General features: G+C 40.2%; 3 protein-coding genes across 5 annotated transcripts; 1 reads left to right on the plus strand and 2 right to left on the minus strand.

Moving 5' to 3' along the window:
• Positions 1–757: 757 nt before the first annotated feature.
• On the minus strand, positions 758–4126 carry tpbgl (trophoblast glycoprotein like). The gene has a single exon (XM_008332919.3). It carries the CDS (start codon positions 3897–3899, stop codon positions 2823–2825), a length of 1077 nt encoding a protein of 358 aa, XP_008331141.1. The 5' UTR covers positions 3900–4126; the 3' UTR covers positions 758–2822.
• A 10499-nt stretch (positions 4127–14625) lies between these two features.
• Positions 14626–19518, minus strand: smyd4 (SET and MYND domain containing 4). Of its 2 annotated transcripts, none has more exons than XM_017041716.2 (11): positions 19271–19518; positions 18870–19014; positions 18592–18681; positions 17487–18498; positions 16796–17062; positions 16483–16580; positions 16346–16441; positions 16117–16261; positions 15784–15900; positions 14957–15080; positions 14626–14817 (listed from the first exon to the last, which is right to left on the minus strand). In XM_017041716.2, exons 1-11 carry the CDS (start codon positions 19402–19404, stop codon positions 14691–14693), a joined length of 2355 nt encoding a protein of 784 aa, XP_016897205.1. In that variant the 5' UTR covers positions 19405–19518; the 3' UTR covers positions 14626–14690. The 2 variants fall into 2 exon arrangements, with proteins under 2 accessions (XP_016897205.1, XP_024921314.1); XM_025065546.1 differs by having other exon boundaries at positions 16346–16407; positions 16455–16580.
• A 662-nt stretch (positions 19519–20180) lies between these two features.
• LOC103395242 (replication protein A 70 kDa DNA-binding subunit-like) lies at positions 20181–48327 on the plus strand. 2 transcript variants are annotated; one of them, XM_008332899.3, is made up of 17 exons: positions 20181–20320; positions 20635–20682; positions 21026–21101; positions 21230–21338; positions 21416–21507; positions 21587–21655; positions 26156–26354; positions 28060–28162; positions 28260–28328; positions 30161–30353; positions 33370–33506; positions 34605–34753; positions 37292–37421; positions 41833–42009; positions 42082–42189; positions 42273–42359; positions 46526–48327. In XM_008332899.3, exons 1-17 carry the CDS (start codon positions 20288–20290, stop codon positions 46646–46648), a joined length of 1902 nt encoding a protein of 633 aa, XP_008331121.1. In that variant the 5' UTR covers positions 20181–20287; the 3' UTR covers positions 46649–48327. The 2 variants fall into 2 exon arrangements, with proteins under 2 accessions (XP_008331121.1, XP_016897206.1); XM_017041717.2 differs by having other exon boundaries at positions 26159–26354.
• Positions 48328–62088: the final 13761 nt, after the last annotated feature.

Raw genomic sequence — 62088 nt, forward strand, 5'->3', positions numbered from 1 at the left:
TTTGACAAGTAGTTGGAGAGCATAAGGAAGTCTTAGGGGAAAAAAAGTGACTGGAGGTATAGAAAAGCCCAAGTGCTGAACAGGACAATTGTATTGCAATATTTCTGCTCTTATGTTTAAATTGACCTGATTTAAATGAAGTCACGGTCATGAAAAATTATGCAAGATTAAATGAATGTCACTGTTACTCACAGGGAGGCTGGGTTTTTGTCAGGGATCACGTGCAACTTCTATTTTACCTCAAGTGAATATTCTTCATTTTTATTGCTTAAAATAAACCAACATTTTTAATAATGTAAAAAATGAAGGCCCTAATGTAAACATTAGGAGATTATTAGTGAGTAGCAATGCATAACCCAGGATCTGTGTACAGCATGCACTGTTTATAGTTATATGGATGTGATGACTTTGGTTAGCCTCTCCTATCAGATTCGATGATGTTTGACCCCAAGTGAGTGTGTCACTGATGTAGCTGGTCATAAACTGTTGGCCAGCGTATATAAACGTATGAATCCCAATGAATATTTATTTATATATTCTTGTACCAGAAATAGAAAAATAGTAACAGATCTTTACATAACATTCTAGTGGTGTGAAGAATAGTCAAGCTATATGTCTATTTCTATAATCTTGGCACCCAACCACAGAGCTTTATATAAGAAATTGATGCAAATACAGTGTGTGTTGCAAACGTTATGATGTTAAGTGCTAAAAAAAGTGATATTGTAACTGTTAGAAAAAAGTGTCCACAGCTGGATTTATTTTGATTAAAATATATGATGAAGCATTGTAGTAGGTAGTACATATGTTTAAAGAGGATGCACAATACACCTATACAAATATATATCCATACATGTTTTAATAACCAAAACCAGAGAGAAAGGAAAAACATGGAGAAAACATTGAGGCAGTAGAATTATTTTTGGACCAGTCTTTTCACATAGATGTTTCATCGTACTTTAATCCATAGTCAAATCAGCAGTCAACTTTTGGTGTACTTTATGGGCTTCATGTGTCGCTACATCCATGGGTTTAGAACAGATCTATGCGGTGTACAGCATGTATAGTGATTTTTTTTTTTTCGTATAATGTCTGGATGTCTAATTCTACCTTTTGACTTCAGGATTATTTCTTAAAAGACAGAGAAAGTTTGTCAGTCACCATTAAACACAGGGGAATTCAGGAGTTCAGTCAAACCTTTATTGGTTTATGTACTAAAAGTCATAACAAGAGTAAATGGATTACTTCTGAAGAAATCCCATGCAGACACACATCTTTTCCCACATTTTTACTTTTTTTTTTGTTTGACATAGGATCAAAACCTAATTTGAACTGTATCACCGTTAATAATCTGTAGGCCATTAGTCACCGAGGTTTATGAAAGTCATTAAAGGCCTCATTTAATTTACAATGTTGGTTTCAAATGATCCCTCACGTTCTCTCATACGCGGTGGCATTTTCTCAAACGGACATGTTAACTTTTTTAAAAATACAACAGGAAACTGTACATCTCCGGCATAGCACTGCTTCAAGTCTAGATTTCCTGATAGAGGATGAAATGTAAAGTATATACCTGCCAAATTACAGTACATCCTGCATTTGATATTCTACTGTTGTTTCTAGTTGACTATCTTACTATATGTTGACAACAACCACAGTCATCTTTTGCCCGTTTATAAAAGAACAGTCCAGCGGTACACACCTTTCTAGTCAAGGATACACACAAAAATCGGAACTAGGACAAGGTGATTCCAGTACTGCTCATCTACACTAAGAACACAGATCTGATGAAAGTCCCAGCTTTTTTTAATATCCCAGATTTTCTTTCCATCTCTTTCACTGTCTTAAATTTCAGTTTTGAAAAACACTCACATGTTCCCTTTAACGATACTTCGATGTTTGTTATGGCTGCGTTTCACAGGTAAGGTACTGGTGTAGCCCAGCTCTTCACACCATACCTTTTATACTGTATATCTGTATACCATGTTACTAGATACTGGGGATTTCTCTCTTAATAAATGAGTAATACTAGTCGGTCTGAAAAGCTGATGTAGTTCGAGCAAGTTAACATGAACGTGGTCTGGTTTGAGGAAAAACGTATTTACATCTGATAAATAATAAAGTTGATGTCAGATAATGTTCGGGATAACTGTAAAAATCCTGGAATTTATGAGAAATTATTCCTCCACCTTCTACTGCAAACATTTTTCATGGGGCAAACGGAGAGTTGCAGCCAATCCCAGCATTGAGCTGCAGGTGAGGGTGGGGGTGGGGTGGTGTTTCCTGTGCTGATGCCCAGTTCATTAAAGGGCCACATATAAACAACTGTTCATGTTCAATCCTGCGAACAATGTAGGAATGTCTAATTAACGTAATCCTGAATGTTTTTGGACTGTTGGCTGAAACAGCAGGACCTGGAGAACACACACACACACACACACACACACTAGGAGAACATACAAACTCCATACAGAGAAAATCAGTTGTCAGATATTGAACCATTGACGTTTTAGCTGTAAGGCAGGAGCATTAACCGGTCTGCAACTGTGTGGCCTTGAGAAAAAAGAATTCAGGACATTTGGTATTAACTCATTGTATAAAACGAGCACGATATGATGACATCACAGTATAATTGAAATGAATCAGTGTAAATTGAAAACCATTAAAGTGTCCAATGTTACAGTCAATGTGACGTCTCCAGCTGTAAAAGATAAACACTTGACGGTCAACTGTCTTTGGCTCTGTGCATGTCCCAGACTGAGGGGAGATGACAGTTTATCGACCAGCTGCGTAATATAATGTTTTGTTTCCCCGGTGAAGGGTTAAACGGCCACGTTGGCCAGTCTCGGGTCAGAGTCCTGCTCGTACCGGTAATGGTACACTTCCATCTGGTCTCGGCACGCCTCTCTGATATTGTTCAGCCACCGTTTAATGCCCCCCCGGTTGAGGTAGAGCACCATCAGGAACACCACCCCGATCAGAGCCAGCACGATGCCCAGGAACACGTAGGAAACCGCCTCGAGGTTCTCGTTCAAACAGTCCAGGTCCTCTCCCTGGAGCTGCTCCACGGGAGTCCCCTTCTTGGCCTCCGGTTCGCTGCACAGCAGATGTCCTGCATCTGGGCACTGGGACGAGTTCTTCAGCCAGTAGTAAAACGACTCCAGCCCACAGCTGCACCGGAACGGGTTCAGAGACAAGTAAACCCGCAGGCGCTTCTGCTGGTAAATGTTGGTGACGTTTTCCCGACCGATGCTCTCTATGGAGTTGTTAACCAGCACTAGAACGTGGAGGTTGTATATGTCCAACCTCGCCAGGGGCAGGGAGCTCAGTCGGTTCCCCGCTAACTCCAGCCTGTGGAGGCTGCGCAAACTTTGTGTGCCGAGCGCACCAGAGAGGTCCGCTACGGCCGGTGTCAAAATACTGTTGTTCAGGTAGAGTGACCGCAGCTCAGGTACTCCGTGGAAAGCTCGGTCTGAGACCGACATCAACCGATTGTGGCTCAGATCCAGCAAATGCAACCGGGGCAGTCCCAGGAACGCGTACGGTTCGATGACCTGGATGCCGTTATAGGAGAGGGACAGCATGGTCATTTCCAACTCCGTGCCGTTGGCTGTGAACGCACCCCGCTCTAAAGTTGAGACATTTCTCCCTGTTATGATCAAAGAGGACGTCCACACCGGTATGTCCTCAGGTATCTCAGTGTCCTCCCCTTCACGGCAGGTCACAGTCCCCGAGTCTCGGTCACAGATACAGGAAAATGGACAAGCATCGTCCGTCCTGACAGGCGAGGACAACAAACAAACAACAGCAGCGTAGTAACACCAAAACAACTGCCTCCAAGTGGGGAAGAGACGCTTCGAAGTGTTGGCACAGTCAAATATCCACATCTTCGCCCGCATTGTGCTCTCAAAACGGGTGTTCGCCGGTGTGTCCTGTAGAGGCTTCTGCCCACACCAGTCCTCTCGGGTATTCAAAGTCCAATCAAACTGACATCGGTCACTTTGAACCACCAATACGCAAAAACGCACCACCCGTGCTCATCCCGGCGTTCCGCGTCTCTCTCTCTAGAAAACAATACGAGTTCTCCTTTGGGTTTTTACGCACGAGGAAGACGGTGAAAAGCTCTGTTTAGCTGCAGGGAAATCTGCTGATTCGCTCTCCCTTGGTGTTAATTTTGACGCCTGTCACATACACACAGAGAGGGAGAGAGAGAGGAAGAGGGGGGGGGGGTAGAGGGAGGGAGAGAGAGAGCGCGCGTGGGGGGTGGGTGAAAAAAAATCCACTAATTTCAATTCATTCTAATTTATACTTATTCATTTTAAAGTTATTTTTAAAGTAGGATATATGGGCCCTTTAAAGTGTTCACAGCAAACTGATTATCTTGGGGTTGTAAAAGCAATTTCCCCAAGTTTGCACACAAATAACCACATTCATCATGGCTAACACTGGATAATTTAACTCCACACGAGTCGGTTGTTTCCTTCTCATCAGGTTTCCATTATCGCATCCTTAATTTACTGCGTCTTATATTTGCTGTAAATCAGCCGAGGTAATTAAATGCAGGCAGTGGAGCCTGTTTAATGGAACCTTGGTCAGACCTTTCTAATTGATCCCACTTGTATGGAATAAAAAGTGACTTTGGAACTATCGCTACAGTCCAGTCGGTGAAGCAATCGATAAGCCATGACACACTTTTTTTTTTTTTTTTTGTGGCTTTTTTGGGGTACAACAGTAAGGTTGGACTTTTTTTCCTTGACAGAGCAAAAAATCAACAGTTAGTCTGAGCAAAAGGAGGGGCTGAAGCCTGAACTGGTCAATAATTGATCACAATGCCACATGTAGAGATCAACATCCTTCCAGTGGTCAATGGTCAACGTTATGTGTCTAGTAAACTACCCAACGTTTCTAGACTGTAAAGGGCAACTGGCATAATCAAAGAAAGAAAAATATTCTTCCAAGTAAATAAATAGGGGAATTAGAAATGAAAGAAGAGAGTGTTCAGTAGACGGTGAAAATGAAAAAAGGTTTCAGCACCACGGACAGCGCTACAGGAAGCTATAGACCCAGACAATTACAATTCAGGACCTTGGATAGCGCATAAAAACACTCAAACGGAAGCTGTTAGATGGATGGAAAGAATTTTTTTTTTAGCTCCATCTCTTCTCATTTAAGGTCTATGTTGTTAGATTATTTTTAACACATGTATGTGACCAAATCTAGTTCCTATGGATGTATATTGGTTATCCAAAGCTAAATTAGACTTACAGTTTGCTCAGCCGTACTATTTAAACGTGTTAATGGTGGCTGTTTTAGCTAATAGTCACAAACACCACCTGAGATCTGGTACTTTATTTATTTCCAGGGTTGAATACTCAAATACAGACCAAATACAGGAACCTGGCAGCAGTTTTTTATAATATCACAAATTACATTTTTATGATATATGACGTATGTGACTAAAACTATGAGAAAATAATAAACAAACTAAATATAATATAATAACAATTAAATATATTATAACATTTAGGTCTAATGTTTATGTAGGAACAGGTGGCCAGATATGGATAGGTTGAACATAAATATAGACACTGTGTGTGTGTGTGTGTGAGAGAGAGAGAGAGGGGGGGGGGGGGGGGAGAGAGAATGTGACATAGAGACAATGGGATAGACAGAGATAGAGAGTGATGGAGAATCGCCTCACTTCTGGTGTTCCCGATAAGGAGAAAATGGCCATAATAATGTCAGCTTGTTTTGCCTGCTAAGGCATATGGGACAGTAATTCTCTCCTCCTAAAACAAGGACATCTGCACAGTCGTCCTTGTTGCCATTCAGGATCCCTGTGCCGCCTACACCGGGGTTGGCTCTGTGAAAACTACACAGAAACCTGATTTAGGGTGTGCAGCTACCCACAGGCTGTTGTGGGGATATTGTTATGGTGCCCTCCTTGGGCTTGACACTGAACCCTGTAATTGATTTTCTCTAGGCTGCCCATCCCTATCTCCTGACTACAGTGAGTGTGTGACCAAATAAGTTGCCAGTAACCTTGGCAGCAGAGTTTTGTACGCCCTGGTCTTTTGTTATGTCTGGCAGCTCTGGCTCACATGCTAAATTAGCATTGGCAGGTGCTACGGGCTACAAATGCAATGGTTACATTTGTGTTTGTTTTGTGTGCGAAGTTGTTGTTCAACTGGCAACAGCTAATTCTCACAGCTTTAGAGCTTTAACTCTCATAGCTGCTTTCATGGATCACCGTTCCAGGGCCGTTTATCATTCGGTAACCTTGTTTTTGTCGTGTTCTCACAGTGGATTAAGGAACATGGGGCCAGCTGTTCACTGAACATGTGGCTCTTTTTATTAGTTTGGCAGCACTTACAGTAGCACGCTGCACAGCTTGTCCCCACACATCCCACCTCTTGTACATCCGCAGACACCGTCCTCATGTATACCAGCCTTTTCCTACGTGTAGAGCAGACTTGTCAACATATGATGAGTGTAAAGGCAGTCTAGGTTCTATTTACTCACCTGTCCAGCTGGTGCAGGATTAACACTTGCTCATTATGAACCGACGTGACTCGTGCGAAGGACACAAGCGGTGTGCACCCTACAAAGACAGCCGAGACTGTCCCTAAAACTTGGAGGACACACAGAGGAGAGGAAGTGAAAGCTTAGACCAGAGATATTAAACTCACACCACTCTCTTTGATATTATGCAATGTTGGAATTTAGTTTGAATACAAAAATACATACTGTAATTCTAGTGGTGCTGCCACAAGGGCGTTTCAGGTCATTTCTTTTAAACAAAGCAGTGTCAAGAAAAATGTTTATATTCCTGAAAGTTATTTAAATGCTAAACAAGAACATGGCGTTTTCATTGCACCTTATTTTGGAGTCTTTGAAAACTCAGTTTAGAGTTTTTTTTGTGTTTGATGTAAAACGTAGGACCAAGTTATTAAGAAATCATGGTCAAATTAATCTATTCATTAAATATGTAGGAAAAAGAAAACGGATGGATCACATTGACAAAAGTTGCCAATTTGGTGTTCATGATTAGTAAAAGATAAGACATTATCTGAATTATTTATGCGTTTTTGAGGGACAGACCCTCTTTCAAATATGTCTTTCCTACAGTAGGACAGAGGTTTCTCATGGTGCTGTGTGTAGAGAGACAAAGGGCATCTATTAGGAAATGTCTTACAGGTCATTTTAGACTACATCAACCATCATCTCTCACTCAAGTTATATTGAGTTTTGCATATGAACCGATGTTATTCTTATAATTATTTTCTATTTTAATACGTGAGATGTGGTCTGATTGGTTTGACCAATGAGGTATCTGACAAAAAAGTGGCTGTGCAAGATGAGAGTTTTTCGTTGGGTAAGGCCTGTACTCCAGGTTTGTAGGACAGGGTTATTCTAAGGTTACAAAAAAGCAATCCTCTAGCTTTTCATCACGCTCTGCCCTTAGATGACTCCAAATGTTAAAAACTCCTTCCAGTGTGTAAAGTTTGGTTTTGCTTTTTGGACTAACGTCCTAATTAATCACTCATGTGTTCAGGTGTGTTCAGGTGATAGGGCGAGGAGCACACAGCCATGACAGCCATTGCACTCTTCACTTCGATTTGTGTGTTGTTCTAAAGCAGGTTCTGCTCATGATTGGCTGTAAATTCACCTAAACGCTTGTTTTATTTCTCTCTCTGTGTGTGTGAGATTGTGAGCATAACTTATAAGACACAAACATCTGAGTTGAAAAGTTGAAGGACTCACGTACACTCAGGGCTTCGCTCTGTCAGTCTAACCGTGACAGTTTGAGATAAGTGTGGGCGTGCTGTGCTAGCAGTCACTTAAAGACAAGCGGTTCATTTGTCATTTCCTCTGGATGAACTACTGTAAAGATAGGACACACCGCGCATTTATCACTCTTTCTAGTGCAATCGTCCTCATATTCAAGAAGCGGTCTACGCCTTCATTTGTCCAGCCCATCTGTCTCTCAATCTGTCCACCTGTCTATTCGCAAACCTGCTTCTTAAACAGAACTCTGCCACTGGATGAATAAGAGATGAGGGAGGAGAGGAGCGGATGGAGGTGGATGAGAAGTGAAGAAGTGCAGTGGAGTCCAGGCAAAGCCTTGTGGGGATCAGGGTGTAAATGGATCTTGAGGAGCTGGTGTCACCTGTCCAGGGACCATTAATTAGTCATTTAGACTTGTAATGGAGTGAGCCACAGCCAGACAGGCACAACTGGCCAAACAAAGCCAAGTCACTCATTTAGATGAGTTAGCAGTGGCTGCTGATCACTTTGTGTGCCTGGAGTAGAAAACAAAGTGAGGAGAGTGAAGTGGATGGAGAAGAGTGAAGTGGATGCATCAGCAAGTCCATGTTAATAACACAGGCTGTGATCCAACATAAGAGGACGGAATCTCTCATTAGAATAATAATGACATAACAACAACAGTGGTATTAACCGTCGGGAAAATAACACAACAAATGTTTAGGTAATGTGTCAAATCAGAGAAAGCATGTAAAATTACACAAAGAATGTCTAAAAATATTCATAAAATCTAAAAGTTTGTACCTGAGAATTTGAAGCTCAGGCATAAATATTATATAATGTAAAAAAATTATTTATTTAAGGGATATAATAGGTATGATATAATATTCAATTAACTGCCTTCATCCTTAATAGAGTAAAAAGGAAATATTCCTTGTGAAGGTTGCAGGTGAGGAAATGTATAATACATAAAGCCTTTTTTTTTTTACATTACAGTCTGAACGACTCGGGGGCATGTCCTCTTCATGTGACGTATCACATTCACCCGATGGTAATCCATAGTCCTCAAAGACTTAGGTTTTGGAATCTCAGTGCAACGTGATCTGAAAATCAATAGTTTTGTGGAGAGGTGAAGATCATGTCACCGACATCGCTCCATAAATAGATGTGAGGTACTTGGAACGGATTATGTGAATGTAGTTTTATTAATGTTGTATTTTGCTGATAGTGTATAAATTAAATAGAACATTGATGTTGATGAGTGTTTAGTATTTTTATTCCCAGGGCAACATTCAAAGGACATTAAATGTGTAAGATTTTAATGACATTAAAAAATGAGCACAAATTAAGCCTTGGGTTGAACTTAATTTAATCAGGGCGACCTGAGTGAGGAAAAGTGATCCATGCATACACAGATATTCATTTTCTCCCCGGTCCAGATGTCCTTATGGTCGGTGGTGACTCCTCAGGTAGCCAGTTGGATTGGTTTACGCCTCTTCCTGGTTCATATAGTCATTTCTAATGATCACATAACACACAAATTGATACGGATACTTGGCCTGTATTGTCTCTATTTAGATTGAATTACAAAATGGTTGATATCTGATGTTCAGGTGACCGCTGCCTGTCCGTCTGACGATTACCGCCTAATGATACCAGGGCCGTGTGGCAGCTAAGACACTCCTGCTGGTAACGCCTGACACTGATACCCTGGAAAGTGAACCAAGGGCCTGAATCATGACTAGACACTGGTCTGACTGACACACCTCCAAACTTAAAATGAAGAGACATTCAAGCTCATTACCAACAGATCTAACCCTAACCCATTACTTATTACTTTTAGGCACAAAGTCAGCATTTCAATGGACCAGCTGAAGTCAGTGTTTAAAATAAGGTTATTTAAAAATCAACCCTGGTAACAAGCTTTATTTTTCCTTGTACGATTTGAATTTGGATTAAGAGTATAATTGCTGCAGACTTAATAGTAAGAAGAGGAAGACATCATCATCGTCATCATCATTATCCATATCTTTTAGTGGAGGCTAGTAATATTTTCTACAAAAGCTCATATTTTTAGCTTTTGCGTTTGATTCGTTTATAACAGTCTGGATCACCTGCTTTATCTCATACCTGTTTGTAATTTCATTATTTTTAATATCTGTTTTCATCAAAACACTTTAGTGAAGATGGTAAATGGCACCGCTTTATGTTTTAGTGTGAGTGTGTCACAATTCTAGATGCTAACTGCAGTAATGTTTTAACCACCCCCCTGTTTCATGCAACTGTAGAACCCTCGTTCGTGTCTGTGTCTCTGAGCTCCAGCACTGTCTCCACCCACTGTGAGGTTAAGCTTCTCGGTGCAAACGGCTTCTGTTATTCTCCGCACACAGAGATCAGAGTGACCAGAGTTGGTGCTCTCACCTCTCATTTATTTAATAATTCATGCAGCAGTAGCTGCTCGGCGACATGTGATGTGAGAAGTCCTGGACTGCGGTACAGGATGCCACAGAGCAGAGGGAGAAAATTGACTTAGTGCATTTACATGTGTAATGTACAGCAGATCTGATCTGTACGTTTTGAATGTAACATATTTTGTGCTTCACTAAGCGTATCTATTATACCATACCTGACTGAGATCAGATACATATACTATATATATATATATGTATATACTGTTTTTTATGATCCTTTATGTTATCAGGTTTGAAAAACGATTCATGCAGGGGGATCTTTGATGCTTTGGGATCTAGTTGTTTGTTTTATTTCACTGCTCAATTTCTCAGCTTTTACTTTTGACATTTATACAGTGACCTCTACAGACGCAAACCGAATAAAACCAAACCCTCTCCAACGGGCAACATCTGCTGCGGTGCACATACTCCAACAAAACGTCATGAGCAGCACTTTGACAAATGAAACACAGAGAGACATTTTTCTTACTTCTCCACTTGACAGTGTGAGTTTGATGATGATACTGCTTGCATTTACTGGATGAGCAATATCCCTGCTGGTGTCCTTGAACACAACAGTAAGTTTTCTGCTGATCTCTCCCTTTTATTTTACTAGGAAACGAGCGGAAGGCAAATGGTGTTCCCATGAAGGATCACTTTACATTACAAGCTGTGATAAGTGATGAATGACGAAATCGAGCAACTCCGGCCATAAACGTCTTCATCTATTATCCCCGTTTCAACACGGTGCTGAAAATACATGTGCCGTTTTGGCCGAGAACAGGGTAAAAGGAGAGAAAATGGAGATGTGGATAAATGGACGAGGAGGAGATTATCCTACATTTATTATGGTGGGCAAAATTAAAGAGGAGAGGTAATCATTTTTATCTCCAGAGAAAAGGGAGAGGGTGCTATTCTTAGATTTTACCACCAGGGCTGTTTGACGGGGGGTGGGCTCTGTTCTTCCAGACTATGGTGTTATCAAACACATGGGAATGGAAGATGCTAACATTAACGTTGCTAAATACTCTTTGAGGACAACAAGCCCTGAAGACCCAGCACTTGTCACAGTTAACCGGAGGGGGATGCTTCCTGTGAAGAAAATAAATCAAGTATATAAAAACTCCCCTAGGGTGACTTTCTTCTCAATATTTTTTATTTGGTTTCTGTGATATAAAAAATGTCATCTGTTTATTGTTCCCTGGAGCGGAATGAATGATGTCAGCAATATTCAGCCTTCATATCTGGAAATACTATAAAAACTGGGCAAAGGCTTCTCTCCAAAGAGACTGATGAGAACTTCTGCAGGTGAAGATAAGTGAAAAGCAGTGAGTAATGGTATTAATATTAATATTATTAGCATTTCCAGTGCTGCAACTGAGATGCTTTCCGTCTTTAGCCAATTAAAACGTATTATTGTAACTTGTTCTTTAAAATGATTCTACTGTAAAGTAGTAGAAGTAAAATGTCCAACAAAAATCCAATCATTTAATGGGCTTATTTTTCCTGTTATAAAATTTAGTGTGAGTGGGGGCTCACCGGTCATCTTCCTGTAGTCCTAATGGTCTAAAGTGTACTCTACCCTCCCCTTTTGTCTCCAAGAACTGGCTTCATCTCCACCTGCCACCCTAAAAAATAAGTATTTGGTTGAGTGTTTACTCATTAAATAATCACATGAATAAAATGTATATATCATATATCATGTCATTGATGAAGAAGGTGGGCTGTTAAATAAAAAGGGTTTAGTTTAATATGACCTGTCTAAATCACATGACAGTGTTTTTGTGTTTCATTTTGGACAGACTTCCACGACCACCAGCTGAAATCTGAAGCAGAGGCCGGGCCGCTGAAATACCAGTCAAACTTCGACCTTGTCTGTTTTTGAGCTGCTTCGTCATCAAAGTGTGAACGTGTTCTATCAAGGTGAACACGCTGCTTTGGGTGAGTGATTGCCAGTGGGTCTGTCAGCCAGCTGACACTCACGTTGTTCAATACCGTGCAGATTTTCTCAGGGGCACAAGCCAAATATAGGAAGCACCAACACACGGCTTAGCATTCACTGAACTGAGCAGCTGGATTTTATTTTCTAAGAAATAGATGCATCTACTGCTACTACTATTATTATGAACTAACTAACTTTAACACTATATTGTCTTCAACACTACACTGTGCTTTAAATACACTCATTAGCAACCATGAAATACTGCTGGCCATTTCCATAATAGCTGATAATAACCCTGTCTGTATAACAGAGTGATGGGGGTTTTATTTTGAGAACATGAGCCCCAGCCACATTAACATCATCTATATAATGTATCAGATGTCTCCCCTGCAAAGATAGGGGCCAAAAAGATGGATTGAACTCCTGATGAGTAAAAGAGCAAATTCCCTTCAAGGCAGAAGCCGACACTGGAGAGTTTGAGGGAGGTCAGAGTGAGGAGTGAGGGGCTCAACGTGTTGGAGAAAAGTGTGAGAAGAGATACGAGACTCTACAAGGGGGTCTACAGCAAAGGGTATAAAGAGTGGGCTTGATTGATGAGTGGTGAAAAGGGGTTGGGAAGATCATTACTGCACACATTAGCACAGCCTTATAATGTAAAGCAGGTTTTCTTGGTCTCCTTAATCTTCTTCTTAGTCGTGATAAAGTTTTAGGAACCTGTATTATTTATTAAAACATGCAGAAATAATAATAATAATATATTTCATTATATCAAAATAATATATTTACATATTTTGAATCTGACTAACATAATGAAGCCTAAAAAAATAGTAATAATAATATTTTGAAAATTTGAATTTGAAAAACAGCCCTCCGCTACCAGACTGCAGAACCGGCTGTTACCCCAAAAAATGTTGGCTACAGGAAATAATAGACACAGTTAAACAGTAGGTTCAAGTTTTGCATTAAGCCTCAGAGCTCTAGTATTTTCCTTCACCTTGCCTCGTCAGTCCCACCCCATGACTGAAGGTCAGAGTTTATTGTCATGGATACACAGGTGTGTATAATTCATGCAGGAGCGCTGGTTGTGTTGATGACCAACAGCTTACGGGACACACACTGACGTGGGTCGACTCGGCTTCTTCTGGTAATTCAGTCGATCTGTGTCGGACAGTGATGCAGGCCCTGTCACAGAACAGACATCAGACATCAGCAGCAGCGCTGTTCGTCTGTGGACTGGCCAGTTTTGATTGCATTATGTATAACAAGACATCTGATAAGATCAAGATCACAGCCGCTGGAAAAGGCCTCAAATGGCACCGGACAGTCAAACAAGCCAGCTGTGATCTGATACCAGGAGATGTCTGCTGACTTATTTCAGCCTTCTCTGTTTCTGATTTAACCCTGTAAAACCATTTCTGTCATATTTGCTACACAAGATTCAGAGAGAAAAAAATTCTATCTATCTGTCTGTCTATCCTAACAGAAAAGTGTTAATCACATCAATATCTTTGTACAGTATAATTAAGATGGTCGACTTACTTGACAGTTAGATGTCCTTTGTCTATTTCCTGGACTCTTCACTTTTATTCAGGACTCGGAGGGGAAAAAAAGCACCTTAATTTGTTGCCCTTGCTGTTGAGTTCATTCAGCCGATTTCACCAGCTGCCTCTAAGTTGTTCTTTCCCTGGTCCCGTCCTTGACCTTCTATACATACATACCCCAGCTGTCAGACTGGCTGCCCCTTCAGAATCTGGCGACGTCTGACCGGCAGAAGCCTCCAGAGCTCCAGCTGCGTTCAACATTTTTATTGTCTGCTCAACACGAGTCTGCCCTCATGTTGATAAACTAATGAACCTCTGCAGCCGAGCCTACAGCGACGGTGACCTTTAACAGATTTTTCTTAGTGCAGCATTTTTGTTTTAGTGTTTAACGCCAAAGAAACACTAAGAACAAGAACGGCGACAAATGCTTTAGAATAAATGGTCTGTAGAAAACCTTTAAAATAAAAATATGTTCTCTAAAAGGACACCAGTAGGCGCTGGAGGTTCATGAACACATTTGACTTTTCTTCCTTTGCAGCGTGAAATAGATATATATATATATTATTTAAATGTTAACTCAAACCATTTATTTGAAAAAAAGGAAAGAGAGAGAGAGCAAGAGAGACAGAGACACAGAGAGAGAGAGACATATAGAGACTTCAGTTGTATTTACTGGAATAAACTTAACTCAGAAGCACCTATTGGATGTTGCCTCACACTGCCGGACTATCACTGAGGCATGAAATTGAAATGATTGATGGATACATCCTGACACCAGGAGGTCAGAGATCCACATGTAAGACAGCAGACGCTTGGGAGCTCTGTTAAATCCCTTCACCTACACCTGAGGAGTTGTTCAATTACCATCACCTTCCCTTTTTATTATATATAACAATTTAAAATTGAATAAAAGGAAGAGATGAGCTGACATCATTACAATTTTATTTCCCCTAGCAATGAACAAAAAATTGGTACTGCAATTCCATTCTTTTACTTCCCTCGGAGACAGTCTTCCATGGCTTGCAGCTCCTGTAGTTCTTGGCAGTGGGGGCCACGGTGAAGGCGAAGGAGTCTCCTGACCTTGGGGATGACAGAGAGCGCTGCTCCTCTGGCTCCCCTGGGAGACCGAGAGGAGAAAGGCACTTAAGTGTCAGTCAAAAATAATTAAATCGTGGTTGTTTTACAAATGTGAATCTGTTTGGGAATACCAACCCCGGGCCCGAAGACTGTCCGTGCTGTCTGTATAATTTACTCACCCATTAAAGTGCAGCTGAGCTAATTTGAAGAGCTGTTGACCCAGTTCAATACTGTCACCTCCGTACTGGGAGATAATCGCTGTGGCACTGCGTTCCAGATGGGCGGCAGCAGCGTTCCAGTCACCTACAAACAAAGCACTAAGAGTTGTGAAATCACAACAACACACAAATCTGCACAGAAATGACATGTGCGACGCCGCTGCATTAAACACAGCCGTAGTTGATTAAGATACTTGTAAACAATAACTTTATTTCAGACTCCTGACTTTTTCATAATTTAAAGAGGAAACTTTTTTTAATGTTTCTGTGAGAAGCTCAAAGCTAAGAATAAAAGACAGAAAACACCTGAATCACCAACAACCATCACAGGCACAAGACACATTGTTTTGCCCAAGGACACTTCAACAGTCTCCCAGTGTCCTCTGTGGCAGCTTTACAATGTGTTGGTTTGGCTTGTTCTGTTGTGTCTGAAAGGTTTTGTGTTATTTTCTGTCTGCCTTCAGGACACTTATAAATCTCTGGCTGATAAATATTTGAAGCACAGGTAAAGAGGGACCACCTGGTTAAAAAAACACTCAGTTATCATCAGGATCTACTCAGATAAGCACGTGGGTCAGTGGCTAGGTTTGTCACATGTAATTCATTATTGTATTTTTAAACTAACCAGTCAGCTGAGAGAAACAAGTCGGATTATTAGAGTGAGAAATAGTAGTGAGTAATAAAAACAAACCTCTATGCCTTTTTTAGGTTTAAGTAAAACAGGAAGTGCAACATAATCACACACTGTTGCATGAAAGTGCAAATACATGGTTTGGATTTCTTCTTACCCATTGTGGCACATGCTCTGGCCATGCAATCAGCAATTTCCCCCTGTAGAGGGTGTGTTTCTGCAAGGATTAGTCCTGCGTGACAGCGAGTTCTGTTCAACAGCTGCAGGGTCTCTTCTGAGGGAAGATAGAATGTAGGACATAAGAGACAACGACTGTCTTTGGAACAAATATAAATAACACAAAAGATTATATAATATATATAAAAAAGATATTAACAGAACAAATAGAAGTCGGTTATAAATGGGATGTTCGCTCTGATATAAAAAATGTGCGTTTTTGAGTGTTGAAGACTTTTAGACAACAACAGGTTTTAGGTACTGAAGTACTCACCTGGTCTGTCTCTCTCCATCAGGTCCACAGCCCTGTTCAGTTCATCTCTGATCTCCTGCAGCCTAATCGTCACTTCAGCTGAAGACATACGATGATTACACGACGGTTCCCCACACAGGAATCCTGTTCCTTTGTCTGCACAATTCTTAAAATATATATATAAAAAAACATCTAAGGAAAAAATACAACATTTTCCAAGTTAATAATAAAAGATTGACCATAAACACACTTTAAGAGACCCTTTGCATTTGCAGCACAGGAGTCCTGATTGGTCAGGACCATGACTGAAACCTGACTGCTGCTGTTTGCCCACTGCTGTTTCCTCCTGCGACTGAAACCTGGCTGTTTGCCCACTGCTGTTTCCTCCTGGTGAAGTGTGCAGGCCTCACACTGGCACAGGAAGTAATACTGTTCCTGCAGGAGTCTCTGGCGTTTCTTAGTTATCATCCTTCTGCTGTGAGGACCTGAAGAAACAGGGAAATGAGGTGAATGCAGTATTTATAAGGTACACTTCAATACCAGAATAAAAATGGTTAATAAATTACATAAAATACTGAATATTTGGGACATATCTGTGGTTCTGTAGAACCTCAAGTTATCATAGAAGTACAGAAATGAAATGTTCTTTTACTTTGAGGTGATTATGATTAAATGAAAATGTTCATAATCCTTTTACTACCATAACAGTGCAGAATCTCTTGTCCCGCAGTGATGTCTTTGGCAGCTCTGACAGTTACAGCGACTCCACAGCCAGTGTTTCTGTGCCAAGATGCAGCCTCACTGAGATGTGGAGACAGATCTGGTGGAAATGGATCAACAGCTGTTCCAGTGCTGAACACCAGGCTGGTGTTGGGACAGCAGGAGTGATTTAAAAGGCTAAGGGTTGGAAATACTGCTGAAGCAATGCGGACTTCTCTGGTGGACTGGACTGGAGATTTTCCTGATACTGGAGAGTGGAAAGAAGGTAAAAAATACTGACATATTTACTCATTCTGTAGAGAAGAAAGCCAAGGTTTACTGGTTTTAGTATTCTTTTCCACAATAGACTAAAAACAGACCTAAAAACAATAGAGTCTAAATAAAATTAGTTTAATTAGTTAAGGAAATGAATTGGATTTTTTTTCCTAATTACATTTTTGTAAAAAAAAAAGAAGTGAAATCGCAATGTTGTACAACTATGATTACAGAAAGAAAATATGTATTATGTCATATGTGGACAGAGTTAATACCATGTCTCCAACTTTTGCTGACTGACAAGACAGACTGCTTAATGATGAGTGTCACATTCAGGCTGTTTCTGTTTTTTGGACTGAGACAAGTGAGAATTTGAGGAAAGGTCAGTTACCCTGTATGAAATCTTTATGAGTTACCTGTATCCTTCAGGATGACAATCGCCTGAGTGTTGCACCGCAGTTGCAGCATGTGTCTCAGAATTGCACTTCCCATCAGCCACAGCTCGGTGCTCTGATGTGCATGACCTTCAGTTGCATCTGTTGATTGGCTGTTGGCTGTCAAGGGCTCACTGAGATCCCAGGACGCAGGTAGAGTCCCATCCTTGCTCAGTTTCAGGTAGAGTGTTGCTGTAGTAACAGCACTCAGGAAACGGACGGCGGGGCTGTGGCGATTCAAGTGATGAAGTAAATGAAACACCCTCAGGTAAGGGTCACTGCAGTGGGAAGCTAGAGCGTCAGGTTGATGTGTATGGCATGAACTGGACATGGTAGATTCATGGTTTGGCTCAGACTCTGTGTAAATAATTCTATTTAGTTCTTTGGCCTTTAGGGTCGTTTTTAACCCCGCCTTTAGCACTACCCTCAGGGCCAGTTGTGAAATCACACCCATCGCCATCAATTCTGCTCCCAGTGGACACTCCCAGCGGTGATGTTCATCCCACGCATCCTGCTGACAGTCAGCTGAACAGTACCGGCTGTAACCGCATCCGCCACATGGCACAGGATGCAGTGTCTCAGTCAAACATCTGTGACAGCACCTGTGCTCTGTTCCAAACACTCCTGTGCTGAGACCTCCTCTCTCCCCTCCCACACCCTCCACCCCTGGTATAAGGACACAGCTGTACGGTCTGTCATTGAAGATCACTTCTCCTGCTGCAATTCCATTTGTAGCCACTAGATGTCGACCCTTCTCATGGCTAAAGCCAACGACAGCTTGAGGACAAATCCAACTCAAATAATCTCCACCAGATGGTGCTTTGACTCTGCCTGGATCTTTATTATAATTTGGAGTAATACTATCATCGCCCTCTTTTCCCTTTTCGCCTAATGTGATGTGTTTCATACACTGTGTCTGACGGTCTTTGAGTTTATGTACAAGGTGAGAGGGGTAATTATTCTTCAGGGCCTTGTCGATGTCCTCTACACATTTCTAAAGGAGAGAATAACCAGAAGACAGGAGACAAAAAATAAGCTAGTAAAACCAACAACAAGAGGAAACGGTTAAAAATTGTCAAAATTTCACCTGGTAGTGGTGCAGATGGTAGAGGGCAGCAGAGCGGTTGGCATAACACAGTGACAGCTGCTCAGAATTTTGTGGGGAAAAACATATGCCCTGTCATGAGAGGAGACAGAGAAGAGGAGAAGGTGTCATGTTTTAGAAGAACTACATTCTGACCTTGAATGCACTCAAGCAGCACTGAAATCAAACAGTTTTTACAGGTTTGAGGTAAAACACACAGAAACACAAACAAACATATATACACACACGTGGGGTATTTTATGTACTGGGGTCGTGTGTACCTGTGAATAGTGCAGAGCTGCAGCAGTGTAGTCTCTGCTCTTGAAGCTACAGTTTCCTCTTTCTCTGCATTTGGCTGCCTGTTCTGTGTCTTTCTGCACAGGGTAACTTGGGGAGATGGAATGTAAATAATCCACATCATCTTGTCTGCAACATAAAAAGACAAAGTTATTTTGAGGGATAAGAGAAAGGTGTGACAGATAGCTGGACTTGTCCCTTCATTCTCATTGTATAAATGAATTAACAGGCGATTAACGAGTTTACGTTTTTCACAATTGTTTGCAATTACTTTATATTAGTATTATTGTGCAATGCAATATATAGTTTAGTTTAAAGCCCAGATATCTTCAGCAAAACAAAGAACCAGGTGTACTGGTCAGTTTTTTTAGCTATAGATACTCACGTTGTCAGAGTTAGGGCGAACTTAAACACATCATCAATTTCAGTAAGAGATGTGAAATGCTCCTTTAAAGCGGCGTCAAGTCCTGCCCACTTCTGAGAAATATGTTCCTGCCACTGGACACACGGTAGATCCATCACTCCAGCGCAGAGAAAGTCGTGTTGCTCTTAGCAATTGTCTAATAACTTTCATTTGTTTTCATTCCGCATCACGTTGCTTCGAATTGCAGACGTCACCAATGACGAGTGGTTCTTCGGATATTACCTTTCAAAATAAAAATTTGACCAAGCGAGAATTACGACAGCGAGAATTAAATGAACTACATTGTGATATTTGCTGTTTTTCAATTTAAATAATTGTGATGTAATACAATTTACAAGATGGTGTATTCGTATTTGATTGTTTAGCATGAATAGAATATTTACATAATTTAATTATCAACACACTGTGTGTTATTTTTCAAAATCGAAAAAAAGATTTAGCTTAAAACGTCTCAATTTAAAAGAAGAGAAAACAAAAGACATTGTATTGCCAATGCACATATAGCTACATGCAACAAACTTGTTCATTTTTTTACCTTTAAGCTATGTGTGAAACAAGAGCAGTAGTTTCGGTGCATGGTATGTCCCAACTATCAAGACAGATGTAATTGCCCTACTTGCCAAATTACATTTAAAGTGTACATGATAAGTAAATAAGTAGTTTAAGGTCCAGTAAAGTCTCATGGTCTTCCTGCATGAACCACACGACTACTTGATGACTGCTGGGAATTTAATTCCTGTTGCGACCATGAACATGATTAACAGCTTATTATTTCAATGTTTTAACTTGTGCTGTACATGGTTGTTTACAAATATAGGTTTTATAAGCTTTTAATTTGAAAACCTAAATACCTTTATCCGGAAATAGTTTGTAGTCTCGAGCATGTCAATTCCCTCGCGATACTTCCACTTTCCGTGCCACTGTTTGGTCAACAGCTATTAAAAGCTGCTTTTTTGACAGCTGAGTTGGACTTCAGACATGAGTGTAACGCTGACAGACGGGGCAATTCAAGTACGTACAGATATTTTTGTGTTCTATAATACTTTTATTTGTCACCACGCTTATATTGAGTATTTCAGCGTTGTTTGACTAACTGCAACTTGCTAGCAATGTTTCAACTCATAAGCCTTAACTTAACTTATTAAGTTGAGCCTAACTTAAATTTAACAATCAAAATTTTTTGGTTAACAAATATCAAAGATTAAACAAATACCACATCACGCCCTTTTATGACGTATAACGTTATAAGTCAACTAAACAACACCACGATAAAACAGGTCATCAGGGAAGACTAACAACTAATTACAGTTATTATGTTCTTTTAGGCCCTCTTCAGAGGCTCACAGGTGAAAGATCCGGTTCTCCAGCTACTGGTGAGTAAATCCAAGAATCATCAGTTCATATTCATACATTTAAATATTTTTTGATCGTCCTATTATGAGGCACTGTTTTTGGAGTCGTATATTGTGCAGTTCTTATTTGCAAACATGCTGATGGGGATGATGAGGATTGCTTAATATTTGCTATTCTTCATTAATTTCAGAAAATGACCCACAAATAAAATAATTGTTATCATTTGCTATATTATAATAATAATAATAATAAGACATTTATAAAAACGTTAATTTAAAAGATCCTTAAAAGGTAAATGAATATGCCAGTTTCTGATGCTGATGATCAGGTCATAAAATGGTTTGTCTCCTGTGTGTTTGGTAGAACAAGCGTCAAGTCTGTAATAAAGGCTCAACCAGGGTTAATCTCCGAATGAGCGATGGTCAACACTATTCAAATTGTAAGTAACTTGAACCATTGCTACATAGTGTATTTGTAGCAGACTGAAAATACAACTATGATTATCACATGAGTGCTTACACTTAAATTTAATCTAAATGTTCTTGTTGCTGGGTTTCTTTCCTATAGGCTTTTTGCTGAACACCTCGTTAAACTATCTGGCAGACACTGACCTACTATCACCTAAATGTGTCTGTAAACTTACAAAAACCACAGTCCAGGCTTTTGAGGATGGCAGGTTGGTGATTTCTTTTTTGCTCCACTACTGTCTCCTTTATGGCTTTATGGGTTTATTTTATTTTATATATTTTTTAGACTTGTGGTGGTTGTGTTGGAATTGGAGATACTGCAGTCGGCCGAGGAAACCAATGAGGTTATTGGGAATCCCACTCCCCATAATCCACAAGGTATGGTTTATTTTCGCAGTTTACATCCATTAGTTCATTTATCTGTCAGGTTCCTGAAGCTCCGTATGTAAACTTTCAGGTCAGAGTTCAGTTTCGGAAGCATCTGTTACAGACGAAGAACCAGGGCCGTCACATGGACACAGCAGCGGTGAGTGTGTCCTACATATATTTTCACCGTTGCTTTTACTTTAAATCCAACTCTAAGTCAAGAGAGTCATGCAGCGTTTTAGTAGATGCCACGGCAAAAATAACTTTTTAAGCTGCAGACTCTAACTGACTCTGGCAGTTCTCACAGTGAAATTTGATCATTCAGCAATATCACATTTTTATTGAGCAAGACTTGTTTTGTGGAATTTTTCTATAGGCAGCAAATTGGAGGAATTTCACTCCTTCTTTCCAAGCACATGTTTATTGATTACGATATGGGCCTTCTAAATATAGCAAGAATATGGATCAATAAAAAGCTCTGCTGTCAGCAAAAAGTGGCCCAGCATTTTCTTTTCCCCAAGACTTGTTTAGTTTTGTGGAAAGTGCAAAAAATAACATTTTGACTAGAGATGTTCACACACTGTCGTTGGCTATAACAGTTTACAGTTTATGCCTATTGGCTGTTTTGTTTTCCATTGCTCACTAATGTAGCTACATCCTCATGTTAATATTTAAGACTTATATTTTATGATATTTTAATGTCTGAACAGAGATGAGTAGGATCTGTATCCTCTGTTGTGTTGTGAGAGCTCAGTCACTGTTATTGCATTTGGGTTGAAAAGAGAAATCATTACACCAGGAACATAAAACCTTGTTATTATTAAGGTGAAAAAAAAAGTAATGTTACCAACAGAGGGAGCCATGGACCATTTGAAGTGCGGTAGCTGATGAATCATTTCTGTCTCCTCAGTGTTTTCCCCCCAGTATGGCCGTTCTGCTATAATCCCAGTAGACCTACATATTCCCTGTTGTAGTCTCCTTTAATCTCATTCACTATACTACACTTAAGCCTCTCACCAAAAGAAAAAATAAGGGAGATGTTATAGGCGTTGGGGTCAAAACCACCAATCAGTATGTCTAATGTCCCATTTTTAACAGGTTGAATTCAGTTGATTGTATTAAATGTTAGATGAGTGTAGTGGGAGTGTACAGGAGTGAGTGTACAGCTCTAGTTTCCTCAGTTCCAGTCCTTTTTTTTCACATCACACTGCACAATTTTATCATATTTACAGCTCAGCCATCAGAGCAAGAAACTATCTTGTTGCCCAGTGGCCATCAGGACCTGCAGAGATCATAACTCACACTTACACTCTCGTACCACCAACTGGATTTCTATAACGAAATACGAACCTTGAATAATGGCCGGAGTTTTTTTTTTTTCTTTTTTCTGAACCTGACTGGTGTCATGAATCACGCCTAAAGTATCTTGTGTTTTATCGCAGCTTTGTGTATTAGCTCAGCCTTTGTTTCACTCTGTTGTTTTATTCCTGCAACTGCTCATAGCATTGACATTGATTTTTGTTATGTGGCAGAAACAAACCCAGTGGTCCTCCTCAGTGGAAGATGTACTCATGTGGGTGGATAATGAGCGCTCGCTATACTGTATAGTGTGAGTTTGTGCATGCGTAGGTCTGTGTCCGTATGTGTGTTGTGACTGGGGGAGAGTGTGTGTGGGCAGCCGGCTCCTTCACTTCATGTTTTCACCAATATTATGCTGTGGACTGAATCCCTGTGTACTGACGAGCTAAGAGGAGATAATAGTCAACACTTTGCAAAGATGAGTCTCTGCAAGTTAAGTACTTCATCACACTCCATCCTCAACCTGTGATACATGTTGCCTCAGAGATCCCACCAGATACTGGAAAGCGACTGCTGTGTTTAATTGTTCTGTTGCAGAAATGGCCTTGCCTTTTTTTCTTTTCCTCAGCAGTTCCACAAACACCTCCTGTGCATAAATCCTGCGGCTCTGCATTTAATTATTTTCCAATAGTTCTGTAAATTGTATTTTCAGGACGCAGATACATTTATTTGCACTCCCAAAATTGCTAAATGTTGCAGATTATGTGTATTCGATGAGCTGTGGATGACGCAGTGACTGGGGACACTGAGTTTCCCAGAGAGACGTGAGTTTATAAGAAACACACATATCTCCAGGCCTTTTCATTTGGCTTAAGTGTTTCCTTGCCTTTTACACTCATGTCTTCTCAACACGTTTTCTTTCTTCTTTCTTCTTACTTTTTTTTTATGGCAGTTGGCAACTGTTCATGCACAACTGCCCCCGGCACTTACCAGTAGGTTTGCCAGGGAATAGGAGGAAGATGAAAGAAGGATGGAGAAAGGCAGGTGCAGTATGGCCTACTGTTCAGGCTCAGGACGGATTTTACAAGATAAATAATAGCTGCCTGATCAGCTGGACAAACATTTTCTACATAAGCCAAGGTACACTTGGAGCAAAAACAAAGACAATTAGCAGCAGGGAAGGCTGAATGCTATCAAGGCTCATGATTTAGATTTAATTTAATGATTTTTATTCCCTGGAACTACATAAACTTGCTCTTTTATGGGTTTCCACAAATATGCAAGCCTTTCCATCTGCAAAAGTGCACTGAAACAATACGAATATATTGTAATTAATTTTTTATTTTCAAACTTTATATTAAGTTGCTTCTTGGCCACCTGTCTAATCTTTCTTTTTCCCCGATGCTTTTGTAATTAGAGAGCTGGTAAATCAACACAGGAGACTGGAATTGCTGTTTTATAATCAACTGAATGGAAATAATTCCTGAGATTAACGAATATTTGAAGTGGAAACAGCGTTTTTTTTATATGCTAATTCACAGATACACAGTACAAATACTGGTACTAGCCTCGGTTCGGTCTCAAAAATATGAAATTAACTGGAAGCGAGTGTTAAAATGTGGAACAGCTCTATGTTCAGTGTTCAGTGAGAATACCAAACACGGCATGTGCTGTGGAGGATAAGTATTTGGATGAAATCAATACCAGTATCAAAATACATACTGGTATTGGTGCATCCCTAATTAATGCCATTTTTAAAAAAGATATTTTTTTCTAAGCTCACTCTGCACATACCAGACCAAATATCAATCAATGATTGTATTTTGAAACAGTGGAGAGTGGTTTCAAAGCAGTCTGTGTAAAGTCAAGAATCCAGACACGGTTCCCAGACATTTCTGTTGTTTGCAGACGATGTTCAAATTCCACCGGGGTCGGCCCTAACTGAAGTGCAGTTAAAACATCATTTTTCATCAGCAACCTGTTCTCTGATGTTTACCTTTTACTTGCAACGCTCACTTCTGTCTTTCATGAACGCACAAAAGCGTGTGTGGTGTCTTTTTTTTTTATTATCTCCCAAGTGTTGAATGATTTATTTTATTTCATATATTTCAATTTCCTCATGGCTAACAAGCCTGACAAACAGGGAGTGTTTAAAGTCTGCTGCTCTTTTCTCATCAGCAGCTTGAACTGATCCTGATCACAAAATTAAAAAGCCTTGATACAGCTCTTTGCCCTCCACTTTGTTCTCTTCCATAAACCCCTTTAACTCTCCCTTTTCTTCTCCCTTCTTCCTTTACACCATGCTTCTTCCTGCTAAAGCTGCACGCAGATATTGTTTCTTTTCATTTTTAACTTTTTGCTGCTTTACCTTTTAGTTGGCATTAAGTGCATTTCAAGAAACAATCGTGCGTTGTTACATTATTTCTGCCGTGTGGTGGTTGGTATCAAGGAAGATGTATTTTTTTCTCTCCTTTCTTTACCTAAATGCTATTTCTCAGTGGTGCAGGCCATTCTTTCCAAAATAAGTCTTTGCGTAAAATATATTATGACAACATCCAGCTGTCTCTCCTGACTCATGCTGATGAGGATAAGTGCTAGTTTACTGAGAGGAGAGTTAAAAGCATATGAATTCCTAAGCCATTCACGTCTTTAAAGCTTTCTAATGCTGTTGTAAAGGGTCGAAGAGAACTCTCATTGTTTCACATTAAAATGGTTGTTTTTAGGTATACATATACACCTACAGAAAATACAAATTGTCCTCTGCATTAATGCCATCTGTGACACAGGAGCACATAGTAAAGAATGTTAATTGATTTCTCTATGTCAAGTAAAGGTTATGTTAAGAAGCCTCAGCTCATGTGACCTTAATGATAACTCTCTTCTATTAGGATTTATGGTTTTATGGTGGAGAAAAGAAATGCCAAAATGTGTTACTAGAACTCAAGGGCTCAGTGTTGCAATTCTGAAATTAGTAACTACTGTCCTGCTTATAAAAATATCAACAAAAAAACTCTCTCTGGAACAGAGAGTTTGACTACAGTACATGATATCTGGTTTGAAAGTAACTCTAGAGAAACCTGCACTATGAAATTTAACGTGTGACCAAATGTGTTTGAGCTTGTGCTGCTCATAGTTCAGTATGTTTGTATATTCAGTACTGAGTTACTTCAAGTGAACTTGTATTTGTATTTACAACTTTCTAGCAAGTCATGAACATATGTCCAACTTTATGGTTGTTGTTCTGAGCATTCAACTGTGAACAGTAGTGGTGTAAATGTGGGATTGGTTTATTTTCTCTCAGAGACCACTGTGGTTTAGTATCTCTATAAATTGACTCTCTTTTCAACTTTTTTTTCCTCAGTAGCTTCTCCAATGAAGTCTTCACCCATGAAGTCTTCACCCATGAAGTTCTCATCCGCAGTCAGTTCACCCATGAAAAGTTCACCTATGAAGATGTCACCTATGAAAATTTCCCCAATGAAATTTTCACCTTCAAAATCCCGTGATGCTTCTCCAAGTCCACTGATCCCTATCTCCAAGCTCAATCCTTACCAAAACAAGTAGGTTCAGTTTTACACTGTCTTTGTGTCTGCGTCTGACATCTAAAACTGAAAGATATTTTTAAAAAATGTATTTAGGGCACAAACATGCAAAACATTTTTTTTTGTTTATCTTCCTTCGTTTCCCTGTTCATCACCTTTACTGTCGCCGTCTTATATTTCTGTTTGCCTCGACTTGAAATCATTTCAGTACTTTAGGCATTTTGAAAATGTGTACATGGGTTTGTGCTGGGACGTGCTGGGGGACACTTTTTCTCTGATTGTTATTGTGAATGGCTCTCTCAGTGAGCGTGTGCGCGTGTGTCGGTGTGTGCGTGCGGGTGGATGAGTCACCCCATTTGCATGGAAATGAAATGACCGATCTTGCCTCAGAAGTGGACACTTAAATGGCAGGTACTGCTGGGTCCAGATGATTGCTGCTGAGGTTTTGATTCTGTTATTTGGCCCATTGGGGATTTGACCGAGCCGTAGTTTTAACCCCCTTCCTTTCCTTTTTACAGTTTTCCAAGTCCTTCGGGGTTCCACTTCACTACATATTTTCCCTTTTGCATCTTGTGCTTCCATTAGGCTTAAGTCTGTGTCCCTGACCTTTACGTTGGCTGTAAAGACAGGAGCACGGCACAGTGAGATGTGGTTGTTCAGATTGGAATAATTCCCTGTCAACAAACTCCTTTTTTTGGGGTGGGGGGGCTGAGCAAATATGGCCTGTTTAAAATTGCAAGTTGTAAAAATAACTGTGCCTGTAGGTGCTGTAATAAAGTGATGACTGTTCCATCTTTGATGTTGGGGACTACCTGCAGTGAATAAAACAGATGACTCCAGCAGCCGCGCTTTTACCACGCATGTTAGTGTCAACACTTTAACACTGTGATACATATGGTGGATTATGTATAGATGCAGTGAATGTATGCATGGCTTTTTATGGCAGTTTACATGGCTTTCTCATCCCATTTCGCCGGTGTTAAGTAATAGAATCTCCAACAGACTATAATTGGCTTTCGGCTGCCATAAACCTCAGTGTAACAGTCTTATCCGTACTGAGCAGGGAATGAGGTTCACTCTGGGCCAGCAGCTGCTCTCATGATAGTGGATTTAATTGCAGGCAAAGTTATGGTATGAATATCCTCCACTGCACAATTATCAATGCAGTCTAAAAGCTTACTGCTGCATAAACTGCAGAGCTCGACTGGTTGTTGTTAAAAACAAAATGAGAAGCACATTTTTAATGTGTCCAATCACTGGAAGATGAACAACACCTACCAGGTAAATATTTTGAAATTGTTGTATTGTTGTATTGAGTTGTTGAAGTCTTTTTATGAAAGTTTAAGACTCTTGTTTTATTTTCCATGGGGATTGTTGTTTAACAGTCATGAGCAGAGAAGGTGACATTCATGAGACAAAGGCTTTTTAAAGTGGCTCACCAGTTGGTGCCACCCTTTAGACTTGATTCTGTTTGAGTTTCGGTGTTTGAAAAGTGAAACTTTTTGTTTATTACATTTGGTTATTTGTTGTCTTATAATTCACGGGACTTAAATTTTGTTGTTGCTGTTAGCTAAACTGCGGATGTTTTTTTTAAACAGATGAGTTCAATTCCAGGTTACAGTGCTTTAGAAGTGGAGGAATGTGTTCAGCTTTTTTCCCTTGGCATCTACTCACCTGTCGATCCTGATTCAGTATCGAACATTGTCTTCGCATGTCCTTGTAGATGGACCATTAAAGCCCGAGTTACCAACAAGTCCAATATCCGCACCTGGAGCAACTCTAAAGGAGAAGGAAAGCTCTTCTCCTTTGAGATAGTGGATGAGAGTGTGAGTAAAACTGTGTTGCTAACCAACTTGTCACAAGCTTCTTTTTTTTCTTCATTCAATAAAATATTGATTTGTTGGAATGTGTTTCCTTTAACAGGGAGAAATTAGGATCACAGCCTTCAACAAGGAAGTTGACAAGTTTTTCTCCCTAGTGGAACCAGGAAAGGTGAGAAAGTTACAAATTCCTCAAGATTCTCAGACACATGTCTGATATGATGGAGAATACAATGGGGGGTAAACGTATTTTTCTTGATAACTAAAAGGATGTTGGGTGCATAAAATCCTATTTTTTTGTTATTGACTTCATGTTTTACATCTGTGCATAACTACATGTTTTGACACCGATGTTTCTTCTATGAGCACACCATGGAACCACCGTTGTCGTAACATACCAGAGAAGATTTACATAGTTCCAATTGCAATTTGTAATTTGTTTAAAAAATTACACGGCACTTTCATTTTTCTGGTCTCTATACTGGCCATCAGGAAACTCATTACAGACATTCGGTGCTGAGCACGTGCTGGCGTACCCCAGGAGAAATACAAAGACTCTCATTGTGTCTTAAGACATTAGAGTATTGCTTTCAAATATACATTTCTAATATGATCATTTCAAATAAACCCCCTGGTGTAAAAGTCTTAAATGTATGAAAGGGTCTCTTAATAGAATTATCTCACAATAAAAGAGTGCCAATTGAAGAGCTCTATTCCAGTGTCTCCATTGGCATCTCTGATAATAAGAAATTAAGTTTCCACCAGCTGAAGCTTGTGAGTCCATGACACACACACCTATAACCTTATCCCATCTGCAACCCAGACAGCCTTGATTCACTGAAATCCAATTAATAAGTATGGCATTTCATGTCATCTTTCAAGAATAAATTATTACTGAAAGAAATAAAAATACCTTTTCTACTCGATGCTGTATATTTTACTAAAGACGTTTTCTGTCAAATGGCTGGAAGTTTTAATGTGATTTAACACAGTTAGAAAATTGATTAATTACAATTTATAATGATTAATCATGATCATAATTAATAATTATTAATCAATGTACATCAACATCATATGTTTCTATAGAGCTGAACCCTCCATGATCAACTACCTGCAGTTGAGATGGCATTTTAATCTTGAGATGCTTTGTGAAAAGAAAACATTTGCGCAGAATATATGTATATAACAACATATTCACCAACTGTGTATTTCACCAACAGTAAGTACACAGACTGTGTAATTACTGGATGTACAGTGCGACTTATTCTGTCCATGCATTCAAATATTAATCATATTAATTCTACAAATTAACACACATTTTTGGCAGCCCTAATTGAAAAGAAGTACAGAAAAAGAAAAGAACTTATCTGTTGGGTGCTTTCTGTGAGAAATTCAACATCCTTGTGCCTAAGTGGAGAATCCCAACACTTGACACCAGTCACAGCACCAAGACCTCAGAGCGCGTCTTCCGCATGCTTTCCCATGTCTATGCAATTTATCCAGGTAGAACACATACCTAAGCTTTTGCTCAACTCAACCCTGTGGTCCATAGAGCTTAATAACTCAATTAACCCTGGCTGTCGTTTCACTGGTCCCACTGACTGGAGCATCAGCCACTGGCAGTGATTCCCAACTCAACCCTGGATCCAATTTGTGCCCTGTGCTCTCCAAAGATAAATAAAAAGAACCGTTTTTCCTTCCCTCCTGTTTCAAACATTGACAGAAATTGAGTGGGTGTTACAGGCTCCGAGTGACCAGAATGTTTATCAAATTAGTTTCATGCTGCTGTCTTCTTGTGAATCACAGAGACATGTTAGCAGGAAGAATGAAAAATGGACAGATAATGGATCGGACTGTAATAAGAGTTTTTTTTTGGTCTAATAAACCATTATTGTAGGGATGATTTTCTTGTCGGCATCAGTAAAGTATTCACCCTTTGATTCAATTTCCAGTGCACAGAGAACAGCCAGTATAAATGAGGATGTTTCACTTTGTTTCCTGTAGGTGTACAAAATCTCCAATGCTACACTGAAGCTCGCCAACAAACAGTACAACAAACTGAGGAACGACTATGAGGTGACCCTTCACGGCCACTCCCTCATTGTGTTGTGTGACGACGGCCAGGGAGTTCCCACAGTGCACTGTGACTTTGTGTCCATAGCGGAGCTGGAGAACCGAGAAAAAGACACCGTCATTGGTAAGAGATTTGAGATCGGACTGATTTATAGGTTTTATATTTGGTGACAAAGAGTGAAAGTGATCGAGTGACTCGCAACCGTGGCCCCAAGGACAGTGGGGGTGAAAGCAGCAAGGCCTGGACTGCTACAGTTTTTTAAAGCTCCGTCTCCCAGGAGCTGTATTTTTTCACTCAAGTGTTTGGATTATTCCTACAATGTCTCCAAAGTCTTGGAAAGTTTTCACAGTGTTAATGGAACATTTAGTGTGAAGTTAATTTAAAAAAAGGATGTGTGTATAATTAGTGTGAAACTTCCATGTGTTCTCCTGTGGCTGTTGGGTGAGCGTTCCTTTCACGGCATGGTAGGTGAAACAATAGTGTTAAATAGACAGTCACTGTTGTTGATAATCTGACCTGAACACCGCTGGACCTTGACTTCATTATAAACATACAGCCTTTGCTGCAACTGTTAGTTGGCGCTAAGTGGCATGAAGCTTTTTTTGGTTGTGTGTTTTGAAATTCATTTTTCGATGACAACTACCTTTATCTACTTGCCAAAGAACCCTGCTTCATAGCCCATTTTTGAGCTAAGAATTGTTCCTAAACATTATGTTTTTAGTATCAAAGCTGCTACAGTAAAGAAGGTCAGCATGCTAACCTTACAACGACAACATCAGCGTATGCTAAACTAGTTTGTTGGTTCAATCCTCAGTTTTTCCATATTGGGTTTGCATGATCTTTCTGTATGTTTAAGGGTTATACCAGGGGAGGGTCAAAATGGTTGTAATGACAGTGGTAAAAAGAATATCTGATATTGTATGTCCCTGAACTTGATTTAGCACCTTAGTTTTCTTTTTCATTTGTATCACATTGTTTGTGAAGTCTGTATCAAACAAGTAGCTCTGCCCTAGAAGTATTTTGTTTCAAAAAGGTTGTGACCCCTGCTCTAGACCAAATGTCAATAGATAATATAATTCACATGGTATTGAGGCAAGTGTTCATTTTAACACAGCTCTGTCAATACAATTACACAAGCTATTTATTTCAATAACAGTGCTTTAACATTTCAGACAGTTTATCTGAGTATAAATACAGCGTCGTCTGATTATAAATACAGTGCCGGCTGCTGGTCACATGATGGCAGAGCACAACACTTTTATAGCCTGTGCTCAGCGGAGTGTATTTTAGTCATAACGAGGTTTTACAGATCATATCAGACTTCGTCTTTTTGTGTCTTATCAGTGTCACAGAGTTCGACTAGTACCAGTTTGGTCTGTAATACTGGCTGGACTCCACGTGCCCTGAGGGGCTGGTGTTATGGATGCTAGGACGGAGTTGTTTGGGTTTAATCTGGTGAATAATCAGCAGGACCATCCGTGAGTCAAGTCACCCTGAGCAATTAAAAACCATTGATATAAATGTTTGTAAAAACGAGTGCATAGTTCCTCACGGTCCCTTATCACTCATCTAAATGTGGTTTTTTCAACTGCATCATATTTAAGTCTACTGCTGCATAGGGTCAGCAAAACACAACAGCAACTCCTGGAAGGCAAACAGAGTTATTGATTCTTTAAAGTGTTTGACAAGAACTTAATGGCCGTAAAGAAAACAGCCGAGCCCAATCTTCCGAGAGTGTTGTATGAGTATTATGGGTTGCATTTGATCAGTAATATTGCATGATTAAATTAGTCTAAGTGTTGAGCAGCACAAGCCAACACGCTGGCAGACAACACAGTCAGCAATGCTCTCTGCAGTTTACCTGCAGAAGTGTGTTAACGTCGGCCTCAGAGGGGCAGCGTTACATGTTCTGTGCATCATCCGTTGTCTCACCCTCTCTTCACTCCCTTCCTCTCTCTGCGCTTTTGTTAAATAGGGGATTATAACATGGTAATGAGAACTGTCAGCCTGTTCCTGTGGTGATAATGGAGTTCAGAGGTGGGTGACATCGTTTCAATCATAATGGAATTAAGGAGCGCTGAGAGAGTGCAGACCGAGAGCAAGGGAACAACAGGAGGGAGGGGGTTTAGAAAAAGGTTAGTTGATTGAACAGACAGGAGTAGGAAGTTGAAAGAATCACTTGTTTGAATTATAAAACTGCCGGTCATATTTAATGTGTGGGCAGCAGCCGGAGATGATCGACAGGAAATTACCACCGCGACTGTGGCCATTGTTGAGCCACATAAAGTTGACCTGTGGAGGTTCTCAAGTCAGGAAAAAATACTTTCACATCATCGCAATTCTGAAAAGCTACAGCACATGGTGTGAAATGTCAACAAAATACAAAATAACCAAGGTTAGAAATGTGTGTTTTTACACCAGTCATTTGAAATAATTTACAGTCAGAAACTTTCACTGAACAGTCAGTCACACATTAGGTCTATTCTATTCTATAGACTAGTCTATAGTCTATTCAAATACCTCGATCTCACAGGGACCCGATGCAATAAGGCTGAGGAGCCAAATGTGGCTCAAGGGCCACAGGTTGGAGCCCCCTTCACTAGTTCTACCACTGATTTAAATGTCTAGGTTTGCAGTATTTTCTGGTTTTAGCAGTGTTAAATTCATCTTTGTTGTACATAGACTTTTGCAGATGGGTTATACAGTATATGTTTTGTAATGTCAGAATAAAAGGCCACATCAGCAGTGCTGAACTGCTCATTAGTGAAGTACATAATGTGTTTAGGCCCAAAAGGAAGACATGAATGCAGAATAAGTTGGTCCTCTGTTTTAATTTCAGCACGTCTCTGTGCCAGTCAGCCTGATAGGACACTCGTGTCTGTGTATTGTCCTTTAGCGATATCAGAGGGCTGTGAGCCTGGGCCGGATCGAGTCTTTACTGCTTATGGTGCAATAATTTTTTTTTTTTACATAATGTAGAGATTATCCAGGGGGCATTTTCTCATTTTATATCAAGAGTCTATTTACATAATGTGCTATTGCTTTCTTTTCCTTATGGCTCCAAGCACATTTGTGTGTGTATATTCATGACCTATCTATGGATGGAGGGCACAGATTTAATGGTCCTCTCTGTCTACAGATGTTATTGGTGTGTGCAAGAGCGCGGAGGATGTATCCCGAATCACCACTAAGGCCGGAAGAGAAGTCTCCAAGAGGGCCCTCGTCCTCATAGACACGAGTGAAAAAGTGGTGACAGTCACACTGTGGGGAAAGGAGGTAATGATTTCAGTCCCTTCTCTCTGTACATTGACCGTCCTTTATATTCAACCCACCTATCTGTTAATGAATATAAACGTGAATGTGTGCATGTGTGTGTATCCTCGTCAGTGCTCTTGGCACACTTTAGTGCACTTGAGCATGCAGACCATTTTGATGGAGTTTCCTGAAGTGTAAAATGTGGATCAGTCAATAGTCAGTATTTGGAAATTTGGGGTAAAAGTAGCTCTTTGATTCAGAGGAGTTGGCACTGTTGTTCTCCAGAACTATTTCTTCTGTATTATTAGAATGGCTAATTCATTAATTTGCATGTTGTGAAATTATTACACAAACTTAAATATTGGTCAGTCATTTCCATGCTGCTGATCCGGCCTTTTTCATCTAAAATATAAAAATACTGCAAGTTACATTTCGTCATTGGGGAAAAGTTTTGGCCAGAGTCACTACAGTCACTAAATATCCTATTTTCTGGAAATAGAGTTGCAGCTTATTTTTCTATTTGCAAACTGTGATTGTGAAAATAGCCAAATGCGGTCTGTACTGTACTGTTGTGGAGCTTATACTCACAGTATAAATCTGCTTGTTGTTGAATGGAAAGTCGAGCCATATATTTCCTAAGAAAGGAGCATTTGCTTTTTGAAAGTGAGGTCCTCGGTTTATTACTTTCCACCGCTCTGGTTGTCACCCCAACATTTATATGAATACATACAGTAATATAAAAAAAAACAACACCCCAGGGTGTGGGTAAAATTAATTGTTCGTATGATTAATTTATAAAACTTGATTTAACTAAACGATGGGGTCCATCCTAGATGAGGTGTGGTTTTATTTCCTTGTATTGCTGTCGTTGGGAGGGGCCTGTATCTGATTGCCTTTCTGCCGTGCCTCTGAGTACAAATTATCAACATTCTTTTATAAAACTTTATTGGCGTTCCTGAATACATTTTCACATGCAGTAAAAACCCTATCATATAATATTTAGTCTCTGTTTTTTCAGACAACCCTAACGTTTTAACACTGGAGCCACGGGAGACTAATTCAACTGTTGTCCCTTGTTATTCTGTCCTAATGTGTGGTCCTTGACTCGTTTTTCTTCAGGCAGAAAAGTTCGATGGCAGCAGAGAGCCCGTGGTTGCCATCAAAGGAGCTCGTTTGTCAGATTTCGGAGGCAGATCTCTCTCAACTGTGTTCAGCTCCAAGTTAATGGTCAACCCAGACATACCTGAGGCTTTCAAACTGAGGGCATGGTGAGTCATTCCTCACAAACAAAACGAACGTTTAAAAGAAACACACAACCAAGACCGACACTTACCTACAGATGTAGGGATTACCTGATCACTTTCAAATCACTGACAGAATACTGCCACCTGTGGAACGTATCTTCAGATACAAATCTGATACCTAGTTGTTAAATAATGTATGGATTCATTTGACCTCACATTCTAAAACACACTTTAAATTTTAAACATAGTTTTCAGGAGTTTTATGATCGGTCAGACTGACTCGGTACTGTATTATTCAAACCAAAGAAGATCCCAAAAGACTTAAAGTGAAACTTTGTGCTAATGGCCTGCTGTTGCTTCAGCAGCAGCTTCTCTGTTGAGTAAATGTCATCAGGAAATGCATGTGGCCATCTGTGGATTTTTTTTCTGAATTTGTTATTTACAACATTTACTAAGAAAGAAAATAAGGAATTTTTGAGACGGGACATAACGTCATTACTGCTGTGTGGGATGTAGCCTCATTCTAAAAATATCTACGCTTTTTTTTCTATCAAGGTTTTTTTTCCAAAACTGCATTTTGTAACTGTACATATTCTACAGGGTGTTCCACCACAGTATGTACTTTACGAAGCAGTCTACCTGCTACTGTATCCTTAATAATAAACGTCCAGAAGTGTTCCAACCCACTGGATGCTGCTCAGTTTATCAATAACCATTATATATATTATAGCCCTTAAGTATCGTCATCATCCAATAACATGAAAGTGCTGGTCGCACTGGCTATTTCTCGTGAAGTTGCCTCCTTTTCATGGCACCGTCGGTGATTCACAGTACAGGAGGTCTTCGACATAGATCCATTCCTGCGGTGCAACACGGCTCGATGCTGTTGCCGTAAATTGGAACTCACATACTGTACAGCTCGTATGTAACGTAACACAGTGAAACCATCGTAATGTAGAACATAAAAACATCAGGAGAGTCTGATTTTACTTGGAAGCCATAATGAGGGGCAATAAGTTCCGCAAAAAAACCAACACAAAAGAAACGACGAAACGCCGTCAAGGATTTCGTAAACCGAAGATCCCGGTATTGTTCTTTTCTGTGGCAAGCAAAATGAATGAACTGTGACAAGGTCACGTTTGTATCCTGAAAGAAGTGGGTATAAAACCCTTAGTTAAATTACTTCAGATCTAGCTTACATATAATAGGGAATTAAATGGCCCCCGTTGTTACTATACCATGTTGCAAACTCTGCTCTCACAAACAAAGGGGTGGGGCTAGGATGACTTGCCAGCACTGCTTAGAAAAAATAAAAAAAGTTATATCTATTTTCTGTGTCCAGCCATGGATCATTTCCGGTCATTTCTACATCAGATACAAATCAATTTCCTCTGCTCTCCAGTGTCTTTAAAGCCCATGGTATAAAACACGGGACCTGCTCACACATGAATGTACATCAATGTCACGGGTAGATGATCACATGTCAGGTGCTGGCAGCATGTCCCCCATCAGTCTGAGGGGGGGTGTGTGCAGTGTCTAGCTGGGATTGGATCAAGGGAGGAACAGTAGAGAGGACCATGGATGTTTCAGGATCACAGTTCAGTACGGATGTTGATTAGCTAAGAAAACGTGCAGGGAGTGAGCCACGTTGAACTGGATTCCAGTTCTTGTGGCGAGATTGTGAGTCATTGCACTCATTGAGGCTGTTCCTAAACGCGGCCACAAGTGAAATAAAAATAGGTTTTTCATTCTGCATGCGTGCATAAGACTTCTGTGTGCATACGATTTCTCATGTGTCACACTGCTATTCTTGGGCTTAGTGCGTCAAAACAACATGCTCCGAGTATCGAGGGGAGTAATGGGAATTTGTACCAGAGAGTACTTCCGGAGTTTTGTTTACCAGCTTTGGGGACACATTTTTAACATTATTTTAACATTTAGATCTGCACTTTACAAAGGTGAAAATGTGTCTGATTCAGGCTCCCGTGGAGAACATGTGCATTATGGGATTGTTTTTGAACAGATTTGTTTTGTAATTGAAGAAAAGTGATGAATTTGGATGAAGCCTTGATTGGATTGTTCTGCTCATCCAAATATAGAGCAAGGACCCCCGCTGATGCATTAAGATTTTAAAGGGCATGTTTAAACTAGAGATACACCAACAGAGGGAGTTGGTAAACAAGACTGGAGATACTGTAGCACATTTTTGTTTCTTCTCTAATCCCCCACTGAATTAGGCCTGAAACACACTCTACCACTGATTGATTGATGTATGAATGCATGTAGACAGCAGTCAGTTTGTTAGATAAAAGAGGTGACATGATAGAGAGGCAGTGACTGCAAATCAGTTCATTTTGTACTAAGGGAAAACATCAGTCGCAGCTGAAAATATTTTTAGCCATAACCAATTTTCAATACAGTGTTATTCAGCTGGATCCTCATGCCTCCAATTATAATGGACAATTATTTATTCTTCATCTTCTTTTTGTTTGGTTTGTTTGTTGTTGTTACACGTGTGTATGTGCTTTTAATGATGCGTGCCTCTGTGTGTTTATACTCCAGGTATGACCAGAAAGGCCGTGGTCTTCAGAACCAAACCCTGATTGACACCTGGTCAGCGAGAGGTGCAGCAAATATTAAGTGGAAAACTCTCAGTGACGTTAAAAGTGAACGGCTGGGACATGACGTGAAGGTGCAGTCCACACAGACATACTCACTACTGCAGTTCTCCAAATTCACATGCTGTTAAGGACACCATTAGATTACATTCAGGTGAAACAGTTTAATATACCCTAGCATCTTTTTGTACATATGTGACTTTTGGAACAGGCCTTCACACAGTGCGACTAAAATATCTTTTGTACGCTAAAAAAAAGAAAGTTTTCTCTGGAACTATAACGAGTCAGTCTGTCACACGGGCAGCTGGTTATTGTTTGACGAGGGAGGAATGAAACCCTTACAGATGCCATAGCTTCTCTGCATCAGACAGTTCTTAGTGTGGTTAGACAGGCATGGCCAACACACTGTTTTAGAGTCAGTCCCTCCAAATCGAAGGCTCCAGCACCAGCGATTAATGCGTCACATACTTTGACTTGTTCCACTTACGTCTCCATCACTTTGACTTCCATATTTTAAACAGCGACGGGCCGTAGATCTGTGTTCAGTAGAGTAGCTCCACATGTACAGTCCCACAGATTAGCCTCTGTGTACGAACACTGTCATGGTGCTGCAAACCCCTGCACATCCACACTCAGGTTTCTCTTTATGCTAAATTAGAGCCTTGTATGACTTAATGGATTAGAGCTGTGGCTCCTCTAGTCTGAGCCCCGTACAGACTCAATAAAAACCTCAGATTATGCCGTTCATGGTGTTTTGGGTAAACAATCAGCGTTTCAGCTAAACCTTTTGACAAGCTTGCTTTTTAATTAATTGCATTTATTTGCCAGTTGTCACTGTCATTTCTCACAAAGGAAGCCATGTATGGGAGGCTTCTGGGTTGTTTTTTTTTTTTTACCACTGCCACTTCTAAAAAATGTCTAATTATGTCTCGGAATTGAGGAAGCCTATGGGGCATAACATAACCAGAGGGGAAGTAATGCGGTCTGAGTGGGAAGGTGAGAGACAGAAGGTGTAGAAGAGTCAGTCAGAGCCTCTTAAACCTCTTGTAAGTTATTAAAAGCTGCTGTGAAAGCTAGAAGGAAACAAGGCTGTCGGAAGAAGAAGAAGAAGAAGAAGAAGGGGAGTATAGGGGAGAGGGTGGGGTGACAAATGGAGGTGAGTGACAAGAGATGTTTAGAAAAGGAATGAACATAAGAACCGTTAACTGGCAGAGAGAATAAAGAGCCCGGAAGAATGTGTGTGAGTGTTTAGAAATGGTGTTGTTTTGGGTTTTTTTCCCTTTATCTGTTTTTGCCCTCAGTTTAGTTGTTGTGCCCTTTTTTTCTGCCTTGCACTTTTGCAAACAATTTGAGTAATTGCAGGTCTGCACTGTTGATGTGTTATCATTTACTTTGAGTTTATTTTGGAAATTTGGATAATTGGTTTATACTGCAGCGTTAATGAATGACTTTTACCTCCTTGACAGCTGTGTGACTGTACATATGTGTTTGTGCGCGTGTGCGTGCGAGTGTACGTGTATCAGCCATTTTTTAATTAATGTAGCAGTTTGAGTTTGGGTTTCAGGACAAGTATTAACGTTAGCTCGTGCAGCCACATCAATTATGTGGAGTAGATTTTCACTTGGTTGCCCTTCCACATACAAATTTAATTGCATTTGGGTGCCAGGAGGTGACACGGGGTTTTGCTGTGATAAGAATGGAACAGGTTTTTTTTGTGTGTGAACACGTGTGTATGTGAGTTTCGGGTGTTCCTGCACACACACATTTTCTTATGTTTGTGAGTCATGCGAGTGTCTTTGTGTATCTGTTTTTGACGGGCAGCGTTAGTCATGCCGTTCCTCTTGGTTCTCCACACTGTGCTTAAGGTGAAGACTTTGCCCTAAGGCTTCTGTATTCACACTGGAATACAGGGAGAGCTATGATCCAGATCCTGCTGACCTCCATCCTTATAGTCTCTGTGGCATCTGCAAACATTACAAGTCAAGAACAAGCTCTGAATGAAAGAATCCTCCTGCCATGTCCACCATCTTATCACCCTGCCCTCACCTCTCTAGGCTCCCAGCACTTCAATCTGCCCTTGTGTGTAAAATGCAAAGAGACAGCCATACTGGCAGAAAAACATGGAAGCGGCGCACTGAGGAGAGCTGGCTGTTGCTAAGGGGAAAATATTATAATTAATTAAACCCCCATACTAAGTGTTCCTTCTCTGTGTTGTACATACTGGGTAGACGGATGGTGGACAGATTATGTGTCTATAAGTCAGTGTTAGCCAGAGGGAAGAAAATGTCAGGGAGCTCTAAACCTGACTGACAGTATCTGGGGAGGTTGTGAGGAATCGAGACACTATCAATCACCTCTCACAAGATGCAGTGAACACAGTGGCCTTTTCACATCCACTGCCCGGAATGAGAACTTCAGAGAAGGCGAGGGCTTTTATCATGTAAAATCAGAAACGGCGGGTGTCTTTGTAGACGTGTGGCCAGCAGCCTGACAAGAAACCTTGATGGATTTATTTAGGCCAGCATCAGACGAGAGTCCGGCCCGGTACTCCGTTCTACTTGTTGTTTGAAAGAAGTCACTTCAGATTTGTATTCATTCAGGTTGTATTCCAACCTCCGGTCTAAAAGTCTGTCTTCTGGAGGAGCATGTCGGTTTGGCTTGGCTTGCGTAGCTTTCTCCGTGTTTGTGTGCAGTCACTCAGTGTGTGTGTGTGTGTGTGTGTGTCTATTCCCAACCTAGACACAGTTTGTCCTGTATTTTTTATTTATATGGAAAATGAATGCTCTGCTTCTCCTGGATTAGAATTTTTCCTTCCTTCCCCCAGAAAATGCTTTTTTTTTTCTTTTTTTTTTTCTCTGGGCTACCTTTATCACCAGCGTGATTCCACTGCCGGAGGTGTTGATATCTGTTCAATTACTGCAGCATTGCCGTGTTTTAATAAGGCTCTGTTTGAGTGTGTACAGTTAATTTTAATTAATAACTGAACATTTTGCCCTTTGTATACATACGCAGAAATAATTTGTGGGGGGGGGGGTACCTTTAATTGTGTATGTATACATTAGCACAATTTATGGATTGTTGGAGGGGAGAAAATAAAAACCAGCGCAGTTGTTTTGTTTTCATCCATCCAGCTGAAAATACTTACTGGACTGGAAGACTCTTATCAGCTTCTAAAGCTGTTCCAAGATTGTTGCATCCATCAGCTCTACTGACTCTCTGACAGCACCTGTGCTTATGAAGCACAGAGTAATCCCACTTTTATCATGTTTTATGTTCCTTGTTTTACTTTTTGAAAACAACCTAAGCGGCTTTTTTAATCTCAAAGGGCTCTCTGAGTTCTTTGTACACTAATTGAGGGTTAGCGCAGTGACATATGCTATTAATACAATAAAGAAACATCCCCCTGTTTGAGTGAAGAAGTTTATATTTTTTATCCGGATGTCAATCAATAAAAATCTTTAATCGGAACTATTGCAGAGTGGCTGTAATCGTGATTAATCGTGATGGACCACTATGATAATTTAGGTTTATTAATCATGATCATTCCTGCACATGACAAAACTCTTTATTTTCCTGTGTATTTCTGAAACAGAGAAGTTGGTGGTGTTTGTGCCTCACACTTGTTTTTATTTGTGACTAACAGATGATGGAATTATTGATTTGGACAAATGTGAAGACAATTGTGTGTGACTCAAATCATACCAAAAATATGCGCTAACTATGTAAAAATAGATATTTATATAGAGTTGTTGAATTTTAATCGTTTCTCTGCGTCCTAACAGCGGATTGTAGAACATGTCGTGAGTTTTCCTGGAAACTTCAGCGAAACAGTTTTTCTCCACAGTCTGAGTCGGTCCACAGTCTCTCACCCATCCATTTGACATCTGTGTCAGTCAGTTTGTCAGCATTCGACTTATTTACTCCCCTGTCTGACACGTTTGACCGGATGTCTAAGCCCCCGCTGGATGATATGGTTTTTACAGCTCCTGCAGTGTGTGCCAATAATAATGTGTGTATGGATGATGTATCAGAGCAGCAATAAGTGAATGGATGGTTGAACCACTGGTTATACAGTGAGTGTCGTTCTGTCCATGTGTTAAAATGGGTGATATTATATGAATTAAATGAATGACAGAAAGTTAATGAAATATTATGAAATCAAATCATCAAGGGACCGGCAGTTGCTACAGTACCAGTTAAACAAGAACAAATGTTCCTGAAATAACCGTAGTGAAACACAACCATTTTCATAATTGTACAGTTTTCCATGTTAATGCATTTAGTAATATATTTTTTCAGCTTCTAGAGTGGCTTCCCACCGCAGCTAAGTGCGAGGTGAAGGTACCTTCAAATTAACTGTAGCTTTTTTTCCCCCTTGGTTCAAATTACAGCAGTTTGATGTGATCCAGCAGTTCTTATTGATCTAACAGCCTATTCCCATAATTAAATTACCCTTTTTTTCTCTCTTCTCGCCTCTCTGCCTAGGCTGACTACTTCAGCTGTGTGGCTACAGTGGTGTTCATGCGTAAGGAGAATTGTCTCTACCAGGCCTGTCCGTCTGCACACTGCAGCAAGAAAGTCCTAGACCAACGGAACGGACTGTACTTCTGTGAGAAGTGCAACAGAGAGTTTCGGAACTTTAACTACAGCCTGATACTTTCAGTAAGTGCGGTGTAAATGTAGTGGAGTATTTACTGTGAATTATTCCTTTATTTTTATTTTTTTATACCTAAGGTAAACTTGGCAGATTTAAGCGACAACCAGTGGGTTACCTGCTTCCAAGAGACAGCTGAGACCTTATTGGGTCTCAGTGCAGAAGAACTAGGACAATTAAAAGACACAGTGAGAGTGATGCACACAAACACACCAACCATAATGATTTCTTTTTTTTTAATTGACCTACTATGTGTTGTTAACCTCCTCAGGACGAAGCAGCATTTGATGAAGTCTTCCAGAAGGCCAACTTCAAAACGTACATCTTCAAAAACAAAGTCAAGCTTGAAACATACAATGTAAGTAACAAAAAAAACCAGAGCGGACGGAATTCACAAAAGGAATAAAACAATCAGTACATTTACACAGATGTAGGTCCTTAAATTATTTTCACCCACAGCCATATATGGTCTTGCATTTATCCTTTCCTGGAAGGCTCCTTAAGGTTGATTTGTTCACTATAATGACCACCGTCATGACATTGTACCAAAGGTTAGACCTTGGTTTAACCTTTTTTAGACCATGGCAATGATGTACATCAAAATATAATCAGGAGAATCTATAGGTTAAAATAATATATGTCGAAGTTTGGATACTGTCCTCGGTTGTGTTTATATATGTACGCATGGGCTTTAAGTTTGAAATGTAGTTCTTCGGTGGCAGTTTGTTCACTTCCGTTAATCATCTTCATCTTGCACATGATCACATAGTCGTATGAACGTGATTGACTGAAACCCCTCTGTAAATGATGAAAAGAGAGGAGAGCCCCTGGTGTAAACACAAGGTACAGCACGTTACGTTACGTTTAAATGAATTAGCTTTTAGCCTTCCCCAGAATTTGTTTCAATTAGTCCCATTACTGTTATCATCCACTGAACTTAGCTTCCCTGCATGTGCGGGCCACAAACATGATGCAGGAAAAAAAATAATAATAATGCGTCCAATGAAATCACATCATACTGTCAGTCACACAACATGAATCCGAGATCATTTCAATTAGTGTCACAATGACACCAGAATTGTTTTTGACAGTGTAGCTTTGGATGACAAAACAAATACAGCTGTGGATTCATTTCTCTTAATTAGTCCGTAATTAGCATTTAGCTGTTGTCTGTCTAAGCCTAATTAACTTAATTAGTCTGAAAGTAATTTGCAACAGAGGCAGTGGGAACAATCTGAGAGGAATGATTGGGATTTAGGATGAGCACTAACTGGTCGGCATTCTGACCACATGAAGCAACTGATAACGTCGGACATGCTTCATGTTCTGTGTGGAAAAACTTCTTACATGGAAGAATTACTCAAGGACGAGGTAGAAAAATATAAGTCTGGGATTGGACGCACAATTGTGAGCATTTTTCTTTATAAGAATCTGCCTTAACACCAAGTGTTATATAAACCTGCAGTGGGAAATCTCCACGTACAGAAGAAAATTAGCTCAACTGTCAGTTTACACTAAATTATGCATTGCACTTTCATGGACCAACTAATAAGAAGCTTCACCAGTGGCTGCTGGAGGCTGCATCTTTTATCACAGCAACAATAGTGAATTCTTCAGCTGCACAAACAAACAATATGGAGGCTTTTTTGTTGTTGTTGTTTTGTTTTTTTTTACCGCAGTCTTACCAGTATTGGAAGTCAAACACTGTTTGTCTGCAGGGCAGTAATACAGTATGAAACATGGGGTCATTTAAAATGAGTAGTCGGTGCCTTGAATGTTTGTCGTAAATTGTTCCTCTGAGGAACCGGGGAAAATGTAACAAATTTCAAGGTGTTGTCGAAAATTACATGTGCAACGCAGACCAACGGGAGTCATTATTCACCAGCCTCACCTGGCAACAAAAAAGTTAAAAATAAAAATACAACAATATGTTGTTACCGCTCCACAGTAATTTCCTCTTTTTATTATTATTCAAAAAAGAACCTCCAGGCAGCCTTGGGTTAAAAAAAAAAAAACTCCTACAGTAGAGAAAGTATCAAAATGAAGATTTCATCAAGCTATCATTTTAAATAAAACAGGATAAGTATTTATTTTTAAGCACATTTAAAACACATCACACCAAAACATTATGGTTGTATTAGTGAGAAAACAGGGCATAAATCCACATTTAGTCAATGAAAACAAAATAAATACTTTATTGTGTTCTTCTTTTCCAGATTAATGTAATGTACTAGGACACAATGTTTTGTGGATACATTTTCTGGAAAAATGGCCACTAACATATTTATAACCATTTCAAATAGATGAAATAAGATATACTGTATATATTCAGTTTACTGGCTGGATATTAATTTGCCAAAAAGCAACTCTACAAATATCAACTATGTAAAGGCACTAAAGAAAGAAAATATATAATATTCATAGTAATATCTATATATACAGTAAATACTATTTTTCTGTAAAATCACCACAAACCCAGTAAACCTGGTGCTGGCGTGAGTGAAACTGTCTGCAGTAAATGAATTGATTTTTATCTCAGCGATACATTAGTGGAAGGGGCAGGTTTCTGGCTCATTGGAACAGACAGGGCCACTGAGTGGCACAAACTGACACCTAATACACTCTCCTCACTTCACTAACAGGCCAACGCATTCTGAGCAGCTGGAGTCGACGTTGACATCAGGTCTTTTTCTTTGTCCTTTAGCCCGGGAGAAAGGTCGGAGCAAATGAGGCGTAGGAAGCATATAATATAGTACACACATAAATATTTTAAGAAGCTGCACAAATCACATCATTTACATACGCCGTGGCTCGAATGTCAAAAATAAGTTGTTGTTTAGGCGAATTTGATGCCTGCGACACAAGCCAAACAAAATAAAATAAGACGGAGAAGGTCATAAAAGTAGCACTCTGGGAAGTCTCAGTCAGAACCACAGACGCTGACCCCAGGCCTTAGTGCACATTAATGTCCATGACAACAGTTTGACCAGAAGCTGCAGCTTGGTAAATGTATGTGACTGGTGTGAAATCATTCATGTGTAAATGTTTGTTCCCAGATCACTGACAGAAACCATTCACTGTGTGTTGTAAAAAAAACCAACTAGTTTTTCACAGTAATGTGTGCTTAAATCTCAAAGGATGTGCTATCAGTACTGTTAGCTGCGAGGTATTTGTGTACATGCGTTGTTAGTTTACCCACCACTAGAAGGTGTGTTTTATTCTTCAGGGACGAGCCTGAGCACAGGCAGCGCTCTGAAACTGACTTAGAGAGGGAGGTGAATGTCAGGGTAATGAATAATGTTTTCCTGAATGCAGAATATTCCTCTATGCGCATTGAATTACAAGCCTTCACCCCGTAGTTTGTCGCTTTGGAGAAGGATCGGATTTAAATAAGTTTTCACCTTGATAAAAATTCTGTCCTGACAGACACACGTGTTTGTTTGATTCAGCCGGTTATCCTTGAGGAGAGGAAAATGGAAAACACTAACTGAGGGGCTCCGACTGATGTTTTATCAAGGGTGGGGAAACGTGCGGGCTGTAAGATGAACAGTTTTAGTTTCAGCTAATAATTGCCAGGAAATGCTCTGGATATGAACTGATGTTGTAAGGAGACTGCAGTGTAATTTGATTGTGTTTAGAGCTGTGAGGCTCTGTTACTGCGTGGTTAGGCTGAGCTTTAAGGCTTGATGGACATGAATTTTTCAAATGTAGTATTACCATAAAAGATTCACCAAATTCAGAGCTCATCTAACATAATAAGGGCTCGAAGACTGGCATTGAACCCAGAAATAATTATTTTCCCGAGAAACCATCTCCTGAGAGTCAGGGGAAATCTATTTACATGTTTCTTTTAAGGGGGAAAAAAAGGACATAAAATATTTGGATTGGAAGTAATGATACTTATGTACATTTTAATTTTAATGTGCAAGCCCTGAGTGCTAATGAATAAGACAGACTCCTGTACATTACCGTAGCACAGTGTCTAAAACAGACAAATAATTGAACATTTTAATCATGATTAATACACATGGTATCTGTGTATTAATCATGATTAATCGAGAAAAAAAATTGACATTCTTGAATATTACCCAAAAATAATAGATTTTTTTTTTTTTTTGCTGTAACAAATGAAAAGTTTCATGGAAAAAAATCTTGAAAAATATGTAAAAAAGTAACTTTAAATTTAGCTTAAAAGATTTTAAGGATTTCAGTCATTACTGTGTGACAGTGGCTGCTATTGAAACATCCTTAATCAGTCCACATTTCCTCACAATCCATTTAGCTAATATGTCAGTTGACCTGTTAGCCATGACTTTATTAACTGCCCTGCTCACCTGAGGGAAGTTGGCTGTCTGGCCTAGAGTTGAAGCCTCAACAAACACACATGTGTGGATGGTATTTTAAGCTTGTGCTCTGGTGAAACAAATACACACATATGTATATTGTATGTCCATAACTGTGATGTTACAGACTTTCCACCACAACATGTAACCACTCCATGTCTGTCTTCTGTCCACTCTTCAGGATGAGAGTCGAGTCAAGGTAACAGTAATGGAAGTGAAACCCATTGACCACAGGGAATACAGCAGGACACTCCTCAGCAACATCCGCAAATTGTCCAGCTCTACTCGGTCCCAGTCTTACTAACAGCAGCCTGGTAATTGAACATGTCCGGGGCTGACATGTGATTGGTGTGTCCAACCTTTTCCAGCAGTGAGATAATGGCTTATCTGTCAGGGGCAGCAGAAGGGCGGTCAGAGGTTCATCGGATTAACCAGCTGCCAAACCTTAAAAGTGATGGTATTTAGTTGTTTGCTTCCATTTACAAACTGTTTCTAAAAACACTGTAGATAATGGGCGGGGGGGGGGGGGATCTAGTTTGTTATTTTAAAAAGAGAAATATTTTAAAGAATATTTGGTATAATGTGTTTTTGACCCAGATGGTATTTAACATACAGTGCATCTCGAGATGCCCAATGAAGTCAGATTTCATATTTATATTTTTACATTGAATGCCCTTCAAAAAAAAAACTATTGGATGTTTTTTTTTATTTTATTTTAACTTTATTTTAACTGCTTTTGAAACAGACCTATTTCCTTTAGCATTTCCTATCTTGGTCTAAATCTGTTTATTTATATATGTCTATAACATATACATATTCATATATATCTATAAATAAATCTTTATAAATATATATGCATATACAGTATGTATATATATATATATATATATAAATATATATATATATATATATGGAATCAAGGGTTATTACAAATAGGAAAAGGTTAATTTAAGTAGTTTATTACAGGATTTTTATACCTTTTGCACTTTAATTTTATAGGCACTGCCATATGAAGAAATGTGTAAGACCATCTGGCTTACAGATCAAACAATGTGCTTTTTAACAGCAATAAGACGTTTACACAGTAGCAGTGAAAAGTATTTAAGATAACAAATCAAATAGGAAACCAAAACTGTTGTTCCAGTACCAGGCCATAACTGTTTATCTTGCTTGTTAAAAATCAAAAACGCACCCTCAGTATCAACAGCTTTACAACTAGCTCCAAGTAAACGCTGGTGTGTCACATTTAACTAATCCTTTAGACTCTACGTACATCATTGATGGGAATATTTTGCTTGCAACGGTTACAGCTAACTTTGGTTATTTTGATGTCTGGAAAGGATTTGAGTAATAATAATAAAAAAGACAATTATATGTGAGCGTTATTACATTTTAAATCTGTTGGCATAAGTTAGATTTTAGTTTTTATTTTCTTACTGTACTACGTAGTTCACAGCTTTATGACAGTCTCAAAAATTACAACATGAGTGGCACCTCAGCAGACAGAACACAGGGATGCCTAGTCAATTTTTTTTCCTGCATAAAATTCTCATATACTGTGTTGAGGCTCATATCTCTATGGTGGATGGATGGATGCATAGATAGATGGATAGATACATAGATGCATTGTTCCAAGTAAAGCAGTTGAGTGGAGGCTTCTTTGGTTCTGAATGAGAAGTGTAGCATCTTTAAGAAACCAAGACAGGACCAAGTGCCCTGGATGCCTGAGAACATACATAGATGTGTTGTTAATTTGTTGCTGAGTCATGACCCAACTCATTATCAGTGCTCTTTCCATGCCCCTTCTGGATCCTCATATCTGTTACATCTGAACCTGCTTATTGAGGAGCCTTCTAGAATGTTCTTCGACGACCTTTCCTTCTCACTCTGCACCTCTTCCAACCCTTTTTTGGACTGGGTAGCAGGCATCGCTCTCGTAAATTAGTTTACGTTTTAAAATTAAAAATTAGGTTTGTCAGTGAACACAGTGAAAGTCTCTCATTTGTCCTCTCGCCTGTTGCCAAGTGAGTTTCCACCCTACAGGTTATGGTTTTATTACATTTTCAGACAGAAGGGTTTCTGACAAACTTAAATATTACAATCGATGTACTGTCTTTTCCACTGAACCTCAAAGGCAGTGACGCCTCTGTTGCTCCTCTCTCACCTTTTCCAGCTGCTTTTGTCCAAGTACCTTCACTTCGTGAGTGTGTGTGCGTGTGTATCAACGTTTCAATCTACTCCTTGTTCCCTGTGCACACTGTCAGACACAGGAAGGCGAGGACAGTGTTTTAGCGACGTGCTTTGCTACTAAGGTGTGGCTCAAGGGCATGACACTGATTTATGTTGGCAGCAGGCCGCCTGTGCCTCTCACTGTGAGCACACTCGGCACCATCTCCTGCCTGCTGCCTGCTCTGTTGTCTGTGTGGAAGTTTAGTAGACACACACACACACACACACACACTCTTCTTTTCATCCCAGTGTCACCTTTCCCTCAGGTTTTTCCATTATCCCCCTCTTTGAGTGGTTGAGGAGCTGTAGCCTCTGCATAAATCTGGCCCCCCGCAAGAGCGAGTGGCGCATTTATTAATCCAGATAACGTTTTAATCACAAAGTCAAAAGTATAAAAGGAATTGAGTCAATAACTAGAGGTGTTAGTCATGAACGATCATAAACAAGCGCACATTAACGATTTAAATGACACTTATATTTCAGGCTTTTCCTCACTCTGTCGTCTCACTGGGTGTAAAAATCAAATCACATTTTTTATTCTTCGAGGAACAGCAGATGAAGTGAGAGTAGCTCTCCTTTCTGCTCTGTACATCCACACCAGAGTCCTTGAGATCAAAAAGTAATTTCCAACTTAAAGCCCTGCCGGTGATTGAGACTTAGACAGAGACACGTCAATCTGCATCCAGAGCCGGCCCCGACTCAGTGTAGGACAGTGGAGGGCATGCTGCGGAGATTAGGAGAAATCCTTTTTTTTAATCTGAAGCTGACATGCTAATCAGCCTGGAACTGAATAGTGGGTATAAATTCTGCCTATGAATTTGGGATCTTCAGTCTAGTGAATATGCAGTTGGACTCTATCTGCAGAAACAGCGATGCTACAAGGACAGCAAATGGAGATTATCATAAAGGTCACAGTGTGATCACAGTCTTTCTGTCAGTCGTTTTATTTAAAAGACTCCTCTTCCTCTGAACTACCGTCTCAGAATGTGTGTGTCTTCCTATAAGCAGTAACGTTTTCCTCCACAACCTGCAAATATCATTTTTTTAAACAATAAAGATTACAGATTTATGCTGTCGTGTTAGCCTTTAAATTTGTTTGGAGATTCTACGATTAGATCAGACAACAGCTCTTGTTTTTCTTATCATGATATTCATTTTACATTTCTGTTTCTCTGTTCTATTAAATAATACACAAAGTTGTAAATGTTAGCTTACATACAGTAGTTCTTACAAATGAAAGGTCATTGTTCACCTGCAGCTCATTTTGTTTCGGAAACATTGTGATAAAATCGTAGCATGGGGAATCATATTTTATTGTAAGTTGAGGGAAAACTGCAGTAAATTTCCAAACATTTCCGATCATCACAAACGAAAAAATAACTTTTTTGCGTAGTTAACACAGTCCACTGACAGAAAGTGAGCAGAGCTTTACACTGATCGCGCATTGTGTGCTGTGAAGCAGTGACCCGTTGAGGCCTGATCGATCTGTGCCGTTGAACTGAGAAGTGACACCACCGTGCTCAGCTAAGGGACTTCTTCAGGTCTTTTTGTTTTTACTTGCTCTGTTGTAACCAAACAAATCTTCCAGTAGGTTCTGTTCCCGTCTTAGTCTCTGATATTGGAATACCTCCAAACGGCTGACATTGGCTGACACATGACACTGGCTGACTGGTGTGTAGCTGCTGCCTTGCTTATCGGTGCCAAACGGAGTCAGAGGCTTGTCGAATCGTGCTACTTAGCTGGCTTCCTCCATAGTTCATATTTCTCCAAATAAATGTAAGGATTAGGAGAAGAAGAAAAAAAAAGCACTCCCTCTGCCTATCACCAAGGTTGAAATGCTGCTGAACGTGCATGATAAAACACTAAGGTGGAATTTCATCAGAAATTGTCTCGCTACTCTGATCCAAATAACAACAGGGGCTCAGGGCGACTTGTGGAGGTTGTTGTCCCAGTGGAGAGTCTGCCACTGCATCAGAAATGTTCCCTCCCTTAGTATGCAAAGAAGAAGACATGCATCGATTATGTGAAGAGACACTGTTGCCTTCTCCAGGCCTGAGCTCGTGTGAACTGAACTGAAAGGCGATGGAGTCATAGTCTTAGGGTGAGAAAACCAGACCAGAGTCTCTCTGTTGATTAAAAACATGGCACATGTTGTCAACGCTTGATGTCGTTCATGTTTAATCCATACGTTTCTTTGAACCACCATTAGGAAGTCCTAGGATGTGACCTTCTCTGAGTACCTTTTATTTTCAGCGACACATGCGTGCAGCTGGACTCTAATCGCCCACGTTGGGGCTGTAAAATCTTCTATTCTTTTCACTCTTATGTTGCCTTTTCTATCGTCATTACTTATATATTATATATATAAAATAATAATAATTGTGACCGGGTGTCCCATTTTGCACGGACATGTCAAACATTTACTGCTTTGATGCCCCGCTCGGCCTGATCTCTTCTTTTGACATTTCACCCGCAGACGATTAGTTTCTGCCGCACATACAAATGTTAATGGAATTCCAATTGAGCCTGTCCTTTTCATTACATTATCATAGAGGCTCTATGCTTACGCTGGACCTGCGCTGACCACTTTGTTATTACAAAAATCAGCCATCTGTGATCTGTGAATATTTCAGCGCACAGCTGTATTTCACTCTGTCAGTGGGAGAGAGAATGAGGCTAATTCAGTGTATCTTCAGCTGTGACGGGGCCGGGGTTCAGGAGCGGCAGCTGCATCGTCTCCATCAGCTGCGCTCGTGGATTAACACGTGAGGCACGCGGGTGCCTCCCCACATTTTCATCATGGCTGTTTTCAGCCATCTGTCACACTTCTGGGCTGACATGCTATAGAGACACCATTTACACGTGTCTCCGTTTCATTACATGTCCTACAGGACCCACCTGTCACTGCGAGTATACAAATGTGATCAGTGGGGACAGGACAGGTTGTGTTCGAAGCTCGAGATTTCAAGCACATTTCAAAGGACAAATGGGGTCGTGGTAGGACTGTCCTGATAGCATTTGTCAGATTGTGTTGTGTTTTTGTCAATGCTGAGTACTAGCATTGATCTTCTGGTCTGATTTCATAAATTTCCAAATCACTGGTGGTTGTTGATGTGTAGATGGCACGGCTCTGTGAGGAAAGGGTGTGGGGGGGTGAAGTGTGTAGTTGAGGGCTCAAACCGAACCCTAACCCTAACCATCACATGAGACAACATATCAATTTAATGAAGGAGAAAATACTAAATGATACTAAACAAAAAGTATAAAATGTATGTATCAGGAGTGTATATGTGGAACAGACAGGTGTTGTAGTACTCAGACCTGGGACTGTTGACCTAAAGTTGAACACAAAACCTCAGAGACTCAGCAAGTGTTTTTTTTTTTTTTTTTTTCAGTATCTAGAATCTAAACTCAGAGTGACTGGACTAACAGAGTGATAAACCTGTAGTTTCTTCAACTAAAGAACCAAATTATAGATTTGTTACAGAACTCGGAACAGTCGTTCTGCATGGACTCACACAGTCAAAAGAATTTACACTCTTGACGAACATCAGACACAGCCACGGATGGATGGATGGATGGATGGATGGATGGATATATGGACAGGTTAACAGACAGGAAATGCCCCTACAGCCTTTGAAAGTATCAGAAGAGTGAACTGAAGTGCAACCAAAACAATGCTCACCTACCTGCACAAAGACAACCCCCCATTTGTACAAGTGATATGTACTTAGCTAATTGCAGGACTAGCAGCAATCATGGAGGCCATATGTGCCACTGCCACCAATTCAGCTCGTTCCCATTGTGCTTCCAGTGTGTTTATTATAGGAACCTTTCAGCACTCGAAGAGGAAACAATCATTTGTTTCCTTTTAAACTGCTGAGAGGACAACGCTGCGGTCCACGTGCCACTAATAACAGGTTAAAATGGGCACAGAAAATTGCCCGTGATTTCTCATTTTCCCTTTTGCAGGAGCTGTTGATTTCGAGGGGGTAATAAGAGGCCGTGCAATGTTTTCCCTCCAAAGTTTTCATTAGGTTTTCATTTAAATCTTCGCATGAATCTGAAGCAATTATCATTAGAGAGATTACTGCAGGGGTCTTCCCACACCAGCGAAGTTTGGCATCAAATACCGGAGAGCCCGGCTGGCCCGTGGCTGTGAGAGAGAGAAAATGATTTGAATGTGTGTAAACAATGTGAACATTTCTGGCATGTTCAGACTCAGCACTGATGCCAATGCACATACATTTCAAATGTACTATCACTACTTGTTTAACACTTTAAAGCTTATCTGACTCGGGAAAAAAAAGAGACAACGTTTGGACTTAATTGGCGCTCATTTTGATCTCGAGGATACGCCCAAGCAAATTGCCAAAACGTAAACCAGTCCTTTTGTGAGTCCACGGTTTTCAGTTTTGTAAATTGAAGCGACTGTGTTGTTCAAGCATAACAGTGTCTTAGTCAGTGGATCTGAGTGTGGTTAATTAAAAAGGCCTTTTTATTTCTTCAGCAGCAGGGAGTAGAGATTGTTTTTCTCCAAAACGTAACAACAATTAATAACAGACATGACCTAACACACCACTTTTTACAGTTTAATGTGGTGTTGCACTTTTATTTCTCTGATGTATCGCACGAGGACTTTTAGTATATATAGTGGTTCTCAAACTTTTTCTACTCAAAATCATTGATCCCTCTGAGTACAACCATGATGACATTAGAATACAGCAGCATAGGCCTTCCCTGTTAGCTTCCACCACAGGAGAGATGTTTAGAAATACTTAGAAAGATGTTTATGTTTAAATGTTGTATTAATTGTGCACGGTGTGTTTCAGATTTATTCAATTGAAAATGTAAATGCGTACCACTGGTGGTACACGTACCACAGTTTGAGAACCACTGGTTATATACTGTGTATATATATATATATATATATATTTAGGAGCAGATACATGCAGCACACCGATGTCAAATACCTCCGAGTACCTGTAGATATTTGTTAAGTATATTTTTCCAGTCTGTGTTTATCGTACATTATGAAACTCAAGCTGCCGCACTGGTCACGTTTTTGACTTTAAGCATGTGCCACACATTTTTAATAAAAGACAGATTTGACCTGTAAACAGGCCAGTTAACACACACACACACACACACACACACAATGAAGCCTGAAATTGTCCGGCGAAGTAGACCCTTTCTGATCAGAAGATACATCTTAAATTCTATCATAGATCACCCGCACCACTGTTGATTTGTTGGTTTAATCTTTTCCCGTTGATAAGATTTTTATGTATTATACACACACTCACCAGATGAGGCAGCGGTGTCTGTCTGCCAGAGCCAAGAAAAGTTGTTTTTTTTTTCTCCGGACAAATGACGTTGGTGCGGGAGATTAGATGATTCCCAATCTCCACTCTGCCGTCAGGAAATGACTTCTTTTTAAGCAGGTGTCGATTTCATTAAATAAATCATTTCCAATCTTGAGCAGGTGTTGATTTCTGTAGGTGATTAAAATCTGTTCCTCCTTAAGTCCCCGCCGGCTGCCGTGTTTTCACTGAGAGTCGGTGACCGTGCCTCGGGCTGGTTCCAGGCCACAGCACAGGTGAGGTGTCAGTGCTCCACGCAACCACACTTCACATTTAAGAGGTGGCTTTAACCTTTTGTGGGCATTAAATCCCATATTACCCCAGCAACCGAGCAAGAAAGTGTGTGCCTCAGATGCCTTTGTGCATGAATTCTCCAGAATCTTACTTTTTCATTTTACACGGGTTAGAAGTTGCAGATCTGTCACTCTAAACTCTTTTAACTTTTTTCTCGTATGAGGTCGTTTTTTTTTTTTGTTTTGTCAAGCCTGCTATTCTTACTTCCTTACATTCTTCATAAGAATTATCCAATTCCCCTTGAACACACCACTCTCTGCATTAATCTCCCCATTTGTCTTTGTCCCAGCGTCCTGTCCCCATGCTGCATCTGTTTCTCCTCCGTACCATTTTCACAGCCTCGTCCTCATCATTTCTTTCTCAGTTGCTCATTGATTTCTTTTTTTTTTTTCGTCCACCACTTCGTGCTGCCTGTTGTTTTCTCCTGGCTTTGTGTTTTATTTTTCGCTCTTACCCACATCCAGTTAAACAAACCTTGCCTTTTGCCCTCTCTTTCACTCTCCATCATAAACAGATTTGGCCTGAGGGGATTGATGTACATTATTTTTCTGCTCCACTTGGAGAGCCACAGGCCATGCCGGGAACAAGACTAGCATGCACAGCGCAGATTAAGTGTCTGCACTTATGCACGATAACTCCTCAGAGATGGAGAGATTTGAACTCGCCTGCGCCAGCCAATTTCTAAAGCTGTGAAAAAACGAGAATGAAGGCCGGTGTTGAACGGCAACTCAGAAGTGGACGCACTAATGATGTTTAGAGTTTGGGCAGCATAATAGATGCTTCTCCCAGTAGATGTGGTATAACTGACTCAGGTGACATTGGCATGGTTATATGGCATGCATCCCTAAGTGGGAGATGAAGGGTACTGAAAGAAACATTGCACTGCTATAAGATACAAAGACCCTCAGATTTATATAGGGTTTGTTCAAGTGGTTGTGGATACTGACGACTTGAAACAAACTGCTTGGCATAAGGTAACGCCAAATCAAAGCAGTAGATACAACTGCAAAGATAATACCCAGGGAACTTGGTCAAGTATCTAAAAGACAAAAAAAAAGTAATTTATACTTTTTAAGCACGTATTACAATAAAGAAACTCTTTACTGATTAATTCAATTTTTTAACATAGTAAAAGTTCAGATAGAGCAGCAAAAGAACAACAACAACAAAAAGCTCATTTTTGTAATCAAGCAGAAGTCATGGCTTCTTCTTCTTTTTTTTTTCAGGACCCAGCAGGATAATTGATTTGTTTTGTTTTGAAGAGAAAAAAAAATCGCTGGAAAATGCTTAAGACTCTCCAGTTATTCATTCTGGAAATTACAAGTGCTTTTTTTTCCCCCTTTATCCCATTATTACATTGTGAACAAAACTTTTGAAAAAATTGGTAAACAGCACAAAGACATAAACATCTCCCATGATGCTCAGCACATCAGCCATGAGAATTATTCAGTGCCTTCCTTTAATTTGTGAATTTTTTTACTGAAAGTCATAAAGGTTGGAATCCACACGTGTGCAGGTGTTGTTTCAAACTGAGGACGACTTTCACATCACACTGCCTTCAGTTTGATCCTGACAGAATTCTCATTGAAAACGTCTGAGCTGATGGCTGAGCTGAGACTCTTCCCCGACAATAAAAAACATATACAAGGAGGAAACTGCCTGCACACAGGTACGTAATGGGATTTTGTTTCTAAAAATATGTTTCTTACAAAACATAATGTAATTTAGTCGTGTGGGAATGTGATAATAGTTAGACGGCGCTCGCTGTACGATCTCCTGGAAAGGCTTTATCTTATTGTAGCTCTGAGAACATAATACTTTTGAACCCAGACTTTAGCAGAACGTCGATCTTTAATGCAAGTATTGTTTTGAGTAAAAAAGAGCGACCTCGTTAAAGAGAGAAAAAAAACAACTTAGTGACGACTGCAGGCAACTATAAGACTGAAATGTTTATTTCTCTCTATTACGCGTGCCTGCTGTTAATGGGCAAATTGTTGCTGGTTTCTAATGAAAATGAAGTTGTCTGTGGTGGCAGTTGACAAATGTGTTCCTTTGGAGTGACGCAGCGTGATAATTCTTTATTTACTGATTTTTTTATTATTATTAGTCTTTAGGGTTTTTTGCTTTAAATTTAAAATCTTTTTTGAGAGATGGCCTTTATGTTTTGCAGATCAGGTTGTGACTAAAGCGGCTTACAGTGGTTAACAGGAGGATAAAAGAACTCATAAATATACAGTAAAAAAGAACTGATTGTTTTTTTCTGTTGTTGTATGTCTGACATCTGACCTGTAATGAAAAGTCAAGCCTCACTCATCCCTCCTTTTCTGCCTAATACTTTTTTTAGGCTCCAGCAGTTATTGGGGTGAAGGGAGAACTACGACCTGAAGAGTCTGACAGGGCATGATGGGTAAAATATTGAGACAAACAACCATTTACACTCAACTTCACACCTGTGTTCCATTTGGAGTGTTCAAACTCATGATGTGGGAGGAAACAGAAGACCGTCAGAAGTCCCACGTACACACTATAAATCAAACCAATGACCGTCTTGCTGTAAGGTAAGAGCAATGATCCACTGTTCCACCATGTAGCCCATCTCTTAATCTTACAAGTAAAATATAAAAATAATGTAAAATGCCTGCCTGTCTGCCTGCCTGTCTGTCTGTCTATCTGTCTGCCTGCCTGCCTGCCTGTCTGTCTGCCTGTCTGCCTGCCTGTCTGCCTGCCTGTCTGTCTGCCTGCCTGTCTATCTGTCTGCCTGCCTGTCTGTCTGCCTGCCTGTCTATCTGTCTGCCTGCCTGTCTGCCTGCCTGTCTGCCTGTCTACCTGTCTGCCTGCCTGTCTGTCTGCCTGCCTGTCTATCTGTCTGCCTGCCTGTCTGTCTGCCTGTCTGTCTTTCTGCCTGCCTGCCTGTCTGCCTGTCTGCCTGTCTGTCTATCTGTCTGCCTGCCTGTCTGCCTGCCTGTCTGTCTGTCTATCTGTCTGCCTGCCTGTCTGTCTGCCTGTCTGTCTATCTGTCTGTCTGCCTGTCTGTCTGTCTGCCTGTCTGCCTGCCTGCCTGCCTGCCTGCCTGTCTGTCTGCCTGTCTGTCTTTCTGCCTGCCTGCCTGTCTGCCTGTCTGCCTGTCTGCCTGCCTGTCTGTCTGCCTGCCTGTCTGCCTGCCTGTCTGCCTGTCTACCTGTCTGCCTGCCTGTCTGTCTGCCTGCCTGTCTGTCTGCCTGTCTGTCTGTCTGTCTGTCTGCCTGCCTGTCTATCTGTCTGCCTGCCTGTCTGTCTGCCTGTCTGTCTTTCTGCCTGCCTGCCTGTCTGCCTGTCTGCCTGCCTGTCTGCCTGCCTGTCTGCCTGTCTGTCTGCCTGCCTGTCTATCTGTCTGCCTGCCTGTCTGCCTGCCTGTCTGTCTGTCTATCTGTCTGCCTGCCTGTCTGTCTGCCTGTCTGTCTTTCTGCCTGCCTGCCTGTCTGCCTGTCTGCCTGTCTGTCTATCTGTCTGTCTGCCTGTCTGTCTGTCTATCATCCATCCATCTAACAAGATATTTCCTTAATAGATAGAGCCTTTTATTTCAGTACATGATTCAACATATGCCATGACTCAACTTTTGATGACAACACCTGTCAACGGAGAGACAGACTTAACCAATACAAACACCTTTATTTGACTGCTCCACATATTCAGCTGTTGTTCTTTTATTGAACAGTTGGACAATCACGAACCACAGCACGAGGACAAGTGTTTCTATCAAGCCTTCAGAAAAGTAAAAATGTCCATTTCATTTGTTCCGGCAGTTTTTCATTCAACTGCCGTATATGGTTGGTTATAGATTGGACAAACAAAGACGGAGAAGCAAAGCAAAAGTGCACGCTGTGCGTCTATGTAACACTGTGGTTTGTGATGTGTGGGTGGCCTGAGCACAAATACCTCTCTTTTCATTCAGCACCCAGTCTAGCCTTCCATGATCATGTTCCTGGTATTTAAGTCTTTTTTTTTCTTTTTTTTTAAGATGACTTCATTGATGCCACGCTGGGGAAATTGTTGTGTTAACAGCAGGTCTGCTGCAACAGGCTGTCCAGTGGGAGGCTCTGAGTATGTGGTTCCTTTGGGCCTCGGACCCAGGACATGTGTAAGGCAGGTGTGATAACCACTCACCATCAAGTTTTTCTCTCTCTCCTGTAGTAAAATACTCTAATACTGTAAAATACACCCTCCAATTAGACACCCCCCACCTCACACAGTACTGCAATAATACTTACATTATCAACCTTTTTGTAAGACGTTCAATTCTTGTATCTCAACCTTTTAACTCAGTCGATAGCGCAGTAATGTCCTAAATACTGTAGTCATATTGAAAGACTTGCATTAAAATTACACAAAGGAAGCCACGTCTGGTTGTTTTACCTATTATACCACAGTAAAATCACAAAACACTAATCCACAAATGAACAAAATTGCTCCTGCTCCGAAAGCTGTTAAAGACATCATAACCAGCTGAAGAAAAAAAACGACAGTGATATTACGTTGTTTTGTCAGAAAAACAACATGCAAAATTGGCCAAAACCAGATTTCTGCAAAAAAATAAATAAATAAAATTTAAGATAAAAAAAATAAAATAAAGTGTATCTGTCAAATATTCTTTTTAGGGCAGAAGTGAATCTGTCAAATATTCTTTTTAGGGCAGACGTTGTCAGTGACAGCAGGGGGCACTGCTATCTATTGAGCTTACTGTAATGAACCAATTTCACAGTCATGGTAAAATTGCTCAAATATTATCAACCATTATCAATATAATCAGTCTACGTGGAGCCAAAGACAAGGGGCTGAGGAGTCTGAACTAGGTTTTGCATTCAGTACTCAGCAATCCCATAATGCACCTGCCAATATAAATGAAAAGTGTTGTTTATAAAATAGGATTCAAAAATGTTTAATTAAAAACGTTACACATAACGACGAAATTTGCAGTTCTTCTAAGACCTCTAGGGGTCTCTGACCTGTTGTACTGTGACCTGTACACATACAGTACACCCCCCCCCACATATTCAGTACATAAAGATATTCATTTAAGTGTAGAAACATGATTCCAATCAACAGATATGCTGATTGTTGAAACGCATATAGAAAGTGAGATGTAATATAGATACTCATTTCAAATCTACCTTATCGTCAGTGTTTTTATTAATTCCTCCGGCTGCACTCATTCATTGACTCAACCTTTTGCTCTGAGTCCATATGATCCATTTACAGCCAGATCTGAACAACTGCTGGATGGCCTTATCACCATAACCTTTAATCTGTTCACAGACATTATCTGGTCCATTCACAGGATTAAACACATCGCAGAAAATATTTTCCCTTTTTCTTTCTTTTTCTTTCCATTTTCAGAATAAAAAAGAGCAGGAAGATGTCTTCGCTCTGAAGTCTGCACAGACTGTAATCCTTCACGTTAAGACAGCAGTCGATTTAATTAGCAACTCATTAAAACCAAAGGGAATGTGTTGTCGGTTTGTTTTTGTTTTTTTATCGTGTAACTCTTGCTTCATGACAATGGATAAAAATACTTTGATTTATGGAGAAACAATCTCATATCATCACCTGTCTCCGCGGTTTGCCATTGCTCTACAGATCATTTGAGTATCTTTCAGCTGTTTTTGGGGGTTTATGGCTTTTATGGACCCCGGCGGTAATGTTTAGCTTAATGCTCATCATTCTTCACAACATCATTTTAGACACAGATGGCAGGGACATTTAAAGAGACTTTAAAGGTCTCTGGATAAAGGCACCCAGGGGTATACATTGGAATAAACAGATAAGCTTGCTGTTGGTGCGGGGCCTACTGTGGTGTCACTGCAAATTTGAGGGGGGTTTCACAGAAATGTTGTTGCTGTGGACTAACGTAATCCGCTGTTCTTGGTAGATCCACTCAGCTCCCGCCTCCAGGCAATTGCCTGCTTTGTCATCGCTGTTGCAACATCCCTGACATTTCAGGTGAAATAGATGAGCAGTACAGCAGTACAGCAGTACAGCAGTACAGCAGTACAGCAGTACATGTGCAGTACAAAGGATGGTTCAGGCCACTTCTTCACTTCTGTATAGCTTCCAGCCTCCAATAATAATAATAATAATAATAATAGAATAATTTGTTAAATAATTCTAATTTTTTTCTTTTATCAATTCAATCTAAACAAATCATTTTAATTAGATTCAAATAATTAAGTATATAGAATAGAAAGCTTTCATTGCCTTCTGCATTTCCTTAAGCATATTCAACTTCTGATTGCTCTAATACACAGTTAATATATACTCTAGATTGTCAGTTAACTGTCGGAAAGAGGTTTTTTTTTTTTTCGTGAAACACTTAGAGTTTAAAATACCGTCTCGATGTCCAGCATGTGTTTGTGGAGACTTTTAAGTTGCATCAGAACAGCCTCAACCAGCACAGGGCCGTGAATACGTCAGCTGACAACCTGACCGACACCTTAGTCAAATGTATTACGGGTATAGATAAAGCACCTACTTTAGCAATCCAAATCCAAATAACAACCACCTCTCACCTTTTTAAACCTTGACCAGTCCTTGTGTATATGCTGCTCTGCTTCATTCCCATCATTACGTCCGTCCTCTCCGTCACCATCACCATATGCTCCTACATATTCTTTTAATAAAAGACAGCAGTATATCATTAGTTCTAGAGAACTGGGCTCCATGACCAGATCACTCCCAGGAAAGGTGATGCACGTGTAAGATCCAGGCCAAACGTTCCCATCAGGAACAGGAACTGTTATATTAACCTCCTCGGTGAACCTCATCAAAAAGCTGGAGAACATATTTTAATTCCCAGCACAGATAATACACATTTGATTCAGGCTCATGTATTTCATCCACATCATGCCACCCTATAGACACTCTTGGATTATATTAAAGATCCGTCTGCTCAGTGCTAAACCTACACATGTTCATACAAACCACGGATTCCTTCTCCTCTCTGGCCTTAAAACCAAAAACAAAACCTTTGATTCAGAGGTTGTTTTACCCACGAGAGCCGACGTGTTTTATAGATGAGGCCCTGAGAAGACGGGGCCAACCACAGAAGGGAACAATAGTGATTATGTATAGATGACACAGATGCTTGTCTTTTATGGGAGCATGTGTTTTGTAATGATTTGTTTAGGAGTTGAATCATCCTGCTCTGGAATCAGAGTCAGCAGATGCAGGGATGTTTCTCTCTGCTGTGGTGCTCGTTCCTCTCCGTGGCTCCTGCTGCGTGTTAAGTGGAGACACGGCTAATTAGCCAATTTAAACCACAAACGTAATTACACCCCTATGGGAAGTAACACACTGTGTGCACAGTACGTACTGAGAGCTGGAGGGAGGGTGTAGCGTAGGAAGGGTGGTGGTGCTTGGTCCCTCCGTGTGTGTGTGTGTGTGTCCTTGCTAGGCTCCATTAGTTTTAGTCATAGATCTGCTGTACTAGCCTTATTATGGTAAAGTCCATTAGTTTTAGTTATAGATCTGCTGTACTAGCCTTATTATGATTTGAATTGTCTTTTACTTTTACTTTTTGGCAATTTAATAACCATTTCTTCACTCTTCAAGTTGTATTTCTTAAGGGAGCTGTTTCAAAAAAGTATACTTTTCTACTGACTTACATTACGCCATGTTAACGTTTTTTGTTCTATTGCAGCTAAGCATGCCTGAATTTGAACTTTTTAGCTTAAATCGTGCTGTTGGTTTCTCGAACGTTTGGCTTATTTTTTACAGTAGTTATCAAAGAAGAGTGCAGACTCTTTATTTGAGTTATTTTTGAGTTATTTTAAGCATCATTTGGCTGTTTCTCTGCTGAGATGGCATTTTAACCTCCAAATGTTTT

Source organism: Cynoglossus semilaevis, chromosome 19 (genome assembly GCF_000523025.1).
Source record: "Cynoglossus semilaevis isolate Cse_v1.0 chromosome 19, Cse_v1.0, whole genome shotgun sequence".
NCBI lineage: Eukaryota > Metazoa > Chordata > Actinopteri > Pleuronectiformes > Cynoglossidae > Cynoglossus > Cynoglossus semilaevis.

What these genes read in the sequence shown, in the direction of transcription:
- tpbgl (XM_008332919.3), bottom strand. Translation starts at nt 3,899, where the DNA reads ATGCGGGCGAAGATGTGGATATTTGACTGTGCCAACACTTCGAAGCGT.
- LOC103395242 (XM_008332899.3), top strand. Translation starts at nt 20,288, where the DNA reads ATGAGTGTAACGCTGACAGACGGGGCAATTCAA. An exon ending in TGACAGACGGGGCAATTCAA is followed by an intron (nt 20,321 to 20,634) that starts GTACGTACAGAT and finishes ATGTTCTTTTAG; the next exon opens with GCCCTCTTCAGAGGCTCACA. An exon ending in CAGGCTTTTGAGGATGGCAG is followed by an intron (nt 21,339 to 21,415) that starts GTTGGTGATTTC and finishes TATATTTTTTAG; the next exon opens with ACTTGTGGTGGTTGTGTTGG.
- smyd4 (XM_017041716.2), bottom strand. Translation starts at nt 19,404, where the DNA reads ATGGATCTACCGTGTGTCCAGTGGCAGGAACATATTTCTCAGAAGTGG. An exon ending in TTCGCCCTAACTCTGACAAC is followed by an intron (nt 19,015 to 19,270) that starts GTGAGTATCTAT and finishes TTTATGTTGCAG; the next exon opens with ACAAGATGATGTGGATTATT. An exon ending in AATGCAAAGGGTCTCTTAAA is followed by an intron (nt 16,262 to 16,345) that starts GTGTGTTTATGG and finishes ATATATTTTAAG; the next exon opens with AATTGTGCAGACAAAGGAAC.